The following is a 72,089-nucleotide window of genomic DNA, read 5'->3' as shown; positions in this document are numbered from 1 at the left end:
GTCTGAAGATGGAAGGTTCTACGCTGGGTCTCTCACTGATGGTCACGTGTCTCACCTCAAAAAGTGACTCCAAAACACAATGAGTAAATTGGTCCGTCCTGTATAAAGCTTCGGTAAATGGATCTGTGGACACCAGACATTTTACTATTCTGAGCTAAACCACAGAGTGATTGAAAGGCTACTACAAGTTTGATACCCCTTTTAAAAAGTTGTTTTCCAATATGTTACTGATGTTCAATAAAATACAGATACAATCAGTTGTTCTTTATAATAACTTACAATGATATAATCAGATATATACATTATGAGAGGGTGAATGTTCACAACAGTTGAAATATCGCAGGCTCTATCTTGGTCAACCCTGAAAAAGAGAGATGTGTCTTTGGGCTCAGGTGTTTCCTCACCTGGACACATTGATACAAAGTCTTCATTAGTAGATCCCAAGTGTCACTGAAACAAGCATCGTGCACAGAAGCCTCGTCGTTCATTCAGCTTCAACGACTTAGATAAGGCTCTCGGGTCAGGGAGACAGATTTAGGGGTTTGTGAGGTCATCCCTATTGTGGCGGAGGCGAGAGGATGTGGCTGAGAGCGAGGTTATCGGAGCGACGAGTGCTGAAATCCGACCGTCTGGAGGGCTCGAATGAAGGAGAAGAGCATCAAAGTGAGACAGAGACCGTCTGGACCGTGGAGAGGAGCAGCTGATATACCAATCATAACCTCGGATGCATCAAAGCCCAGATTAATACGAGGCTGTCACGTTAAAATAGTTGGAGTGGCTCTTCAGAAGCCCTGTCAATCATCCGCCGACAGATCCTTCTCAGCCTGGGTCAGTGCCACGGCTTGATTGAAACAGCACACAGGGCTTTGGGGAGGTATGTGTGGTCTTGAGAACTCATAACCCGCGACTCATAAAAGTGGCTTGAGAAACCCTCTGGAAAAACATATCCAATCTCGCAGGGCTACTGTCCTAAAAACTTCATTTTGTGAGAATTAAACTTTATTGAAGATCTATTTGATACTCGAGACTTAATTGTTTGTATTTCTATCAAAATATTGTCATCGTGTTTTGGGTGTAGCGTCTTATGATCGCAGCCACTTAAGACAGACCAAGTCACAGGTTAGATCCACAGCAATGATTCCAGCGGGAGGCAACTGTGGATTTTGGAGTCTGATTTCCTCCCACAGTCCGAAAACATAGAGATGAATCGAGGATTGGTAATAATAGTAAGCGGTGTTCTGCCTTGGTGACCTTTCTAGAGACTCCCTCGCCTCCTGACCCACAGACCTGGGGTAGACTCAAGTCATCCATGACCCCATGAACCACGGGGTTCTCACTCCAAGTGCCTGCTGGTAATTCCAGTTTTCTAGCTCGACTAAAAGCTGTTTTTTTATATCTATGATTATGAGATATCAATTCAAGCTGCATCGACTTAATGGCAACTGTTTTAAGTAGGGGGCGCCACTCGTTTTCCCTCAAGCCTTAACTTAAGAGCAAGATTGCATGTGTTTGAACAGTCGAAGGAGGTCAGAGTGAGCGACAGGTTGTAGACGTGTCTGTCTCTTCTCTCACTTCTTCATGTCATCTAATGCAAGACCAACAACCACTTGTTGCACGGATGTCGATGCTTGAACGACGCTCGGGAGTATTTGGGCGCGAGCGAGCGTGCACGAGGGGTATCTCGGTGACCTGTCTGGCCTGGAGGTGCTGAGCTTGATAAAACCACTTTCCCCTCCTCACGGTGTCCTCACACTCAGACTAGTAACCAAAACATTCCCACCACGTCATGGGAAGAAAACTTTTTTCTAAAAAGGATTTCGACTGGAAAACCGGAAACAACGTCCAGAACGACAGCCTTGAACCTCTTTTCTGTCCTAATGTCGGGAACGTCATAACTGATGGTCTTTTTTTTTCTCCGCAGGTATTTGGCAAAGCTGTCGTCTGTGGGAAGTATCAGGGATGAAGAGACCTGCGAGAGGTTACGAGGCCTCATCCAGAGACAGGTACATAGAACCACAGAGAGTGACAGTTCAGCCTTTTGAGAGGACTGATGTGCTTTATAGGTCCAGGGACGGGTACTGGTCCGTGAGGCTTTTGTTATTTAAAAAAAAGAAAAAATGACTTAAATTAGCGAAAATAAGTGAAAAAGAAACTCCATTTTACTATTTTTATCTGGAGGCCATTGGGGGGACCCCTGCTTTATAGGGTCAAGTGTCTTCGAAAGGCAACAACTTTCTGAAAAATGAAAAATATTGAATATTTAGCACAAATGTGACCCATAGAAGATATGAGTCAAGTCAACATCTGAGGATGATTCTGAACATTCACAGTGTTGCTGTGGTCAGTACCTCTCCAAAGTGGTCCCAGGATAAAAAAAAATGCACTTAACCAATGGCCAAGGCAAAGGTGTGCAATTTTACCACTTACTTTTTGGATTATTTGTTGCTTTTCGAAAATGTATAATATAGTTTTGCTTGTCTTTTTATGGTTAATGATATTATCGAATTTTGGGTGAATTTTAGCTTTTTTTTCAGCCACCCTTTCTAGTCTGACGGATAAATGGTTATGCATGAAGTTAACACTGTAAATACAGCATAATAAGAGCATTTTTAACCATGTATGAGTTCAGAATGATGAAGCAAAATGTGATCATGATCGTAGAGATTTGCAGCTCAACTGAAAATAACCCTAAATATAGATTAGAATCTCAGTCACAACCAAGCATGTACAACCAAATCTTCACAACAAGGTTGGTGTTTTCATAAATTGTTAGATAAGATTTTTAAGGAATACTTAACACATTTAAATGAGAAAAGAGTTTAGTGTTTTAAGGGGTTCTCAAATTTTCATTTACTCCTCACACTATTTTCATACTCTATTGATTTGATTTACATGTACAGGACTATAATATAAACATATGCTGGAAAACAAAAAATAAATTACAAATATATGGAATATAACAGCAAATAAACAGACGGAATAAAGATATTTTATGCTAAAATATGCCTAAATATACTTTGTATAAAAGCTCTGTGCAGTGAACTTGAGGGTGATATTAAAGCAGAGTTGGAAACGCTGATCTTATCGGCTTTATGTATTATGGAAAAGTGGAAGTAAAAGACCAATCACACGACAATAACAACATGAAACAGATGATGAGATATGAACAAAGGATACAGATTTAAATGTCGACAGTGGAGTCGGCTAACATCATTGAACGCATTTGTGAAGCAAAGGATATTCTCTTGATCATCTCGAGTCAGCTGTACTCCAGCGTGTATTCGTCATTTCTAAGAACATCCAAACATGATGTTTCTGTTCATGTTGTAAAGGTCCGTAAGCCACACAGCTACGAGGAATTTTATACAAGTCGGGTGGTTTTTGAGTTTATCATCCGGAAAATATGAAGCGCAGATCAGCTGTGGTCGGAGAACCTTTTTGCGTCAGCGGTCCAGATCGAACTGAAGCCCAAAATCTAGGGCTTAGAACAAGCAAAAATCTGTGTTTTATGAATTATTACCAAATATTGAGGATGATTGAAATGAAAAGGAAAAGAACACCCTGTTCGGTGATTTAGTTAAAAGTCGTTTCTGGCACTTTAAGACGACTTTACTGACCTCTCTTTGAATCATCGGTGAATTTAAGTGGACTTACCTATTATTAACAGTAAATAAGTAGAATTTTTCCTGTTTAAAAAGTGTGGGCTCAGCTAAAGTGTGACCAAAAAGCCAGACATATTGTGTGACTCAACTTGCATCCATGCTGGTCGAGGCCGTGTGATGATTCGGGTAGTGGATGTTACTCTTAGACCTCTTGATGCAAAAATGTTTTTTAATTGTTTTAAGGAACACATCACGAGTGAGGCTTACATTGTCAACCCTGTGTTTGTCCAGATTTCAACGGTGTTCCCTCCATGTTACTTAAGACAGGGCCACGTCTCACTATTTAGTCAATATTTCCTGCAAATTAAAAGGTGTTTCGTTAACACGCAGATGCAAATAATCTTGGCGGGAATAATTATCCTTATTATTAATGTTAGGGGTTTCTGTGTTCCGATGAACCGACCCCTCCCCAGCCTCGTACGTGGTGGTGGAATGAAGGACAGACACATGGATGAGTTTAAGAAAAATGCTCGTTTAGTAAATTATGCAAAAGTCAGAGACAAACTTACGTGAACACGGGCGCTAGCAAGCAGAGAGATCTATGGCAGATGTCTTCGAATGCCAGAACGCAAAGATCCGACATAATGGTGGATCTTTATAGTAGAATATTCAGGTTAACACCTCTAGTCAAATGTGAATGTAGGATTGGTCAGTAACTGTAGACCTCGGCCTTGTGTTGCAGTCAGTGAATCCAATGCAAGAATAGGATTATTTAGTATGAATTAAATATGTAAGATTATCAGTTAATCAAGTGACTATTTGAAATGTGTGATAAATCTAGATGATTGATTAAAGTAAAGTTGTCATTTCCTTACATTAACTCGTATGTTTGTTTTTTTGGGTGGACACAAAAGCATGTTATCGTTTGTTTTTCCTCCTACAGGTTCAGATCTGCAAGCGCAGCGTGGAGGTGATGGACGCGGTGCGGCGCGGCGCTCAGCTGGCCATAGACGAGTGTCAGTTCCAGTTTCGCAACCGGCGATGGAATTGCTCCACTCTGGAAAGCATGCCCGTGTTTGGCAAAGTGGTGACCCAGGGTGAGTGAACTAGAACCACTGCAGCTCCTGTCCATGAGAGTAGAGTAGAGAGTGGATTCAAACTCCATTAACCGAACACCTGACTCGAGAATAGACCTGATTAAAAATATCTCCATTGTGTTAAGTCAGGAATGACATTGATATCGTGTGTGTGTGTGTGTGTGTGTGTGTGTGTGTGTGTGTGTGTGTGTGTGTGTGTGTGTGTGTGTGTGTGTGTGTGTGTGTGTGTGTGTGTGTGTGTGTGTGTGTGTGTGTGATAGGCACCCGGGAGGCAGCTTTTGTGTATGCCATCTCAGCAGCCAGTGTGGCGTTTGCGGTCACCAGAGCTTGCAGCAGCGGAGAACTGGAAAAATGTGGCTGCGACCACAATGTTCATGGAGTGAGTCCAGAGGGTAAGTGTAACCCACACTTGCTCTCTCTCTCACACACACATGCATGCAAAAGACCCGACCGAACGGCAGCACTTTTTTTTCATTTTTTTTTCATTTTCATGACCTCATGTAAGACGGGCGGGTGTCACATCCAATCGCATCGGCCTCGGTTGATTTATTAATCATGCAGCTTTACGGTCGGAGCAGAACCAACCGAGTCATATCATCTCTGAGTGTCGTGTCGGAGTTTAAAGATGATTGTCTGACCACAACTCAGCTATTTGTGCGACCGCCGCACGTGATGCACACGCTCGCACTAACAAATCACGTCGACAGCAACATTCTTGCTGATGTGTGGTCGCACTTCTGTCAAACGGTGGTCAGGAGCGGCTAAACAAACCGTCTGACGCTCACCGTGAAAAGCAGCACTTTCTGCATTAAGGCTCGAATATTTTGTCCACGTGTCTTCGTCGCAGGGTTCCAGTGGTCCGGCTGCAGCGACAACATCGCGTACGGCGTCGCTTTTTCTCAGTCCTTCGTGGACGTGAGGGAGCGAAGCAAAGGGCAGACGCCCAGCCGGGCGCTCATGAACCTGCACAACAACGAGGCCGGAAGAAAGGTTTGTTTTTGTTGATTTCACGTTCAGATATTCACTCCATTTAAGACAAAAATCACCCACAAATCCAAAGTTGACTTTTTTAATCCTAATACTTGCTGTAACGCCTGCCAAGTGGAGTGAGATTTTAGAGTCATTACTTTTTTTTCGCCTTTTTTAATGTCTTAATTACTTTTTATATGCTTTTTTAAAAGGGCAATGCCAGCTTTAGCGTCACAAAACTTTCATATTCGAAACGATACCATATGGCTGAGATGGTCAATTATTCTGTTAAATATTTTAGAAGAGATTTTAACTCGGGATCATTATTAAATCATATAACTATTTACCTGTAATTCTTTACAATGCCATATATATGTCAATTTATCTCCAATTCTACATTCCAAGGCTATATTAAGGTAAGGTAAAACTTTATTGATCCCTCAGGAGGTCTCCTTTGGGAAATTGTTTAATAATAATAATAATAATAATAATAATTATTGTGTGATTGTGGTCTACCTCCTTTAGGGGAGATTTATGACGATCAACAACTGTAACAAAGGTATAGTTAAGATTTATTGCATCTTAAACTTGTCATTTTAAATTCTTTAAAACCTAATATATAAGTGGAAATCAACACCTTAATTATTTTTTAAAAAAATCAATAGACATTGCACAAAATAATGAATAAATCAACTAATAAAAACAGTACCGAGAATGGCCGTTAAAATTATGCTCTTAATTTGAAATAAATAAACGTATTTCCTCCTTCTGAATGTCAGGGAATTAACCATAGCAAGAAGTAGAAGTAAAGATTTGAGTGAGGCTCATTTGACCTGTGAATAGATAGCTTCACCCCAGTGCGATGTCTGCGCTGTTGTGTTAACCTGTTGTTAAGTTAAGATGAGTTGTGCGAGTGCTGGTGTGTAGTAATGAGAGATAGCAAGAGACATAAAGACCAGCCTTGTATTGCTTCCTGTCAGATGTTATTGCGTGTTGCCTTCAGGAGGAAACAAAGTGTAATGTCAGAAAAATGTAAATATTAAATGATTAAATATAAGCATAAGAAATGTGGCTCGAGGTTAAAAACGACTGCAGCTAGCACTAGCAACAACAAGCTCAACTACTACTATTGACAATATGTGTTAGTTTAACCAGTGTTAGGCAAACTTTACCAAACCTGTTCAAAATGCCCAAGAGATCAATTCAATCTCTGAGCTGTACCACAAATCTGTTTTTCATCCAGTGTGTTTGTAAAAGGTGGGGTAGATGCTCCTCATCACAATGTGATTAAAGAGCCCCTAATGTGAAAACCAAACCCTTCTGGCTTATTTACATGTTGTCAAAGTCGTCCTCTTCAAAATGCAGTAGTTCATTCATCATGACGTTGCTCCGTTTTGAAGTTATTACTTAATAAAGTTCTCGTCTGAAATCTCGCCAAACAAGATTACGGTTTAAATTATACATTCTGACATCACTCTGGTGCAAATGTCCTCCCCTAGAAGCCCTAAATCAGCTCAGTACCTACATTTTAATCGTGAAACAAAATAAATATTTATGTAAACATGGTGAGAGTTACTTCTGCGTGAAGTGTTTTTGTAATGTGTGCATTAAGCAGCAAACCTTATTTGTTTTTAATTTAAAAAACGGTAGTTTCAGGGCAGAGTGGAAATTTACGTGAGTCCTTGAATGCAACTCGTGTTTCTGTGACCAATCAGAGCAGAGTGGGCGTGGTTGCTCGGACGACATTTTTGGTCTCAGCTGAGATGGAGCATTTTAAGTGGGCGGGGCTTAATCGTATTTTCTAATGTAAATATCTTTATGAAATGAGAGTTTTGTGCAAAAAGAAACATACTGATGAGTATAATAGAGGTCCAAGATTAATTTAAGACACACTTAAATCAGCACATTTTTCAGACCTCTGTTCAGAACGTTCCTCAACCGGTCTCTGTCATCCGCAGGCAATCCTGTCTCACATGCGGGTGGAGTGCAAATGTCACGGCGTGTCGGGCTCCTGCGAGGTGAAGACCTGCTGGAAAGCGATGCCTCCGTTCCGCAAGGTGGGCAACATCATCAAGGAGAAGTTCGACGGCGCCACCGAGGTGGAGCAACGCAAAGTGGGCAGCACCAAAGCCCTGGTGCCCCGGAACTCGCAGTTTAAGCCTCACACGGAGGAGGATCTGGTCTACCTGGAGCCCAGCCCGGACTTCTGCGACCACGACCCGCGGACCCCCGGGATGCTGGGCACGGTGGGGCGCCAGTGCAACAGGACATCGAAAGCCATCGACGGCTGCGAGCTCATGTGCTGCGGCCGCGGCTTCCAGACGCAGGAGGTGGAGGTGGTGGATCGCTGCAGCTGCAAGTTCCACTGGTGCTGCTACGTCAAATGCAGACAGTGTCGCAAAATGGTGGAGATGCACACGTGCCGGTGATGAACACTGCGGGCGGACACACCTCATCCTGGAAGGGGACGCACCCCCTCGAGCTTGAGCTTCGTACGAGGTCAAAGGTCATCCCATATGTTTGAATACGGTTTTTCATCGAGTAGGGAGCCACTTCCTGTCTTCTTCTTTTTTTTTGTATTGTTTAACTTATTTGTCGTGAAGATTGAGGATGAAGAGAGTGGATGGACCTGGGTTAGGGAGTGGAGGGCGAGGAGGGCTGTGTCCACTCCAGCCCTGCCGCTGCCGCTGCTGCTGCCGCTGCCGCTGCCGCTGCTGCTGCTGCTGCTTTCTCGACTTAAACAGTCGGACGCGTCTCAAGAAGAGACAAAGATTGAGGCATCGGGACTTCCTTTTAGCGCGCTGACGATACGATGCTGCTTCACTAACATGCATGAAAATTCACTGGGTGCTAAACGCACACACAGAACGGCCCCACTACTGTATGTTCGCCCGCCGCCAGTGACGAGAGTCAATACACGGATTGAAGGATTTGTATTGTGATTTCGCTCAATATGAATGACGTCTGAATCGGGCATCGGTCTGCACTGAGCTGCGGAGTCTGACATGTTGTTAAACCAGGGTTTGTTCAGAGCACAGGTGTTTGGCAGGACGAGCGTTTGGCAGGTCTGCTAGCGTTTAGCTTCCTAGCTTCCCCTAGCAAGTCGTCCCTCCGGTCTATCCTTTATCTCGGTGTGCAATGCTTCATTTTGTCTTCAATGTTGCTATGATCTCCGTGTTGAACTGCACCAGGATGACGTCCTCAAGTTAAGTTCAGCGCTCGATTGGAGATCCCAATCGACTTAAAATTAAGCCGTACTTCATGTTTGTGGTCTGGAAAGGAGATCGAAAAACCCGCCATCTTGAAAACCCCGTCTGCGTTAAAAACATGCATGTTGACCGAAGCACTTTCTCTCCAAGCGCACATCGAGGCGGCGCCGTCCACTGGCATCTTCGTCCAGCCGTCACGCAAACACACTCATGCCACTGTCAGGACTGTCGCACCGCCCTCCTTCCTGTAACGACCGTCGAGACAAACTGTAGATCTGTACAAACGTATACACTGAAGAAGACTATACTGCCTATGAATGTCTTTAAATATGAATATATGCTGTTTGAAAAGCCTCCTTCTACTGTGTTTATGTGTCGCTCTTCGCACAGCCACCGTTGACCTTGAAAAAGAGGTCAACACAAAATAGGCTTCATTCTGAATGTCACACGACCAAACCCGGAAAACATTATAAATAACTTTTGCCAACGTCGCTAGCTCTATCTTGATCTCAGAAAGATAAATATTTTGGCATGAACTGCAGTCAAAAACATATTTAAAGCAAGATAATCCCGGCAGGGATTTGGGTTTTCTTATGTGACAGGGAAATAGGGTAACTCTGCAGTTAGTTTACACCACTTATCCAGAAATGAAACCAAATAAGAACCTGGGTATGAAAACCCACCGTCGTCTGTAGCAGACATTTTCTGTCCATGGATGTCATGTAGGTAAAAAGAGGGGATACCTGTACTTTCACCTGGAATGATTACACGTTCACAACTTGACCAAGTGTCTAAACTTCTGGAGTATGGAGTTGAAGAGCTTCTTCAATGTCATGATTACGAAGTGCAAACAGAACCTGGGGCTCTGGAGAAGCAAGTAAAATCTCAGCAGCAGACGATAGAGGAGCTAAGGATGATGACATCAACAGGTATGTATTGTTATTTAAAACATGCTTACTTACTTGGATTGTTTAGTTTTGTCTTACACTGATTTTATGTCACAAATTATGTTTATTTTGGGTTTTAACAAAACATAATTAAAAAGAAAAAAGAAAGGAAAAGGGTAAGATTTATTACCTGTCGGACACAAAATTCTCAAGAACAAGTTTGGCCTAAATTCACCTAACAATCCAGATCTCTATTAATTTTAATACATCAGACCATGTGTGCTCTTTAATAAACTATATAGTATCCATCTACCTGACAAGGTTTAATCACAGGTAATGATTATTTTCTTTTCTTTAGGTTTAGTTTCTGCCATCTGTGGACATGTTGGCATTGAACCTGCAACAAAAAGGAAATCTCGCGCTGGTTCTGTCTCTTCCACAACAGCAGCAACATCCAGAGAGTCGGCAGATTTTTCATAGATTTTTTTTTTAAACAGTATTCTGCCCAATTTGTGACGAATCAGCTTCTATGTGACCTCCCCGGCTGAAGTGTCCTTCAACTGAAAAATCTCTAAACTTCGGAAAATGTTGTCGGAACATGATCTGGAGCTTGTAATCCATGTGTTTGTTTCTTCTCGTCTGGACTATTGTAACAGTTTGTCTTCATGTCTAAACAAGAAGGATCTGTCTCGCCTGCAGTTGATTCAGAACTCTGCAGCGAGAATTCTGAGCCGCTCTAGTAGAAGAACTCACATTTCTCCGATCCTTAAAACTGTTCACTGGCTGCCAGTTTCTTTCAGGATCAACTTTAAAATTCTGGTTCTTACTTTCAGATCTATTCATGGTCAGACCTTCCATCAGTGATCTGATCCAGCCTTACACCCCAGCTCGGGCCCTGAGGTCTGTGGATCAGAATCTACTGATGGTTCCTGAACACGGTTCAGGACCAGAGGAGAGAAATCCTTCCAGACTGTTGCTTCTAAGCTTTGGAACCATCTCTGTGTTTGATGATCTACTGACTCCTTCAAGAAACATCTTAAGACATTTTTATTCGTTCAGGCTTATCCTTGATTTTATGAGACTCCTGTGTTTGTCTCTGTGTTATCTTGACCTTTTAAGTATATATTTTATTGAGTATTTTTTGATTGTTTAAGCGCTTTGTGACCCTGGTCTTGAAAAGCGCTCTATAAATACTAATAACTTCCTGTTACTGTTTAGAGATTAGAAGTCAGTTGCCTCCATCTTGCCGCTTACAGGTTGAAATATTTTCACAATACAAAATATAACATTATATTTTGTAATTTAGTGACAGTAAAATTTCTGATTAAACCCTATAATGTGGATATTGTGAATGTTTTTGCTGTGTATTCTTTTTTTGCATTTTTTTTGTTAATGATGATTTTTCAAATAAAACAAATATGAGGGGAAAACATAAACCTTTACCAAAACAAAAAAAAAGTTTATTTCAATACATATAAGGATTAATCAATACTTTGACTTGTAAAGGATAAAGTAGATCTGATTCTCTGGTGACTTGGATCAACATAAATACGCTGTAGACGCACAATATGCGATAAACGTGGCAACAAAATGCAATCGGTAGCATTTTCTGGGAGCAAATGGATGTTCACTAAGAACACGGAGATGCAGGCTTTGTGGGAACCTGGACGATCTGACAACAGAAGCGCCTCATTGGCTGTGGCCAGAGGAAAGTCCAGAGGCAGGAACACTGGGATAGACGGAGATTAGGGGCAAAATGCAGACCACATGGCTCGAGCTTTTGGCCTTATCAATATCATACTTCCCCCCCAGCTGGTGCAATATCTTTGAATTGCTTCTCTGTGGAAAAATAAAGTGCAACCAGTGGGATCTGTTCTTCATGGAGTCACCTGGATGAAGAGTCGTCAGTCATGGATGTTCAGTCAGAAGTGAAACGATACTTGTGGTTTGATGCTGTTGAGTCTGATGCAAGAGGAAGCTGGTGGTTTGTGTCTCTGTGTGTGTCTGTGTGTCTGTCTGTCTTTCTGTGTGTGTGTGTGTCTGTCTGTGTGTCTCTGTGTGTGTGTGTGTGTGTCTGTCTTTCTGTGTGTGTCTGTGTGTGTGTGTCTGTCTGTCTGTGTGTCTCTGTGTGTGTCTGTCTGTCTGTGTGTCTCTGTGTGTGTGTGTCTGTCTGTGTGTCTCTGTGTCTGTCTGTCTGTCTGTCTGTCTCTGTGTGTGTCTGTCTGTCTGTCTGTCGTTCTGTGTGTGTGTCTGTCTTTCTGTGTGTGTGTGTGTCTGTCTGTGTGTCTCTGTGTGTGTCTGTCTGTCTGTGTGTCTCTGTGTGTGTGTGTCTGTCTGTCTCTGTGTGTGTTTGTCTGTCTCTGTGTGTGTGTCTGTCTGTGTGTCTCTGTGTATGTGTGTCTGTCTGTGTGTCTCACTGTGTGTTTCTGTCTGTCTGTCTGTCTGTCTCTATGAGTCTGTGTGTGTGTGTGTGTGTGTGTGTCTGTCTGTCAGTGTCTCTGTCTTTGTGTGTGTCACTATCTGTATGTATGTCTCTCTGCCTGTCTTTCTGTCTCTCTGTCTCTTTGTGTGTGTGAGTCTTTCTGTGTGGGTGCCTATCTGTCTGTGTGTATTTGTGTGTCTGTCTGTCTGACTGTCTGTCTCTGTGTGTGTCTTTTTGACTATGTGCCTGCCTGTCTGGTATGTTTGTTTGTGTGTGTCTGTGTATCTTTGTGCGTGCGTGTGGGCCATTAGAAATGTGTCACAGCATCGCTCAAACTGTAGAGTGGTTGGCTTGTGGCTAAGAAGTTGTGGGTTCAATCGCACATCCAGATTGTGTCATCTCTGAGACACTTAACCCCTACAAGTAACAACAATTCACCATTTGCAACCCCAAAGATAATTCGAGGGTTAAATAAATGAATCAAGAGCTTGCGAGTCACACCGAGCGTCCACGGCTCGGGTCCATGTGTGTGTGAAGGGTTAAAGGAACAGGTTGGCGGAATCTTAATACCTCTCGCTCAAACCCGTAGTAGTCCGCTGGCTTTGACCCTGAGCCCATCCCTCCAAGGCTCCTCACAAACTCCCAGATCTTCAGCATATTTCTCATATTAAAAGAAAACAAGTTGCACAAATGGGACAGATGGTTCTTGTTTTCAATGATACTTGTCCCCCCCGCCCCCCATCCCCTCTCTATCACCCTGTGGCTCTCCTAAGGTGTCTTCTTGTGCTTTTCTTTCCTCCTATACCCAAAGTGGCCGCCTGTACCTTTTTCCAAAGTGAACGGTTGTTTGTCTTTGTGTGCCCTGCGATAGTCTGGCGTCCTGTTCAGGGTGTCCCCTGGTCCTCGCCTGAAGAAGCTGGGATAGGCCCCTGTGACCCCCATTGGGGAATAAGCGGCAAAAAATGGATGGATGGATGGATGGACTTCCAAACTTAAAATTTGAAAAGCTAGTTTTAGCACGCAGACTTTAAACTAGTCCACAAACATGGACTTGACAGGTGTCAATCTTCTGTGAAAGGTCCATTAGCTTATTTGAGTAACTAGAGAGCAAAAATACTTCGACAAAACAAAGAGACACAAACAGCGAGTTCTGTGTGAAACCAGGAGATGGTACCCTTTTCATGTGGGTGGCAGAGTCGCAGTTGCTGAGTCTATCCCGGCGCCTGTTGCTCTGGCAGCAGCTGCAGCTCATCATGCAATCGCCACCTCGGCAGCAGAGCTTAAAGCCGCCTCTCCTGCAGCAACAGGCGCCAGATTACTTTTTGTTGCTTTATCCAGTGTGTGTATTTTTTCTAATCAATTCTTTTCTCTTTGTTCTTGTTCTTGTTCTTTTTTCAGCCTCCTCGTGTTCCTTCTCCGCCCGACTTGTGGTGTGCTTTGAGGTTCCTTTGGACAGTGATATGGACACTTGAGACTTTTTTTTTAAACTATTGTGATAAAACATTTTTGGATTTATTCCGTTTCTGTCTGTTGTTTCGATTGTTGCACTTGGGTCCAGCTCTAGTCTCACAGAGAGACGTCAAACTCCTTGACAGTTAAGGGAAAGGAAGGATATCTAGAAAATATGACACCACACAGGCTTTGATGGGTACAGATGAGATGAACAGTGTTTTGAACCCTTAAGGATTAAACATGTGTTTGTAGTTGTGTGTCAGAGTCAACACACTGAGACACAGTTTTACCGAGAGCAGAGGCTTAGTTCAGAAAAGGTGGAAAAAGTGTTAAAGTGGAAAACAGGTTGAGTTGACTGAGGTCCACAAAATGCGAGCAGGAGATGTGACAGGTTCGAGACAATCACGCTTTCCGATGTGCAGGCTAAAAAAATCAAAACTTTGCAGACAAGTTGTCTTGTGTTAGACCCTGGATTTGGGATTTTCACCAACATACTTCCTTAATATGGTGCAACAGCCCCAAATACTGCTCAACCATTGAGTGAGTTTCAACAAGAAAACTTTATGAAGCGCCAGCATGACCATGATCTTAAAATAAAGTGATTTGTTTCACTCAAATATGTACAATATCCAAGTGAGCTCTCTGAGAAAGGAATGTTTTCACTTGTCATCCAAAATGAAAGAGGCAATTTCTGAGGCCATTTTTAATCAAGTACTCTCCTCCTGATCCTAGCATTGACGGATGAGATGAGGACGTATCAGGGAAGAGAGTGAAAGTGACAGGACACATGGTGGATCACAATAATGATGGGGGTCTTCATCCAGGTTAGGATCAGCGTGAGATAAACACAAGAAAGCCAAGTGTCTGTCTTCGTGGGGATTTTAACTGCGTTCCCTTCATACCTGGATACTTTACACAGGTACGGCTGAGGAGGTGTGTGTTTACATTTGTGCTACTTGTGTCTATGAGCCAAAGGCAACGTTCCGTGTCAAAACAATCCTTGCAGTGACCAGTGTCGGCGTCAAACACGCGGGAGGTTTAGACATGAAGCGGAGAACCGAACAGTGGGGCCTCAACTATGAGAGACAAATAATAAATAACAATATTATATAATACAATAAGTCTATAAAATCCCATTGTCTGTTTTTTTTAGTAATAATTATTTGTTTATTACGGTGGAAAATCAGTATTTGTTTAATAACAAAAGTTAATCTCAATACTTTTCTATATACCCTTTGTTGGCCATAATAGCTCAAATTTTCTGTAAGTTTGCTCTAAAGCAGTGATGTTTTGGGGCTGTCATCGGGCAAGAGACTTTCAACTCCTTCCAAAGGTTTCTTACCAAGCCAGTCCTTCGTTGCCCGGGCGGTGTTTTCGAGATCATTGTCATGCCGAAAAAACCCAGCCATGATTCATCTTCAATGATGTTGCAATAGAAGGACGTCTCCACTCAGAATCACCCATTAATTCCTTCATTTACAAGGATCAGTTGTCCAGAAGAACAGCCCCAAAGCATGATGTTCCAACCCCATGGTGTTCTTGGGATGCATCTCAGTATTCTTTCCACTCCAAACCCACCAAGTTGAGTTGTTACCAAAAAGTTATATTTTGATTTCATCTGACATTCTCCCAATCCTCTTCTGGATCATCCAAATGCTCTCTAGCAAACTTCAGACGGGCCTGGACACGTACTGGCTTAAGCAGGACTTAAATCCCTGGCAACGTAGTGGGTTACTCATGGTAGCCTTTGTTATTTTGGTCCCGGCTCTCAGCAGGTCATTCCCTGGGTCCCCCCAGTGTGGTTCCTGGTTTTGGCTCACGGTTCTTGTGATCATTTTTGACCCCATAGAGTGAGCCCCGGATCAAGGTAGATTATCGGTTGTCTCGTATGTCTTCCATTTTTAACAATTGCTCCCAGAATTTATTGGGGGGTCTGAGCATGGCCCGGGGGGCAGCCTCTCTAGATAGTTTAGACAGGTCTATATCACCAGATGACATTTTCAAAGCTCTCAATAAGATGCTCACCAATAAATCTCCAGGCACAGATGGGTTCCCATTTGAGTTCTACAGACACTCTTGGCCGACTATCTCCAATCTATTTATTCAAGTATAACATAACAATACTGCCAAGATAACACTACATTTAAAACCTGATAAAGAATACTCTAATCCAGCTTCATTCCCCTTTCACTGATCAATACAGACACAAAATATTCAGTAAGGTGTCAATGCATTTAACAACTATACCAATAGTTGGAGAAAAGAACATCTTCATATTATATATATATATTTTGGGAAAATTAAATACTATCCATTGCCAAATTAATTGCAAATTATAACCAAAATATACCTAATACTAAAACAGGTGGACACCTCCACGTCCATGAGCCCTGATACTCCATTATCAGAGAGTATCATATCATATATAATGTCCTCTAGCTATCCTGGACCGGTTGGTACTCCAGCTCCCCTCTCCTGGCACCCACCGGTGGTGACTCCCCCCATGTTCCCATCCCCTCCCATCGTCCTGCTGCTCCTTGTCTCTGGTTTTTGTCGGGTCATCCAGTGGTTTTTCTGCCCGCTAGGCCCGGGATTGTGGCAGCTGAAGGGTTCTTCGCGCCTGAATCCTACCATGCTGGGCCTCTGCCCTCTGGCTTGGTTGGGGGTGGCAAAGGTTCTCGGTGAGTGCCCCTTTTGGACAGTGGATACCTCACCACACAATACTATCATACCCTGTGATTGCATGAAGTTATTACTCAACAGTACTTCCCTGTTAGTAAGGAATTGTGTTTATAGGACTCCAGTTGATTGTATGCACCTTGTTCACTACGTTTGTTTGTGTATCTTTATGTGCTCAACCTGCAGTATTCCCTTCTGCAAACAGATTTAACTCGGGGTACAAATAAAGAAACCTTGAACCTCGAGAGCTAGTCTTCTTTGAAAACCACAGCAGCAGGACAGGTCGGACCAGGAAAGAGTTCGCCTCTGCACACGTGCGGCAGAACATGAGCAAATAGAGCAGCTGCTGATAGGATCGTCCCACAGGACCAAACATTTAGAGCTTTAGTCAAGTTTGATGGAGACCAATGGACCAGGTGGTGCCGCTCAATGTGTGTGTGTGTGTCTGTGTGTGTGTGTGTGTGTGTGTACGCTACCCTCAGCCCAGCCTCTGGGATAATTAATGGCTACCAGTGTCACTTCAGACAGATGATACTCAGGTGTGTGTGTGTGTGTGTGTGTGTGAGGCGGCTCGACGACTGCGGTGGGTCAGCGTCATTGAACCTGTGAGATCACCTACATTCAAGACATCTGGTGAGTGAAAGTGTCTCTTCACACGTCGCTGAACGACTATTAGAGATCCTAAAAACTGTAGATTACGTATCACTGACTCGTGTCTCAGTGAGTGATGATGGATGGATAGTAAACTGAGCGTCAAACCAATGCTCTTAAACTCATTGCAGAGCGTTTTCAATGACTGACCTGATGGTTCTTTGTCATGTCTCCTTGACACTGATTCCTACTTAATCAAACTACTTAAAAATCAAGTGGTGATCAAACATTGACCAATCACAGGCCTGCTTACTCAGAGGGTATGGACAAGGACTGGCAGGGGAGGCAGGATTGTACTCCTGAGTGGATCAGAACCGTTGTCAAGTAACGATTTTTCCCCCTTTTGTCAAATGCATGAAGTGGGTTTCTTTTAATAAAAGAAATAAATGATGATATCAAACTGTATTGTATGGTATATATTCTTGTCAAATTCCAAATTACCTAATCTTGGTTCGACCCAAGTGGCTGACCTTCGACTTGAATGTAAGGGACAGTGGTGGTGATGTAAGTCTGCAGAACTCTCAGTCCACCTGACTGATGATACATCAGGCAGTGAACAAATCGAGTATACGTCGCCCTCTGCTGGGTGAAATCCATCACAGCTCAAAGAACGTAAGTAAGTAACATTTGTTCAGAAGCACACATTTAGTTCTGATCTTCAATAAAGGAAAATCTGTTTTTAAAAAAAACTTAAAATCTGGTGCTTTAATCAATCCTATTCATGTTGTCTTTCAAAATAAGAGAATAAAATTTGCTGAAGCTTAAAATGACTTGTTAACTTTTCTAGACAAAAAGATCTGTATGACCTTTGTTTCTTATTCGTTACTCTATAGCTCAGCTGTCAGCATGGTTTCACTTCTGACCATCTTATTTATGTCTTTACTTCTCTACAGACAAAAGGTGAACTTGCTGATCTACAGGTGTGAAGCCCATCAGCAAGATTTACTTTCTACATCTTCTTCTGCCCTTGTGCGAGTCATGTCATCACACCAGAGGTGATGAGATCAAGCGTATGATGGATGAATCAAATAAATATTAAATACAACCTGACCCTGCATTATACGTTTGACATCAGCACGCCGGGAAAGATGACTCGCAAACGTGGTAAAGGTAATTAAGATCCTTGTTTTTTTGGAACTCCTGTGTTGTTCTCAGTATTATCTTGATCTTTAAAGTATATACTTTTTTGAGTATTGTTTTGATTGTTTAAGCGCTTTGTGACCCTGGTCTGGAAAAGTGCTATATAAATACAAATTACTTACTTAAGATATAAGTTTAAAAAAATGTTAGAATGCATATAGAAAGAACAAATACTTTTAGACAAAGCATGAGCATCTCCTTTAAAATCGTCTCTATAGTGAAGATACAGGCCAGGAGGGGGCGCTGCAGCTGTAATTTTGAGTGGAAGCAGCAGTGACAACAGCGTCCTCCACTCCCCAGAACATTCAAACGTGTTGGTCCCTGACATCGCATGGAGAACTCGCCTCTTGTTCTGCTAACACTATGGGGGCCTTTAGCTCTCTGTGCCACTCCAAAGACTAGTCCACACGGGCCCTCGCAGAACTGGATGTGAGATGTGTGTACTAGCCCTGTGGAGTTTAGGACAAATACTATACTAATACTGTCTTTTAGTGGTAGAGAGCGTGACTGTGTTGAATATCTCTAGGGAAAGGAGGGGATGTTGGCAAATGAAAAATGCACCGATGGTTGTGTTTATGATGCTGGGATTGAAAGGAGGGCAAATGCTCATGAAACCACACGGATTGGGTGATTAAAAATTAAAATGTTTGATTCCATCACAACCATTTCAAATGTATCCGTTGCATTCTTGGAGCGGATTTTTGTTATTGTTCTGGAGTTTATTGAAGTCTGGATTTGAGTCATTGTAAATTCCAGGTAAAGCTTCCTTTTATTGCAAAGAATGATGGGAAGCTTGGCGGCTGCCGTCGTTCTTGGCCGCCCTGTGGAGGACAAGTGCTCGACTAGCATTAGCAGAGTAAGGGAAGGACGGGTGTGTGTTCGGTGAGTGTGTGTTCGGTTTGTGTTTGTGTGTGTGTAGAAAAGCAGGGACATCTCATAGCAAAACCCATTTGGGCTTCTTTTTGAGCTAACGGGGCTCCAATGTAGCCAGTTTATCATAAAAAAGCCTCAAGTAATTTATATTTATATAGCGCTTTTCTAGACCTGGGTCACAAAGCGCTTAAACAATCACAACAATAAAAATAAATAAAAATATTCAAAAAAGATCAAGATAACACCAATAAAAACACAGGAGTCCCAGAAAGTCTGGAAAAAGCACAAAAAAAGAATGTCTTCAGATGTTTCTTGAAGGAGTCAGTAGATCATCAAACACAGAGGAAGATCGTTCCAAAGCTTAGGAGCAACAGTCTGGAAGGATTTCTCTCCTCTGGTCCTGAACCGTGTTCAGGAACCATCAGTAGATTCTGATCCACTGATAATTCACTGGACTCAAATATAACAGATCTTTCATGGCAAGTATTCTATGACCTTGATCAAGTGTCTTGACTTTAGTACAGTCCATGTCTGTTGAAAATTAGGCCATAAAATTGCAGCCACTTCAACACATAAGTTGCAAAACCCAATAACTCTAGTGTTGAAGAAGTCAGTAAGTAATTTTTATTTATATAGCGCTTTTCCAGACCAGGGTCACAAAGCGCTTAAACAATCAAAACAATACTCAATAAAGTATATACTTTAAAGGTCAAGATAATACTGAGAACACAACAGGAGTTCCAGAAAATCAAGTCACTCACAGTATAGTGAACAATGTCAATCTGTATAACCTATTGCTTGATTCACAAACTTTAATGTCTTTAGTAACAAGTACAAACAGAATCTTCAGAAAAATGTCTGTTACAAAACACTAGATTTTGTAAGACATGTTGCCGTATAATCATTTGTTTGTGAGAGTAAAAAGCATTTCCGTTGATCGTCTTCAGACATGTTTCAACAAGCAGGCTCGGCAGTATCATATCACAAGTCTCCTTTATTTTCAGACAATCGTAGCACAAAATCTGCTAAAGTCTGACTTGTAAGTCTTGCAACTCATATAACAGCCACTAGATGGCGCGATCACAGTCAAGTGAGTAATGGTTGTTTCTAATCATACGCGTAATGACAGAACAGTAGCCCTGAAGAATAATAAAGAAATGTTCAAGAGAAAACCACCACAAAGTAAAATGAAAGTAAATTAAATTAAATCTTTTATTCAGGTTTCTACAAATCTAAACGTTTTCGTTCTTGCTCACGATATCTTAAAGATCATCAACTATATTCTGTTGAATGATACTGGTTTCTGTGGCGCAGGGTAAATATAAATGGCTGAGACTCAGAAGATCTAATATAATCTTTCATATATATTATATAAGAAATCATTTCATTAAATTGTTTAAATAAATGATGTAATGCTTTTTAAATAAATAAATATAGGATGAAGAAATGTGTGTGTGAGCTCATATTATATTTTTATTTAATACAGCTAAATATATGTACTAAACTGTTCAGATGTTAAATATTTGCCCAACTTTATACGTTTTCATCCATGTTTTCTCTCATAGAAAAGTTTTAACCGATGTTTATCGTCAGTCAATTACAAGCCTGCCACCTAGTGGCTGTTATATGAGTTGTAAGACTTAAAAGTCAGATTTTTTGCAAATTTTGTTCTACGATTGTCTGAAAATAAAACGAGACTTGTAAGTGGCGGATCTGTGTAGTTGCAAGACTTGTAATACTTGTAATTGCTGATCCACATGTAAAATTTAGTTTCACATGCAGAATTTTAAGTTTTACCCGTTTTTTTGTTTTGTAAAAATAAAATGATATATTTACAAATAAAAATGTTTTTTTACACAAGTTACAAATATGACTTCTACATTTGTGGATATCACAATACACACGCAACCATTGAATATTTACAGATCACACTTTCACAAGTTACAAATATACTTTGTACCGGTCGATCACATGTAAAAAACAACAAAAATACTTGTTTGCTCGTCTTTTATTAAACTTATCACTATGAAGGTAAACAATATCACATTTGAGGATTGATTTAGTATCATTCGTAATGTGAAATGTCAACTTCAAACAAGGAACTATATAGTATTACTCTCTAGACAATTGAATCACGTCAACTTGGTTTTTGATGAAGCCACTTGGATAAGGAGCGTAAACATCTTCACAGACCAAAAAAAGGTCAATTTGCCTAAAGATGCCTTTGACCTGGACAAATGAGAATTTGCAGACTCAGATTTCATCATATTACACTGTGACTGAATGGTACAGAATATAATAGGATCAAATCCTTATTGAATCTAATGGTTTGTTTTTAAAGTGTATTGTTACTGTTTCGTACCCCATGTATCTAGATACGTATCGAATCGTGTCATACTGGAGGGATGCACACCCCTAATGTTGGCTCAATTTTACCTACTCTGAAATCTATGTGTTCTAATACAAGACACGTGCACATTTATATATATTGCCTTGTAATAGTTCCTGTGGTAACATTTTAAGAATCAACTTTAACTTTATTTATTCAGTGAACTGCTGCTCACTTAAGCGTTGGCCTATTATTATTATTATTATTATCTACATTAAGAACTTGAGTTTCTCTAAAGCCACAGCAACTGCTGGAAAGGTGCACTTCAAGATGTGAGACCCCAGTTAGACCAACAACTGAAGACCTTAAAGATGTGTGGACGGTGTGATTTGAAAGCAAACAACCATAGGAAAGTATACAGATGATAATAATCTGCATAGTCCAGGGGGGGTAACAATTATTGTCATCGTTAGTTCTATATATTGACCTGTAATAATGAAATAAGTGCAGGACGGTAAAAAATGTATGGACTAGTCAGAGGAGCCTGAACAGAATGCAGAAAAATCATCCAACAAAATCTACATCTGTGACAGCCAGTGACTTCATAGTAGACCTATGAGAGTTAAAAGGGTGACTATTGCGTGAGAAACTTCAGTTCCATGAGTATAAACTACAATATTTAAGAGCTTCAAGTTCAAGAGAGGAAGAAGGCAATGAAACAGCAGCAAGAGTGTGTTTTGTGCGACAATAAAAATACACAAAATTCACATTTAAACATGTTATCAGCCACCTCTGCCATGGAAACAATCAGTTGGTGGCAAATACTCTCTGACTGTACTTTCAATACTGAGTACAGGAGCACCTCAGGGGACAGTACTGGCCCCTCTCATCTTCACCATCTACACTTCAGACTTTTGAGCTGAGTCTCGTCCAGAAGTTGCTGACGAGTACAGTTGCAGCTGAACACCTCAAAGACCAAGGAGCTGGTCTTAGACTTTGGGAGGTCCAGGACAAACATACATCATAGATATTACTAAAACATTTGAATAAACTACTTCAAAACTAAGAATAAGTATTTGTTGGTTCCTAGTACCGGGATTTATGTCGCACGTCACATCCTGACGGCTATGGAGTAAGATTACTGCCACTGTTTTGAGCGAGTACGTCTTGGTTGTTGTACACTCAAAATCACTCTGCTGCATGCTCAACCAGTCATACACGTGCGTTCAACATGTCATACACGTGCGCTCTAGCTGTCATACACGCGCTCAACTTCACTGCTGCTTACCCAACATTCGTCTGCTCACAACACCAGTCTCACGCGCTGCTGCTTGAAGCCTTTTAAACATCATTCGAACATCGTTACCATGGGAGTGAACGGAGTTGTCGGAACGCTTAATAAAGTTTGACTTTATCTGACTGTTTTGTTGACATTCCCTTTAGCACAGCTTTATCTAGTGGATGCATAACGTAATCCCAGTCAAACGTATCTTTTATTCTTTACCCCTTATAATCCGGTGCAAATTATTTATGAAAAAACTTCTAAAATAGGCCATTCATTGAAGGTGCGCCTTATTTTACGGTGCGCCTAATAGTGCGGAAAATGCGGTACTTAACATACTCATACAGTCATTTGTACGCTGGGCATTGAGGAGTATAAACTACCCCAAAAGTATCTGGTTTTCCCTCAGAATGTCCTCATTTGTAAATATTATCTGTGTTCGGGCATCTTGTCAGTGACCGCGTGCATCTGCAGGATGTTTATAGAGGAATTCCTTCCTTCTCTCACCTATTGAGCGTCTTTATTGCTGCTTCGGAACTCGCTCTGTAAACACAAACACAGAGGCACAAAAGAGCGAAAGTGACAGAACGACTAACAAACGTGCGGCGAACACATACAGGCTTCTGCTGCACTTCCTTTTCGCTGAGACGTGGCTGGGAAGAGCGTCGCAGCAGCTCACCTTGTTTAGGGAATTTATGGAGTAGGCAGAGGAGACAGAGCTTCAGTGATGAGATGAAGGCAACATCAAGACTCGTTTTTACTTCTGTTCCAACTTTCATTTTTTTTATCCGTTACAATTAAAATAATTTAGTGTAGTTATTTAAGGTTGCACTCTTTGTGTGTAGCTGTGTGCGTCTTAGTTGGGCACAATTGTATAACCTTTAATGCGTGTCTCAAGTTGTTGTCTTTAGCTTGTGTGTACTTCTCTATTAGCAGTTATGTGTGTGTGTTTGTGTGAGTGCATGGTCATGAATTTACTTTAATTTTAGTTTTTATTTTACTTTTCTTGTACGCACGTCTTATTTTCTGCATACATGCATGAAAATGTGAGTTTGTGTGCGTCTGTGGTGTATGCATGTGTGTGTGTGTGTACTTGTGTAAGACAGTGTGCATGCGTTTGCCTCTGTATGTTTGTCTGCACGTGTGTGCCTGCATGCCTTTCTTTGTGTTTTTGTACGTGCATGCCTGTGTGTACCTAGGCATGTAAGTTTGTGTGGTTGCCTGTGCATGTGTTTATTGTTGTGTGTGTACTTGTGCATGTACGTTTGCATGAGTGTGTGTGCCTGGGTTTGTCTGCATGTGTGTGTTCTATGTCTATATGTTTGATCTGTGTCGGTGTGTGTGTCATTCTAAATTTGTGTGTTTTTTTGCATGTGTGTGTATGTGTTTATTTCTGTGTGTGTACTTGTGCATGTATGTGTGCCTGTACGTTTGCATGAGTGTGTGTGCCTGGGTTTGTCTGCATGTGTGTGTTCTATGTCTATATGCATGTCTGTGTCGGTGTGTGTGTATGTCATTCTAAATTTGTGTGTTTTTTTTGTTTTTTTGCATGTGTGCGTGTGTTTATTTCTGTGTGTGTACTTGTGCATGCATGTGTGCCTGTACGTTTGCATGAGTGTGTGTGCCTGGGTTTGTCTGCATGTGTGTGTTCTATGTCTATATGCGTGTCTGTGTCGGTGTGTGTGTCATTCTAAATTTGTGTGTTTTTTTTGGGGTTTTTTTGCATGTGTGTGTATGTGTTTATTTCTGTGTGTGTACTTGTGCATGTATGTGTGCCTGTACGTTTGCATGAGTGTGTGTGCCTGGGTTTGTCTGCATGTGTGTGTTCTATGTCTATATGCATGTCTGTGTCGATTTGTTTGTATGTCATTCTAAATGTGTGTGTTTTTTTTGGTTTTTTTTGCATGTGGGTTCATTTCTGTTTGTGTACTTGTGCATGTATGTGTGCCTGTACGTTTGCATGAGTGTGTGTGCCTGGGTTTGTCTGCATGTGTGTGTTCTATGTCTATATGCATGTCTGTGTCGGTGTGTGTGTGTGTCATTCTAAATTTGTGTGTTTTCTTTTTTTTTTTTGCATGTCTGTGTGTGTGTTTGCATGTGTGTGTGTCGGGGTAGGGGGTGCATCGGTGCGTGTCAGACAGCAAGAGTGCTGCAGTTATCTAGGAATCCGAGTCAAAGCAACTTGGCAAACAGAAGCAGAGAGAGAGAGAGAGAGAGAGAGAAAGAGAGAGAGAGAGGAGGAGGCGGCTAGAGGAACAGAGGGAGAACAGAAAGATGACATTAGTGTAGATAGAACACAACAAAAGGGAGAAACATCAGGAGTCAGAGAAGAGCTCAGAGGGATGACGAGATAAATCGCAGAAGGCTTCATCCAAGTTTGAAACAACCTTCTCCATGATGTGTCGTAGCTCCTCCAGGATGATGCTCCTGCTGACCCTGATCCTGATCCTCTCCTCCCAGGCGTCTCCAGACTGCACTCACCCTCCCTGCAGGGACAAGCTGGTGGCGTCCCGGGTCCCGGCTGGCAGAGGATCCGGGTCCGGCGGCGGGAGCTGCGACGGGACCGCTGGAAGAAACAACTGTAGGAGTGGAGCGTCGACTATTGCTGTGGCCGACGAGCCTCAGAAGCAGAGCCTCCAGAACGACTTCCCTCAGATCCAGCCCAAGGTGAGACCAGAGTCACGTCGATTTGACAACTCAAACTTTAAATTTACTTATAAATATAAGTTATTTGTTCAGAATATTTTTCTATTTTTTGTGAATATTTTCAGAGTTGTTTTTTAATCAATGCTTTATAAATATTAAATTGCATATTTTTCTTAGTTTTTTTTTAAACCGTTGTTTTTTCCCCTTTGGCTGACGGTCCCTTAAAACAATCGGTAAATAAAGTGGCCACTGAGGAAATTCGTATGGTTCAGGGTTAGACCGACTGGACCAGATTTTTGGTTTTGGTCTCTGGACATTATTGTAATTTAAAAAATGTCAAAAAAGTCAACTTCAAATTGGAAGTCCTGCAAAAACTTAGCAAATATTTAAGACTTGATTTTGACGTATACATTGTGTGATAAAAGGAAAACAAACTTCTTAATTCAAGATATTAAAAGAAAAAAAAAAACCTTAACTACTAAAAAAAAAAGGAAAACGGACAATAGGATAAAAAAAATAAAAAAAAATCCATTAACACATTATCTCATATGTTTAGTTTTAAAAAATATACGTTTCATTTAACTATAGCAAGATAATAAATACAAAAATGAGATATTTCAAGAAAAAAACAAGACGTGAAATGCTTGTAAAAAGCACATTAATCTGCCAATAGGGTGAAATATTTTTCGTTATTACCACATTATGCTTAAGTGTAAAAACTGTATGCGTTTTATCAAACTATAACAAGATATTAAAGACAAAAATTAGATATTAAAGGGCAAATAAGGACCTTAACTGCTTGTAAAAAGAACATCAATCTGTAAATACTGTGAAATATATATATATTTTTTTTATTAATTCATCTAATAGAAGGGAACCCTAAACAGGACTCCAGTCTGTCACAGGACACATAGAAACACAACTATCTTTGGTCCACTTTAGACATCAGGAGGAAACCAGAGTACCCGGAGTAAACCCACTCAAGCACAGGGATTACGTCGCTCGATCTTGTGACCCTCCATGTCACCGATCCCACTCGTGGGACGACACTCTAAATGTGGCTAACAAGCATGTAATGACGGCCCACAATCAAAGGGGGGGATAAAGTCGGGTCCACATCGGTGGCATGAGCTCATGGAGCGACAGGTGTGCGAGGAAACACGTCAGCGGACAGACACGCCACGACCACGCCACGGTCTGGATCACGTCTGATGTGCCTGCAGATCGCGGGAGGAGTGAACAACCGGCTGGTCAAGCTGCAGCGCTGCATGCTGTCCCTGCAGGAGTCGGGGGGGCCCTGGGGTCCCGGCGGTCAGGAGAGCTCCTCCCTCGGGGGAGTCCTGGCTCTCATGGCGGCCGTGCTGACGGAGTGTGACCTCCACTGTCACAGTCAGGCTCTCGGGGCGATGGCCAAGAGACTGGGTACGTACGAGTCCACATTTATATCTTACCTACGCAGCACACACAGAGAAATGCACCCCCCGACCTCCCCTCCCGGGGTCCCCTCCCTCCCAGAACATCATCGGGGTCTGCTGAGTGTCGGTCATAGGTGGCTGCATTGGAATTTGAACTGTGGATGAAACAGACGTCTCTAGAGATAGACACACTTGAAAAAGTCTCAACCTTTCTTTGACTTCTTTTTTTTCCCTTTAGAAAGTTAATGTGGGAATATTAGAGTATATATATATATATATATATATATCTATATCATAAGGAGATTGGACTAATTAAACCATTCAATAATTAACAATGAATAAGTTAAACGTGTGTCATGAAATCATGCTTTTGCTCTGACATAAATCACTGTTGGCCCACAGACCTTCAGTCAGACGTGACTCTTTATGGGTCATTTTGAATTTAAAGAAAGATGATTAGACTGAATATTCTTATTAAAAGACATTGCAATGTATAGATAGAGCATTTTAAAAATAATGTATGGCTTTTTTCCCCTCAACAATTTGATTTTTTTTGTCATTCAATTAATTGTTATAGAAGTTCCAAATAATACTTATTAGAGTTATCAGACATTTATAGGCTTTCAAGCCAAATTAAATAAATGTTTTATTTATATAAAACTAATCTTATTGTATTTTTATTTTAATGTGAATTAAAAAGAACAGACACAATTATATAGAAATTGGGAAAATGCATTTTATTTAAGTATATTTTTCTTTTGATTTATTCTGACAATACTCTTATCAGTGCCATCAGGATAGTGATGGAGGAATTTAACATTTTAAATGTTGGCACTAATATAGGAGCGTTACCGTGTTGAACCTAAAAGCCAATGAATTGAAAATAATTTCATTTATAACATTTATTTTTTAATTATTGCAATGAGAATATGAAGCTTCGAAAAAGTTTTTCGAAAATTGTTTAATTCAATTATTTAAAGAAAACAAATTGAACATCTCAATATAAAAATAATTGAATTCAATAATTAAAGATAAATAATTTAATGCTTGGAAAAACAAACAACATTTCAATAAAAAATGTAAAGTTTCAAATTTCAGGTGTGGTGACGTTAACAAGGTATGCCGTCTGAAAAAATAAAGGTGTCATTTGAATGTATGTATTTGAAATACATACATTCAAATACACACATCAGTGTACATTCAGTCCATAATACAAAAATAAAGTTATTTCTATTAAAAAATATATTATTATTATTATTCTGTCAGTTATTTCACTTCAAAATAAAAAAAAAAAAACAATTTATAAATAATACTCAAAAATGGAAGACACTATGGAATGTACATGAGTTTATCTCACCATTTTAAACTCTGCCTTTTAACAAACAAACACTTGGAAAATAAGTAATTTCTAAATAAATGGAAACCGAGGCGATCGGCGAACTCTCGCGAGACTATCCGCGTCTTCCCTCTACCGAGCATCTCTGCGGTAAATCTTAACTTTTTACAAACGCCGTTAAAAGTAAAAAAAAATAAACTTCACGCTGAGATTTAACAAGCAGCAACACAGTCTTAGGTTTAAGGCTTTTCAACTTGACAGTGTTTTACAATTACTGACCAGTCACCATGAAGCGGTGTCACTGTCAGCATGAAGACACACTTGTGTTCATTCATCTTGTGGAGAAAACACGGAAGTGTGTCACTTTAATAACGACACGGAAGTGTGTCACTTTAATAACGACCAGAAACGACAACGACGGTGTGAAAGGTTCCAACCTTTTTTGTAAATATCTCAATGTATTAAATAGAATTTTCACATTAAAAAAATATGTCATCACACATCCGTGGGTCCAACAAACATGCTTAATTAAGTTTCTATTACTGAATAATAATATTTTTTTTTTTGTGTTGACAGAAAGTGTTGCAGTTGGAAGAGAAGGAGAGAAAGACCTCCTGCTGTTTCTCAAAAGTATTACACAAAACCCCACAGGTGAGTTCCACTTCTATGAACGATTAATCGCGCTTCAAAAAAAAAGAAATGCAATTATAATATCGCAAGGACTGCGATTTTATTTAATTTTATGTTAATTTCATTTTCGAGCCGTTATGTAGTCACGTGACTCACGAGCGGCACCGAGAGCAGCCGAATACAGCCGAGCAGAACAAGCGAGAGACGGAAACACAATGAATTCCATCGTTACCTTTTACAATCACACAATTCAAACTGTAAATGATAGTATATGAATGTGTTTAACAGGAACTGCAGTTAAATACAAGAGAAACTGTGCAAAAAATATGCAGTAAGAAAAGTCAGAATAATCAGTGTTTTTGCTTTTCTTTACTGGTTTGTGTGATTTATTATTGTAACTTATAATTATAAATGTTTACATCACATTTTTAGCACATCTTTGCAGGAGTTTTTAAAGTATTTGCAGAGAATATATTATGTTATTAAAGTAACTAAATGAAATGAAAGGATTTGAATGTATGCTTAATTTCCTTTAATCTTAAAAATGCCTTAATAAACGTATCATAACAATAACAAAGAAATACATTTTACTGTGCAGTGGATTATTTATTGTATTCGAGAATAAAAAAGAGGAAATTGAAAAATAATCGCATATTTAATCACAATTGCAATATTTAGGAAAATTATCGCAATTATATATTTTTTAATAATCGTTCAGCCTTACCTGGACTCACACCAAAATATGTTTTAGGTCTATATTTTGTTGTAATATTGTATTAAAAAAAAAGTATTTTATTTCATACACACTATATTGACATATAAACAATAAAGGAAGAATGATGTAAATAAATATATATGACTTGAAACAAAAAAAAAATGGAATCGTAAGTAAAATCGTCACAATATTCAAGTGTGTGGATATTTTTCTTATATATATATATATATATATATTCAGTTGTTTGTGATACAGTCGAACATGTGATCCGGTTGAACCTGATCGTTGAATAAAATTCTGCTCCGGCTCCACTAGAAAGGTCACATCCTCAGGACTGTGCTGAGATCTACAGGCTGGGCATCACAGAGAACGGCATCTACACCATCCAACCGGACCTGCACAGACCCGCTCTGGAGGTGAGTCGGACCCACCGCACTCATAAATCCCACCTGGGTCGGTTAAACCCGGGTTGGCAGGGATCACGTTGGGGTCTCTGCCTCAGGCCAAATGCGACATGGAGACGGCGGGAGGGGGCTGGACAGTGATCCAGAGCCGGCGGGACGGCTCGGTCGACTTCAACAGAACGTGGCAGGAGTACCGGGAAGGCTTTGGCAGTCCTCTCGGGGAACACTGGCTCGGGAACGCAGCTCTGAGCGCACTCACCTCCACGGGTCAGCACCAACTTCGGGTGGAGCTGGAAGACTGGCACAAACAGCAGCGGCAGGCCACGTACAGCAACTTCAAAGTGGCACCAGAGGCCCAGAGGTGAGGACCCTCACCTGAAACAATCTCTAGAGTCTTGATGAATATCCAATACTTCAGAGCTTAAACATTTAAACTGACCTAAAGTAAGTCCAGCCCCCTCTATCCAGAAGGTTGAGTGTGATTGACATGAGGACTATTTGAGTCTCTTTATGAAGAAAGAACTGAGCCAAAAGAAAAAGCTCTTGGTTTACTGGCTGATATTTTATATTTGACTTTTCTCGTCTATAGACACTAACTTTGTGACCGCAAGAACAAGAACCTTTTTTTTTTTTAAATCTTAGCGATAACATGGAGCTCAGTAACTCTGAAGATACTCGAAGAAGATCTACTTCTCTTTACGCCTCCCTTAGGGCATTTCTAACATTGATACACCTAAATATTGCGATTTTTCTTTTTTAAACAATGTATTAATATTTAACAGAACTGTAATTGTTTATTTTTTGGCTTCTTTTACTGTTTATATGTTATATTGCGTTTTTTTTTTTTTTGTCTTGCAATTAAACTTCATTACATCCTCCACAGTTAAAGGATTCATGAAATCCTGTGAGATCTTGGTTACAACTGAGGACGAGAGGATACAGTGACTCCAGCAGCTTTTAAAGCTGATGTTTGGTCATATTTTGGTTTCACAACAAATTAAAGTAGTTAAGACTTCGTCAAGAGTCATGTGGTCTGTAAATACTGTTTCTTCGGAGTCAAGTACTCGACAATACTACAAACATATTTTCGTTACTACAGTATTGCAATATACCGTATCGTTCCCCAGTATCGTGATATGTATCGTATCGCCAGATTCTTGCCAATACACATCTTACTGATGTACTTCCAATAGAAGTAAAACTTGGTGAAGAAAATCCACCTGAATCCAGATGGAACTACTGTATCCTATCAAAATAAAAGCATTGGGTTTCTGTCCCACTTTGAACTTTCCTAGCACATTTGTTTTTAACACACTTCCCCTTGGTGTTAGCTGAGCCTTAAAGAAAAAGCCTCCAGGCAGAGGAACAATCCTTCAATCTTGAATCTCCAGTCCTTCCTCCAGGTACCGACTGACGGCCCGCGAGTACTCCGGCGACGCAGGAAACGCCCTCAGCTACAGCAAACGCTACAACCACGACGGCCGATCCTTCAGCACCAACGACAGAGATCACGACCGCTACGCTGCCGGGAACTGCGGTCAGTACTACGGCGCCGGCTGGTGGTTTGACGCGTGCCTGGCGGCCAACCTGAACGGGCAGTACCACCGCGGGAGCTACAGCGGCGTGACCAACGGCATCTACTGGGGAACGTGGTACATCTTGACCGACGGACGGACTGGAGAGAGGTACTCGTTCAAGACGGTGGAGATGAAAACGAGACCTCATGGTTTTTTGGAACTCATGAAACATTAGAGATATCATGTGGTCACTTGTGTAGATGGGGTCATTAAAGTGATGAACTGAAAGTTTCTGTGTGTTACAGTATTGTGTGTACAGTAGTACAAATAAAACTCTGTTCTGTGGATTAAGTGGAACCAGGAGCGTCAAACTCTATCGCATAAGTGGTCAAACAACGAAAAATTGAGGCTCATTCTAGCTTCCGGTGTCTGGACCTTCCTTGGAGTGAGGAGCCTCCGTTTAATAAAGTCTCCTTGACACTGACCTTTGACCCTGGGCACAGGCTAGGCGAGCCTATGTTTACCATTTTTGCCTGGAAAACAACTCTGTTGTTAAGAGCTGAAGAAGTTTTTTGGGTTAGAAAAGTCTGGACCTCTTAGCCTGCTGTTAGGTGCTGCTCACCAGCATAGATGGATAAATGGGCACAAAAATAAAAGAGTGAGAAAGTCCAGTTGTTTTAAAAATATATATATTTAAATCATCTATTTATGTGTTTTTACTCCATGACCACTGGACACAGAATATGCTACATTTCCAACTTTATTTTGAAAATAAACCAATGGGCTGCTTTCTTTTTTTTGTAATAAGTCGGAGCAATCAAGCATTTAGTTGCATCAGCCAGCTGTCAATCAAAACAGCTGATTTGGTGAGAAGAAGCTGTGTTGGGGAGAAGTCAAGCCAGACCATCATCGAGGACGGATTTTTTTAATGTGGAGTATTTCATCTGATTTAAGGCCCGAAAATAAGATGCAAAGTAAAACAAAAACCTCAAGTTCATAGAAGAGCTGCAGTAAAGTTACAAGTTAAAAGTAATTTAAATCCTGCAAATACTGTTTTGTAAATTTTACTGGACGCAGTGTTTCTTTATAACTTATTTCCTGCCTGACCCTGTCCTCATCTGCAACATGACACACATGTCCTAGAAAACCAATGATATTCCAGAGTAGGGATGTGAAGCCAAAAGAAAAATGTATTGCATCTGCTTTCGTGTGAGTCCACTGATGGATTCGCATTAGTTCTATTTTACCAACTGCATAAATAACACCTTGCTGACCGGTTTTAGCTTGAGGTTTGAATCAGAGCTCCATTTTAAGGCAGACGTAATTCCTTTTATGTCTATTATTAACCTGTGTGTGTGTGTGTGTGTGTGTGTGTGTGTGGGGGGGGGGGGTTAAAGTGGAGATAGTGATCTGAAGAGACCCCCGAATTGTCCAGGTATGAGGTCTCTCACACACATTGATAAAGAGCCAAGAATTATAACAATGATAAATTACCCATGTAAGCCATAACAGTATCGTGCGTAGCTAACAGAGGTCAAAAGGTGAACCGGTAGATATCGAGCCCTCTAGTGGTGCAGTGGTGTAGTGCAGAATTGCAGCATTTGTGGAGTCAATCCACTTTAATTTGAGAAAGTAATGTTTTAAGTCAATAAGTTGTAAGTGTTTCTAAGTTATGGATTAACTGTTGGTGTGATCAATGAGTCTAAATGATGGTCCACAGTGAGACAGATGGTTATTTTGAAGACTTAAGTAGGAACTGACGTGATGATAAATGAAATAAAAATTACCTTTCATTCTGGCTCAATAGTTGATTTGTCACTGCTTTATGACGTATATGTAACTGAACAAACGCTTATATGGAACTGAAGAAGATCGTTGGTGACCATGGATCTCTCTCCTCATCTTCCCTGCTCATCTTCTATCTTCATCATCAGTCTTGTTGACAAGGGAGGAACAGAGAGCCCAAGTTGTGTCACCACAGTATCCTGACACGGTGTCTGGAGGGGGATGATAGTGGAGCGGCTGCAGGCTCTGTGGGGTACGGGAGTGCTGCTGTTGCCCCAGAACCGGAAGCCCAAAGCTAAGGCAGCGGTTTGGCCGCACATCCCTCCGTGCATCTCTGCAGATGCCGAGACCGTCGGTGCCCTCCTGAGGATCAACTGAAATCAGATTGAGTTGCGGTGGACGACTAATCTCTGATGGCACCTTTGTTGCCCCATTTTCAACGGAGAGGCCTGAAACACATAAATTAAGTTCAATGGCAGGAATCGGTGGCATTGACGGTATCAGGGCGGACAGCTTGAATGATCGCATGAAAACGAGCATAGAAGTCAAACAACTGCGATGAAATACAAAAATAAAGCTTATGTTACAACAAAAAAAAACATATTTTAACAAAGAATTTAATACAGAAATAGGACTAAAGAACTAATAATATTTAGATTATTCTTCGACTAGTTTTATTGCTCATAAAGCTTTATAAAATGTCTTTATTTTAGGAATTAATCCCATTTGGTATCACTGTGCTCTTTGTTTTGTTTGTCTTCGCCGTAACCTTGAATTAAATCTCTTTTTAAAATAATAATAACATGGGCTTCCTTTACTAAATGTACTCAAAGTATATAAGCATATACGTATACACATCATATACACATATTTTTTGGGTGAAATGGTGTGAGGCAGGCGAAATTTATAAGGATCTTAAGGAGTCATAAAATAAAACTCTATATAATAATAATAACAAAGTTAAAATTAAGACTTTAAAAATCTGTTACAAATAAAATGTAAAAATTAAAAATAAGATCGAAAGCAACAGACAAACCAAAACAAGCTTGTGAAATATTAAATGTTTAAATTGTTCATTCAAACAAACATAAAGTAAAACGAGATTGAAGTTTGACGAGCATGAAAACCGATTTTTAATTTCTCCACATTATTGACGGAGGAGTCACTGAGCTATAGAAACAGCAGGAGGCGCTGTTCCTCAGCTCACTACTGCGCGTACAATAACTTCACTTCACATAAAACACATTTCAAAATGCATGATTTGTAAATAACTTCTCAGATGCGCACATCCGATCTGTCCAGATTCCAACATCATTGTTACATTAATTAAAAGTATCGTTAAACATATTATAAATAAGATAAATAAATCACTATAAGACTAAAAAAAAATAATGGGTTTCCAGCAACAACAAGGGTTTTAACACTGTGGTGTGATGAGTTAAAGCCTTGTATAAATACAAATCAGTTAATATCTGTTATTTTTGTTCTTACAGATATAAATTAATCGAGTCGAAAATTGTAGTATCATCTTTCACCACTAGAGGCGCGCCTCACAAGGTCATAGGTCAAACTGACGGGGCCTAGCTTATTTAGGAAAGCGTTTTTAAAAAACGTAATCGTTATAGTATAAACATAAACTTAATTCAAGTGATGTGGAGCAGATGAGAAATGCTGAGCAGAAGACGCAGAAGCCGGTTCTTACGGGTTCATCGGGTCATCGGGTTAAAACTCAAACGGACCGCGAAGGCGATCGCAGGAAACAACTTTATATTTTTAACAATACGTCTAATGATGTGATGAGTGTGCTGACAGGGCGGGGGGCCCCGGGTCGGAGGTGGGGAGCGGGGTTTTGGTGAGGAATGGTCCTGAGGTTTGTCAAGGTGTGCGAGCAGAACCGTTGGTTAGAAACTCTGACCACAGGGCCAGACGCTGGAGTGTGTACCCCGGACATGATACTGGTCCTGCACAGCAGCACAGCACACAAGACAGCAGCGATCCGTTTGAAACCGGAATTCAGTAGAACAAGTGTATCCTGATGTGGTGAGGAGCAGGGGGGAGGAGGAGAGAGCATGTGGCAGGCCTCACATCATCTCATGTCATTGCTAGGTCTGCACACAGGTCTGGGGGAGGGGGGGTCAGGGGCAGGCCGGGGACAGTGTGGTTTTCATGAAACCAAAGACAAGCTTTAAAAAAAAAAAAAATTTAGCTTGAAATTTTAATGAATAAAGGTCCAGATGAGAATATAAATTATGGAAATGTACATTTTATTTCAATTGGATGATCTGTATTTTTAAAACCATATATCAGATAGATGGATAGATTTACTATATTATTCTCCTTTGGGAAATTGGGTTTCCAGTTCGGTTCAGCAAGTATCATAAAAACAAGAACAATAACAAAGTGCATTCAAATAAACAAATGCAAGGGATGACAAAGTGCAAGTATAAAGAACGAGGAAACGAATGAGTCTTCAAAGATTAACATAAAATCAGAATACATCTTTTTACTCCTGCCCCCAAACTCAGAATTAAACAAACTAATAGATTGAGAAATTAACAAGTCACTGAGTCTATTAGTGTTGCATCATGGGAGGAGCATTCGTGCTGCATCTGATTCTCTGTTCACTAATGACAGTGTTGAGAGGATGGTGTCATCATCCATGATGGACAGTAGTTTGTTCAATGATCTCCTCTTAGCAACTGTCACCAGTGAGTCCAGCTTCAACCACAGTGCCAGCCCTTCTGATCAACCTGTCCAGCCTGTTGACTCTTGGACACATTCCCACCCCAACACACCACAGCATAAAACACTGGGCATCACAGACTGGTAGAACATGCAGAGGAGCTTCCTGCAGATGTTAAATGATCGAAACCTCCTCAGAAAGTACAGTCTACTCTGAACTTTCTTATACACATGGTCTGTGTTGCTGGACCGGTCCTCGTCACCTTTGATGGACACTGGACTTGGGTTTGTCCTGGACCTCCCAAATTCCAAGACCAGCTCCTTGGTCTTTGAGGTGTTCAGCTGCAAGTGGTTCCTCTCACTCCAGTCCACAAAGTCACGTATCAGACTCCTGTACTCGTCCTCGCTGTTGTCCCTGATGCATCCAACAATGGCAGTGTCGTCAGCAACTTCTGGACGAGACTCAGCTCGGAGTCGTAGCAGAAGTCTGAAGTGTAGATGGTAAAGAGGAGAGGGGCCAGTACTGTCCCCTGAGGTGCTCCTGTACTGCAGACCACAGTGTCAGACGTGATGTGCTACAGCCTGATGTACTGTTGTAGATCAGTGATGTAGTCCGCAATCCCGGAGACCAGGCCAAGGCCATGAATCTTTGTCAGTTTGTCCTGCAGCAGAGTGGGCTGGATGGTGTTGAAGGAACTTGAGAAATCCAGGAACAGGATCTTCACTGAGCCGCTCCAATTATCCATGTGGGAGTAGGTCCAATGCAGGAGATGACGGATGGCATCTTCTACACCGACCGCGGGCCAGTATCGGCGAACCGCAGGGGGTCCTGCACATGCTGAAAAATGCCCCGGGTGTTTTTGGATTAAAAAACTTCAGGGTAAACTTTTGACAATCTATAAAATTCGCGAAAGATCTTTGTTCAAACTAGGTTTTTCTAGCCCCCAAATCAATCTGTGTTTGGTCAGTAGACAGTGCTTCAGTTGTCGAGACAGAGTCAATGAGATTCCTCAGCTCTCAAATATTTTTTGAAATCTGAAGAGTTATTAATTTACCTCATAGATCATGGAAGAGCTTCACGGAGGCTCATATGGGAGGAAACCAGAGTGCCTAGAGAGCATCTAATCAGGCTGTGATGGTGCAGGGTTGATTTAGGTTGAAAAATCCACTGACACACACTGAGAGTGAAAAAAAGTAGTAAATAATGCAACTTTATGATATTGAAAGAAAGAAGACGAGTGTGCGTGCGTGTCGATAGAAAGGATGTGGTGAAGAAGATTATTAAAAAGCTACGTTTCTTTCCCTGATGCACCTGTGGGTGATGAAACCGGTAGAAAGAAAAAAACTAAAAAAAACATTTACACACCAACTGCTAAATGTGCGAAAATAGAAAGTCTGTGTCAGGACCTGCTTGAGAAGATAAGGTTCTAAGCCAATGTTGAGTATGTGAAAAAAGGAGAAGTGAATATTTATTGAAAAATAAACAAATATAAACGTGTTATTTAAAATTTTATTTGAAGGTTATGCCTGTTTTTTTGTGGTTTTTTAAATGCGTTTTGGATCATTTCGATACATAATGTTATCTGTCGATGGAACACGTTTAGTTTGTCAAGGTTGAAGATTCGATGCGTATTAAATCAGATCCCAGATTTTCCATGTCACATGCGGAGGGAAATTTCATCGACATTTTGTTCACTTCCATTTACTTTACAAGTAAATGTTTGCCAGCTGACTTTTTCTAACAGTGAATAATACAGCATCAAAATCAGACTTTGAATTTGAAAAACAATCAAATTTTAAGCACTTTAGAAAAAAAAAAACTTTGAATAAAAAAAACAACAATCAAATTTCAAGCAGAGTCTGATTTTAATGTCGTAAATATCAAGTTTAAGTGTTACCTCTTACTATATAACTTTATGGTTGCTCTCATATAGACGTGAAAATCGTTCATGTTCCCACGTTAGATAAAGAGGGCATGAACCATCATGGTTAACTTTAGACCCGTCCCCAGATGATTTACCATCTCTTTAGCCGCCCAATTGCTTGTTTGGTGTGAACGAAGAGTAGCTCATCATGAACATAAGAAATGTATTTTTTAAATATTGTAATACATGAATAAAATAAACAGATTAAAGGATCATTTCCAAAAGGCAACACACTAATTGTGTCTTGTATGTTTTAGGAAAAAGGCGACTTTTGTACAATTGTCGTGAGCCTAGTGTGGAAGTAAGCTTTCGACCAACAGTAAGTTCTGGTTTCATCAATAATCAAACTGGCATCTAAAACTCTGATCATCCAACCTATACACGCCAGCCTGGGTTGTCAGCGTGAATCCACGTCGACAAAAAAAATAAACAGCCTATTGTTTTTGAATTCTTCAATTCCCGAGACAGCTCCTGGTACGACTGAGCTTGACTGACGGCTTGTCACAGTCAAAGTGTTGTAAACTTTCACTTCCTGCTGCTCTCCCAGCAGGAAGTGAAGTGGTGACCCCTGGAAAACACGATGGCCCCTCTCGCTGCTGAGGAATCCAAGGATCCTGGCGTTCAGCAGAAAAAAAGGCAGAGGACTTTGGGAATGCCCTGGAATATACCTCAGTGGAGAACATATTTTACGGTACAAGATAGTACTCATGTGTTTTAGACGTGCGAATAAAATACATCATTTGTTGACGACTAGATAAGAAGCATTATTGTCACCGCTAGAGGTCACTGTCTGCCACACCTTTATCGGTAGTTGCTTTTTTTCCCCTAAATTAATATATTTAAGTTAAAAAAAATAAACAATTCATTCAATAGGAGTAACATATACAGTATATTTAAATTAATAAATTAAATAACTAAAAAAGATCTTCACTTCTGTTTTTCAGAGTGATTTTTGTGAATGACACAAAGCGAATTTTGGGGCCGAATCACATTGTGTCATTTCTGACTTTATTAAAGCAGCAGCAGGGATTTCTGCGGCTCCGGCCTCGGGCTCTGTTCCAGTGGGAATCTTTAGATCTCTGGGTCTGCACTTTTATTGACTGCAGACCGTTGATGTCAGACCTTCACTTTCTTCCTCCTTGTCAAAATGAACAATGAATAAATACATAAATATGAATCGAGCGTCCAAGGGCCCGTGACAATATTACGGGAGAAAAGGAGGCGAGAAGCATTCCAGAGACTTTGCTTCTGCTTCACGTTCGACCTTTCGGGGAAGGAGAACTAATCCTTGAATATAATGGAGCGTAAGATATGGAAAATGAGTGCACTGTTATCTCTGTTGCCCTGGAGACCATCAGCAGGACCAGGAGCCGCTGCAGCCACCGATTAAGCATCAGCTATATTGGAAAAGAAAAGCAGCTCCTGGCACAGAGTCATGTCCTATAGATGCTTCTGCTGCAGACGAAGAAAAACATATGATAGATAATCTCTGTTTGGAGACATATTTGAATAAACTAGTGAAGAGTTTGAAACATGTTATTATTAGCTTTGAGTCTCGACGGCGTTTGTATCTTAAGGGTTTTCTATCTGAAAGTGTTTTCATCTAAACACATGACCCCTGTGCATACTGTAATAATATTTGATCAAATAAAAGTTAAGTTACATTTTTTTTCTATTTATTTTATTAGAAATTGAGGGGGGGGGGGGGGATCTAAATTGTTTTCTGTTTTGTTTTTGAAAATAAACAGGTGCAGCGTTATCTTCTATAGAATATTAAAATAAAATCTCGATATATCTTCGAGCAGTACAACACAAAAAAAGAAAGTAAAACATGGTTTGAGTATAGGAAATACATTTGTGGCCTTTGACTAAAGCTTGTCTGACATTAAAAAAAATTGTTCTACATCCAAAGATGATTGTAACGTTGACAGAGTGTCCTGTGAAATCTGCTGAAAGTTATATAATTATTTTTTTATTGTCTTTAGGACCAATATTTCCAGGTAATCTTACTTACTTACATAGTATATAACGTGGGGTCACTGCCAATTAACTGTATGTTATTTTAACAGGATGTCAATGTCTATTCTTTAATATATATATTTTTAAAGTCAGTAATATATAACTTATGATCACCTAACTTTTCACTTTATTTTAATTATTTTTGGCCAAAGATTCTTATCATTTCGTTAAATTGATTATTTTAAACATTATTTTTCCGGCCTGTTCTTTCAATAAAATAAGAAAAAACTACAATTTTTTAAGTCGTTCTGTTTGTATCTGGGACATCCTGGATTGTGTCTTTCTTAGGCTCACTATCTCAAAAACAAGATATGATTATTCAAATCTATTTCCCTGCGCGTGTTTCACCCCTTGCATTCTGATCTAGTTAAATCCGACTTGAAAGAAATAAAGATGGTTGATACCACAACAAAGACGCGGAACCTCAGATGACACCCGCAAATAACACCCCAAAAAAACACTATTTTTTTTCATTGTGTTTCCTAACTAGTCGGGTGTGCACGTGCAGTAAAAACTTGTGCATAATAACGACCTCTTCCTTCCTATCGCACCATCAATCCTGCTCAGATCTGGACCAGTCAACGAGGCGGTCTCAGTGTTAGATGTGTTTGTTGTGCTCGCTTGAAAAGACGCTGATAATCTGGGAGGCAGCGATAAGGAAACGCATTTATTCCGCGGCACTCGGGAGCCCCATTCCCCGGCCCGATCAGCCCCTATTCTCCGCGACACCTCCAGCAGCCCGCTGATAACGATTACGCCATTTATTATCTTCACAAAGAAACAAAGATTAGCCGGCACCGATGAGATAAAAAACGCCGTATAATCACCGAGACCTCGGCAGCAACGGAGACGACATTAAAGCTGTTATAATGGCGTTATTGGGGTCACGTGACGAAGCAAATACCGCGTTTAAATGAACGATATGAGCAGGAACAGGATAAATAATTACGACATGACTGGAAAGAATAATGTTCCTTCAAAACACAATAGACATTAATATACAACAACATTCATCACAAGAGACATGGATAAATTTATATCTTCATCGCAACTAATGTAACATCCTAAAATAAAAATTGGTTTGGCTTTTTAATTAAGAAATACTACATATAATACATGGGTATAAAAATGATGTATCTATTTCCATATAAACGAACTCTCTAAAACCACTGTGTGTGTGTATATATATATAAGAAAACGATGATGATTTTACAATATATATTAGTAATTATAATTTAAAAAATAAATGCAATTAAATCTGCGTTTAAAATGATATAAGAACATGAACAATAGATATGTATCTAAAAAATAACATAAATAATATATGTGCAATTGTCTTGATGGAAATCAAGTGTGAGGATCTTAATTATATTATTATTATTAATGACGATTGTTGTGAAATATAATCGTACATTCAATCGACTTCATTGTATTTATTGTTGAAAATTGTGTTTAAAAAAATTAAACAGGTTGACTTGGATCAACGATGAATCTATACTGGAGGTGGATGTTCTCCGCTGATAAGGTTCTTATCGTCATGGCAGATCAAAAGGGCTCAGACTCGCAGCTCATGTCTCATATATTATCATGCTGATGAGCCTTAATGCCTCACCCCCCTTTTTCAAAAGACCACCCCCTCCACCCCTTCACCACCAACGTCTGATCGGATTTATTCGCCTCTTATTCTATTTCCAGTGACAAAGACTAAATTAATTAGTCAAAACGTGTCGAGTAAGTGATCCTCGATCCATTATTATAATATATTAATATTCCTTAACTTGTTTAAACAACTTATGATGCTCATTTTCGATTATAACGGTCTGACACCGAAATAAAATGATATCTAATGTGAAAGTAGAACTTTTTTTTAAGCTTCTTCAAATATCTCGGTTTGCGTGCGCGCGTGCACCCGTGTCATCCGAAGTTCATGTCCTCGATCATGTTTTTTTTTTTTTGGTTGTTGTCTCGGGACTGGGTGACGTGACGTCAGCGGCGAGCGGCGTCAGACAGGCGGCAGCGTGGACGGAGCGGGAGCGCGCGCTCCCTCCCCAATTACTGGCTGTCAATCATGCGAGCGAGGGAGCGCGAGCGAGGAACAAACAAGTCAGAAGCAGTCAGAATGTCAAGAGTGAGAATAAAAACGAAACAAACAGGTAAGAAAAGATCATTGGGATCCTTCGAGAGAAATAAAGGGGTGACGTCTCACGTTACACTGGACCGTGACAAATCTAATTTGTAAATCAAATTGGATGTTTTTTAAGACGGTTGTCTGTGGAAATATTTGGACTTCAAGGTTGAAAAAACATGAATGTACCAATTCTTGTGATTTAGGAGGAGCTTCAAAGCCTGTTTCTCCACAAGGACGTTATAAAAGCTTGATCAATGTTCATCATATGACTGTAAACTCGGGTTAACGTCTGAAATAATCGCAATAATAATAAACTTCTGATTGATGAGAAACGTCTACAACATGAAATCCATACAAAATATTTCATAAATTAGCCTTTAGTTGATGTAAATGTTGTATATTTGTGAATTTATCAAGTCTTTAAATCTAAATTTATTTACATTGTATTTTTATTCAAGTATTTCTTTCAAATTTTGTTTTTTCTGCTTGTTTATTGTATTTTTTTCTTATGACCTGATGCTGCTGTGAACAAAAATGTCTCCTTGTGGGACTAATAAAAGAAATCTAAATCTAAATGTTACAACTATTTAGTTCCATTTGTTTTCTGTGCCATCTTTCAGGTACTCTGTGTAGAGCTTCCTCTTCTCTTATACTGCAGACAGATTGATTTAAGACAGTGGTGGGCAATAACATTTCCTCAGGGGCCACGTTTTATTTAGTGGCTGTTGTGGGAGCCATAAAAGCAAAAGTAAACGAACAAAAAGTATCAAATCAAGTAATAAAACCTGGCTTTTAAATTTAAAAAAAAAATGAATGTAAAATCAAGCATTAAATAAGCAATAAAAACTTGAGAAAATGACAAAGGCAAAATTTCTAAAACAAAATCCCAGTCGAGTTAATCATATTTAGAGACTAGTTAGAATAATATTAATGGAAAATTGACGTTTCATATAATTGTTAGTTTTGATGACCACATAAAGGTCCTAATACGGCCACCGTACTTTACCCAGGTATACTATCCAACTCCACGAAGAGCTCTTGACTGGATTGGTCGAGTCTGGGACCAGGATCTTCTAACTCTGCGTTCATCTCGGTGAACGTATGAAGCAGGATTTCTCTTGAATCAGCAGAAACCAGAAGTAGCTCAATGTGACGGTTGAGCGTGTGATGGTGTGACTCCTCCCTGCTGTCAGAGCGGCTTTAAGTCCCGGGAGACGCACTTCTTTCCTCCGACAACCAGAAGCGAGGACCTGCTGCTCACACTTCCCTTCACTTCTCAGGGTCCACAAGTACATGTTCTGGACGAAACTGACTTCTATTCAGATGGAACCAGACACATCACTCCCCCTCACCTGAAAGCACCGAGAGGATATTTTTGTTCTTGACCTTCTTCTTCACAAACCAGAAAGAAAAAAAGAAGCTCGGTACCGAGTCCAGGACATGGACGTCGCGGCGGATCAGCCTCGCTGGATGCACCACCACGCCGTGCTCAACGGTCAGCACCCGTCGGACTCTAACCACCACCACCTCCACCACAGCCTAGGGCACAACTACATGGAGACCACCAGCCAGCTGCTGCCCCCGGACGAGGTGGACGTTTTCTTTAACCACCTGGACACGCAAGGGAACCCGTACTACCACAACTCAGCCCGGGCCAGGGTCTCCTACAGCCAGGCTCACGGTGAGAGTCCCTGAACGCACCTTCGACGTGTATTGCGACGATACAATCGTGTTTTTACTGTCGTTTTAAAATGGATAATAAAACGTTTTAAATTGATATATCATTGTATTATAGTCGCGTTAAACATGGTTATTTGAATTGCTGATAAATTCGTAAGTCAAAAAAAGACCAACCGTGAAAATTGATTATTTTTTACAAGTATGTTATGAATGCGTTTTATATTATTTCGGTCTTTTCTATTCAATCTGCTTTCAATATAAACGATGCAGTACAATTTCCGAATTCATAAACTACAGACATGAATCATGTTACTTCTTAAATTCAATGACAAGATCCTCTGTTTACTTTATTAAACACAGGTTATGGAAAGTGTATTGAGATAACTTTGTTATGATAAGACACTTTAAATAAAATTGAATTAAATTAAAACACTATTGATTCTGAAAAGGTTGCTTATTCAACATATCTCCTTTTATTATTTAAAGAAAATATATTATGTTGTCTCACACTTTTCACAATATCAATAAACACTATTCATTTAATACTATATATTACTTGGTACTTTGGACTTCGATTATCAATATTTAAACCGATTCAAATCTGGATAATAATGATTAACAAATAGTACTATTGTTATGAGTTTCTGCCATGATGTATGTATTATAAAAATAAATGGCTTTAGGAATATTTAAAAAATAAAGAAACCGTAAGAAAACGATACATGTCTTAGACCATATCAAGCTTTTTATTCGACACGCATTTGCACCGTTAAGATTTCAAGTTGATTCAATAAAACGTAAATATTTGGTGAAAAAAGGGGAAACTTTAGATGTGGAAATAAAAAATATCGTCGCAAAAGTGAGAAAATCCGAGTAAATATATCGTTTATTACACGCTTAGAAATGAAAAAACTGCTTTTTCTTTTACTAAACACGATTTAAAAAAAAGGGCAAAACCGTTTTAAAAGGGTATTAAAGTAACTTAAGTGAAGTTGTTTGAAATGCTGATTCGGCGCTTTATTCTGATGATTGACAGCTCGTCTGACAGGCTCCCAGGTGTGCCGCCCTCACCTGCTCACCAGCCCGGGCATCTCCTGGCTGGACGGCGGCAAGGCGGCTCTGTCAGCCCACCACCACCACCACCACCACCACCCCCATCACCCCCACAACGCCTGGCCCGTGAGCCCCTTCAGCAAGCCCGCCCTGCACCACCCGGGAGGCTCCGCGTCTCCGGGCGGCCTGTCCGCGGTCTACCCGGGCAGCGGCGGCACCAACTCGGCCTCCGCCTCCTCGCTCACGCCGCCGACTCACCCGAGCCCGCAGCTCTACACCTTCCCCCCGACGCCGCCCAAAGACCACTCGCCGGACGCCAGAGCCTTGTCTCCATCTTCCACCCGAGTGGAGGAGAAGGACTCGGGCAAATACTCCCTACAAGAGGCGATGAAGATGGAGGGTTCGAGTCCGCTGCGGGGCGGCTTGATGGGGTCGCACCAGCCCGCGTCCACCCACCACCCCATCGCCACCTACCCCACCTACTCCATCCCCGCGGCCCACGAGTACAGCGGGAGTCTGTTCCACCCGGGCAGCCTCCTCGGCATGTCGTCCGGTTTCTCCCAGAAGAACAAGAACAAGACTCGGTCCTGCACCGGTGAGTTGAAGCCGAATATACACGAGAGAAGGTTCTCGAGGCCCGTCAAGATGTGAGCGGAGATAACGAGACTTTTTCGAACGAAAAACAAACTAATTCAACACGTTTTTTAGAAGCTGAAATAATAAATAATTGTAGTTCTCACCTGACAAAGCGAAGAGATTCCAAAACTTTAAATACAAAGGAAGAACGTCGCCATTTTTCTTTTGCCATCAATTTCTCCCGCTCGATTTTTTTAACTCGTCGCCACAGAAACGACGTCACGGGATTTTTCCTTAACGCCAGCAAATATTTTTAAATTTTTAAATATTTTTTTAAGTATTTATTTCTCGTTGTTTACTATCCACATTTGCTATCAATTAGTTATTAAAAAAAAAAATTGTCGATGTAGATTATTTTTAGTGTGTGTTTTTGCAACAAGTGTAAATAGCGGAAATATCACCATCTTGATTATGTACAATTATGTCACTCAAAGTACACAAAATAGCAAATGTTAACGTCATCAACCTTTATTCCTTATGTTGTTATTAATATTAAAATGTTTGATGTCAGATATAATAAGTTGAATGAAATTATTCAAGAAAAGATCGTTTTCAGGGAATTATAAAGTCATATCCTGAGGGGGGAAACAAAACCACATAATAAGACTTGGATTAAAACATTATTATTATTTATTTAATAATTAATTTTTGAGAATATTTATATATTCATGTTGAGAAATGGTTATGTTTGTGTATATTCAAGATATTGATTTATAAATAATCCAAATTAAATATCAACATTTGTTACATTTTTCCTAGTCAAACAATTGGCATAATTACAACTAAATATATATGTGTAACAGATTAGATAAAAATTTCCAACAAAATTTAAATCCTTTTTTTTAGGAAAACTACAAGAAAAGAGAAACACATTTGACATCTGTCTTTTCTTGTCTTAAATCAAAAAATTATATATCAAGAGAAAGTACAAGATGTACGTGAAGAATGAGATGTCAAACATCATTGTGAACGATGACACAAAAACGTCTGAAAAAGGGGAAAAAAGGGGATAAAGATAATTTCCTGACAGCGTCATGTGAAGAGTTAATTCAGTCATTAAGTAATTATTTTATTTACAAAACCTTGTGAATATTTTAGAGGTTAATCACGTGTATTTCATTTAAATGCTATTAATGTCAATATTATATCTTTACCAATAAACCAAACTACGTTTAAATGAATTTATCACTCCTTTCCTGTTTCCTGTCTTTGTTAAAATACAGATTATTTATTTAAATTAAACCCTAAATAAGTCAAAACTACACACAAATGATTAAACTTCAGATTCTCACGAAGACGTGTGTGTGTGTGTGTGTGTTTGCAGAAGGTCGAGAGTGTGTGAACTGCGGCGCCACATCGACACCCCTGTGGAGGCGCGACAGCACCGGTCACTACCTGTGCAACGCCTGTGGACTCTACCACAAGATGAACGGTCAGAACCGGCCGCTCATCAAACCCAAACGCAGACTGGTGAGTCCCTGGAACCTCGTCTGTGTGCGAGAGAGTGTGTGTTGAGATAATAAATATAAGGAGCACAGAGAGGAATGGGGGGGTAAAGAGGGGGACAATTACAGGAAAGTTATATTTTCTCAATCAGCTTCCAGGAATTGTTCTGGTCGCTCACCTCTTGCTCCTTTGGTTCAAGAACGTTGGCAGAGAGCAGCCATTGCTGGTGTTTTCTCTTATCATGATGGCGACGACTTCAGATACATATCTGAACTACTCGATAAAGCAAAAACACTTTCGATGCGATTAACTTAAGCGACATTTTTGTTTCATAAATTTACCTTTTTTATCTGAAAATTAACACTTTTTACTTATTTGTGAAGTTGAAATACGATTCATAGAGAATGTCTGACAACACCAATGAGTTTGAATCAAACCAACATTTAATATAATTGTCTTCATACCTTAACTGAAATATTTCTGTCTCTATATTCTGTTTAAAGTCGTAAAAAATCATCTCGTCTGAAGAAGAAATAATACCATCCGTCGCTTTAAATCAAACAGAAATGACCAGAAAAACACAACATTTAACTCATCAAAAGTCCAATCCATCACACTGAAGCCAACAAAGCAACAGGAATGTACTGCGAGCAGTTAGAGCAGCTCCAGAGGTCAGAGTCGTATATCAGCCGGAGCTCGTCGCGTCTCATGCAGAGTTTGCAGTGTTTCGGCAGCGGCAGCCTCCCAGTGTTTTCCCCCTGCCCCGGATATCTGACCGGTCCAGATAAAGCACAGTCTGTTTCCTCCCACTGCCTCTTATATAGTCCCAGTCCTGGTTCTGTCTCGTGGTCAAACTCTGTTCGTGACACAGCTGAGTGGACATGCTTTTGGAAGCGTGAGAGTTAGAAGCTGTTAAATGAAAAAGATAAATGGGTTTAAACGTAAATATGAAAGTGGTAGGATGATGTCAAGAGTGCTTCGTAAGGTCATTTCCCAGCAGATTTGAAAAAATGTTAATAGAATGCATGCACTGTGTGCTCGGAGAGAAGGTTCGCGTTCAGCTCGAGGCGACGTGTGGCCTCTCCGTGTGGAGTTTGTATGTTCTTTTCATGTTTGTGTGGCTTTCATTTCGGGGTATTCTGGTTTCCTCCCACAGAGCAAAAACATCCAGGGGTTGATTATGAAATCTGAATTTGTACGTAGGTGTCGGAGGATGGTTTTGTGATCTGTGAAAAAAAACAACAACAAAAATGGAAGTGTTTTAGTTAAAAAAACAAGTATCTTGTTTTATCTCTATAATCAACATCCTGCACACAAGTCTTGAAAGTCAAAATTGAATCGCAATAAACATTATTTTTCTTTATTAATTAGACATTTAGTCAAAATACATTTCTCTCCGTGGCTATCATTGAAACCATTTGCAAACATCAATCACTAAAATAAAATAAAAAAGCATACAAAATAATGGAGTTTTAAAGAAACATTAATAATTGAATATACAGTGTATACATGTATTTTATCTTAGTTCTAATCAAGAGTGCGACCCGGGTTAGGAGGTCATAGTTAAACAATAAAACTGATTATCTAGAAATGCTAAAGGAGGTTAACTAGAAGCCCTGTTGTTAATAATTGTACATATTTTCAATTAATTCACAAAACTACTTAAGATGTAATTTTCTCTTTTGCTTCTTTTGTTTTGTTTTCCATTAGTGCCCATTGTTGCTCAAAGTATCTTCAAATCTGTTTGAATGGTTTTAGAACCCATTGATTAAATAATACAAAAAAACTAAATGATACACAATATTTTAAGCTCATACTTATAAGGGGACAGACTTCTTCTGTGTATCCCATAATTCATAGCATATTTACCTTCCTTCATTTCCTCCTTTTGTGCTATATTCATACTTCTCACAAAACTGACACACTAGACGTTAATATCTGTTTGAATTAAAGAAGCTCTAGGTAGTTTTGTGTTCCTTAATATTTTTGTACTAAAATAACTTCACTGTAAAACTTCATGATGGTGTGAACATGCTACATGTCGCGCTCGAACTACAAACATGGAAACAGAAAATTCTTCCAACTGCTACAAACATGGCAACTTTTGCGACGTTTAGCGAGTGCTCATGGGAAATGTGGTCTCCCGTCGCATAGAATCGCTTTAAGGCAAATATTGTGGTTTGACTTGAACTCGCTGGATGCCCAACGGATGATGATCTGCTGCGATAACTTCTGGGCAGGAGTCACCGTACAGTGAACCAGGAAACATATACTTGGCACTTGTCACTCTTGTTTGTTTACTTTCATAAGATTGTTCACATTTTTTCCGATGCGAACACACCCAAACACAAGCAAACAAGTCCATTCACCAAAGAAAAATCCATTAAATGAATAATGTATTTCTTTTTTTGTTATTGGATTTTGAAACAAACATTTAAAATTGTTTATAAAAGAAGAGAAACTTGATTTTCAACGGCGTCCTCTCGATCTGCAGTCGGCCGCCAGACGAGCCGGGACCTGCTGCGCCAACTGCCAGACGACGACGACCACGCTGTGGCGGCGCAACGCGAACGGAGACCCAGTGTGCAACGCCTGCGGCCTCTACTACAAGCTGCATAATGTGAGTCTTTGACTGCCGCCGGCCAAAGGGTCAAGTAGACGGGAAGCAGGCCGGCAGGTTTCACTGATTGTGGAGCGGCCAGATCGTAGAAGCGCAGGGCGAGAGAGGGTTTGTTTTACACCCAGACGTCTCTTTGTGCCGTTTTTGTTTCAATGGGAGATGTAATCCCCTCGAGCGTCACAATAGTGGAGCCGTCGTTGAGTGGAACCGCCGCCGGATCAAGTGCTCGCTATACAGTCTGAAAGGACCCGAGAATATATATTGTATAGGATTAAAGGGACGGCCTTGTTTCTCTTTGTGTTTCAAAATAAATCAATTAAAAGTCCAGTAAATTAATTAACATCAAACTATTTGACTTCTATTTCAACTCTCAAAAGATTGAAAATTTGTAAAAATGGATTTTTCTGCATCAAAAATACACAAAAAAAGATTTGGTGGTTTTACGAACTACTACATCTATTAATCTTGAAGATTTCTTAAGATCTTTCTGTGGTGCTGATCATAGACGTATATAAAATGGAGGAAGTATTTGTGACGTTATCAGAGCTGTGTCTCAAATTGCATACTTGCGTATTTTTAGTGCATAAGTGCGTCTAAACTCTTAGTATGCGAAATGTAGTGCTCCATGAAAACTAAATTGTCACTAAAACACCCACAAAACTGAGTATGGATCGATGGACACTTTCTACCCTAAGCCGTCATCTTAATCTTAAATTAGGTCATATATGTATACTGTATATATATATATATGACTATATATATATATGCATATATATATATATGCATATATATATATCTATATATATATATACTGTATATATATATATATATATAGAGATATATATGCATATATATATATATAGTCATATATATATATATACAGTATATCTATACAGTAGAGACTGGAATCCAGTAGAGTCCAGATTCTACTAGTAGAGATTGAAATTCTACCAGGACAATCTCAAATTGTAATAGGAGAAATTCGGATTGCATCAACATTTCTCTTATTAGAATTGGAGATTGTCCTGGTTAGAATTCCAATCTCTACTATGGTTACAATGTGTATTGACATAAAGTTTTTCAACTACATAAAGTAAATCACCTAAAATAGTAATGGAGAATGTAGACTTACCTATGCTGAATTTTAGGTGTGTTAGTGATTCAGTCTATTTTCCAAAACATTTTGATGTAATCCGAATTTCTCCTATTAGAATTGGAGATTGTTCTGGTAGACTTCCAATCTCTACTAGGAGAATCTGGAATTCTCCTAGTAGAGATTGGAATCCCAATATTCAGATCCCGATTCACTAGAAGAATTCTAATCTCAACTATTAGAATCCGTAACTCTCGTCCGGCGTAAATATCTCGCAATATTTAATTTCTCATATGTCTTGATGCAAACCAAACGTGCTGCCAGCAGGTGTCAATAGTGTTCCTACAGCTGGTTGAAATCATCATTAAATAGAAGTAGAAAAAGAAGCTGTCGCATCATTTCCGGTTAGTGCGTAGCAGCAGTGTTTTATTTGAGACATTCTATCAGTGGAGAATTTGTTACTAGTTAGTACGTACACTATCCTGATGCATAGTAAATTCTAGTATACTAAGAGAAAGAATGAGATTTGAGACACAGGACTTGTGTTAATGAACCATGGTTTTAAATCAGGGGTTGTGGCCATCTTGGAAATGCAATCTAGCCTTAGGCTGGGTTATCAGATGCTAACTAGTTGATTAACCGTACGTCAAAAGTTAAGCTTGTACAAAAGTAGAGATTAAATGGCAGGAAAGCTGTTGTCGATCATCGACTGTCCAGTTGTCCAATAAACTGTTAGGATAAATAAGGGAAAGCCCAGTTACCAGGCTAGACAGAAAGAAAAAAACATTCATGTCCTATTGATTATTACTGTCTGAAAGGTGTTTTGTATTATAAAAGATTGTATTTTCAACACTAGTAGTGACTCTTGACATGTCAAGGTGCTCGTTTCTGTCAAGTCTCCTAAAAAAATACAGTGAAAAATTAGTGAAACATAAACTTTATTCATTGTTTTTGTCTGAAGTGAAGTGGTCTGTGAAAATAATGCCAACTTTTAACCGGTCCCAAAAATGTTGAGGACTACTGGTCCACAAGAAAGTGTATTTAGCAAGCTAAAGAAAAACAAAATTCTGAAAAACATGTTTACACCTGTTGCATTGGCGACGCTGCTCTCGTCAGATAAAGAAGTTGTAAAACGTGGTGTGAACTTTATCGAGCGCCACCATCTTTCACACCTTCACACGGCGGTGAATCGCGCTGAAGTCGTTCACACTGTTGATCTGAGGCTATTGCCAATGCAATTATGAAGTGGCGAAATGTCCGAACTTCAAATGTATTTTGAATCGGTTGAGAGTCTTTTAGCTGATCTGACTCAGAGGTTTTAAGCTATTCAGTCAAGACATGTAGTGGAGGAACATTGTCATGTCTTGGATCCACCAAATGTTGGTTTGTTTACAAGCCTGAAATGTTTTTGTGATGAAGTTAACAGCACAAAACACTAACCTCAGACAAAACAAAAGTGTCCACTTTTGTAAATCGTAACATTTTGGCTGTTGACCTTTGACTTATTATATTATTTTAGTATTATAGTATTTTATTCTGTTAAATGTAAGTACATTTACAACTTTAATGACACTACACGGTGACAGAAAATGATATTTGTGAAGGTCTTAGCTCATTGGACCAGCTCCCCCCCACAATTTTGAAAAGACACTAAAATACTTAATTGGATCAGACAGCTGTCAATCAAAACAGCTGATTGATGACTGGATGAAAATGACTGTATTAAACTTAGTAAATGTTTTGAAGAAGTAAAGTGAGCTCCACTAATGAAGTCATTTTATGGATTAAAAGTGACTTGACGTCCGCAAATATATTGTTTTATTCTGTTAATTCACTGGACGCACTTTTAACTTATTTTCTGCCCTGTGTATGACTTTCATCGTCCAAATCAATCAGATACACATTTGTTTTAAAAGTTATTTTGAGCCAAGTTGCCAAAACCATTCATCTAGTATACCTTGAGTTCGTTGTAACACACGTAAAATAAGAAAAGTGCCTTAAAACACGACAAGCATTTCGACCCCTAGTGATGGTTTTCTCCGACTCAAGGATATCCTGTGGCTTTTTAAGGAAGTATTTAACGGCGTTTCCTCGCAGGTGAACCGACCTCTGACGATGAAGAAGGAAGGGATCCAGACACGCAACAGGAAAATGTCCAACAAGTCCAAGAAGATGAAGCGCTGCAGCGACAGCTACGGGGAGTTCGCCAAGAGCATGCACGAGAAGAGCTCCTTCAGCTCGCTGGCCGGACACATGTCCATGGGACACTTGCCGCCCTTCAGCCACGCCGGACACATGCTCCCCACCCCGACGCCCATCCACCCGTCCTTCGGCCACGCGCACCACTCCAACATGGTGACGGCGATGGGCTGAGGGGGGAGGAGGGCGGCGAAGATCCAGAGCTGGTACGAAGACACGTATGGTGTCTGTCCTGAGCGTGTCTTGATCATTATGCAATTTACGTATGTTATCACCAGAGCAGAGGACTTCATCAAAGGTACCTGTTTTTTTTTTTTATAGGGTCAAATATTTGAGCCCGTTTCAGCCAAAATACAACCGGTGACATCACTGCGGCAGTGCCAGCTTTACTGTGAATATTGTAAATGACTTTGGGGACATCCTGGACCGATGGACCGCCTTTGGATAAAAATATCTGCTGGATTCTTTCACGATTATTTTGTATTTTTTTTTTGCTTCAATCATGCATCAAAGAGACCAATGAAATGTTTATTAACCCTTATTTGACACTGTTATTTGTCACCACTGTTGTAATTGTTATCCAGATAATTTATTTTCAGCTTTTTTTTGTTGTTGCTATATTTCCTAAAACATCATGTGGATCCTGCTATATCAATTACAAATGGTATTTTTTAGCCTTTTGTCTTTTCGCTGGTCAACATTTATACGCGCTACAAATAAAGTGATTAAGTAAAGTGACCTTTTCTCGGTTTTGCTTCGACATCAAATGTTTAAAAGCTACTGTTTGTCTGGTTCCAGCTTTAGTGTGAAGTCTGTGTTACGCGTTGTCTCTGGTTCGCTCCCGGTTCTCTTGTTTCTTTGGAAGTATATCGTGAAATCAGAATATTTAATGGTTGAATTGAACAATTCAAGTGTTCATTCTTTTTTAGAAATGTGTTTTTTTTAAAAGCTTTTAAAAAAATAACATTGTGTAGATTTAAAGGTTAAATTAATTATTATTGAATAATTTAATTCAATAATTTGTTTATTGAAAGGTTGAATGAATCTTCATTTTAACTTATTAAAATTACAATATTTTCCAAATGAATAAAACATGTTTTTTAAAGTTTGATATTCTAATTACAATTATTCAAAAATACAATTTCCAAATTCAATGTTTAAAAAAAAAAAAGTGTGGCCTTTTTAAGTCAGTAGTGTTTGGTATGATTATAAAAATGTGTTCATTTTAAAAGCTATGAATTAAAAAACATATTGAATTAAAAACATGTATTTTTGAATTATTGGAATTTTTCAACAAAAACATAATTCATTTTGAAACTATTCAATCTTTTATATTAAATTATCAATAAGAAAAAATGAAATTCAACCTTCAAAAATAGAGTTAGTATTGAATTAAATTATAAGAACAAAAAACAAATTCAACCTTTCAATATACAAGCGGTTAAATTTAATTATTTACAAAAAATAATCCAATGCATAAAAAACAAAAAAACATTTAAATTAATCCCAAGTTTCAACATTTGAAATGTTAAATTTAACCACTCAATAATTTGAAGGCACTGATCGACATCCATAAGTAAAAAAAAAAATACATAGAAACCATTAAAAAAATGACTGGTGTGACGTCAATATCAGACAAAACATTAATATTATTATACGATAAATTCCAGGCTAAAATTACCTTCTGATACAACACTGTTAAGTCCCGTCTGGGCCCCCTTAGACTCCTAAGATCGTTGTTTGACACCCCTGAAAAACTATGTATGGGATTCAAAAAGACAAAATAAAGAAATGGGCCAAAATGTGGAAATTTGATCATCCAAAAGTTCATTTCCTTCACAGAGCGCAGACTTTCTCCCATGAATTTAGTGCATTACTGACCGATTCTGAACGAATACACGACATGTCCAGAGAAGTAAGTCTCACTAAGAGGTCGTAAAATGACATAAACACACAGAGTGAGAGTGATAATGACTGTTGTCCTTCTGATGTCCTTCTGTTTGACATTAAATCTCACTACTCATCTGGTGAATCAACTTTATTGACAAGAAATGGAAGACATACCGTGTTGTTCTCAGTTTTATCTTGAGTATATATTTTATTGAGTATTGAGTAGTTTTGATTTGATTTTGATTGATTGATTGATTTGTTTAAACGATTTGTGACCCTGGTCTGGAAAAGCGCTCTATAAATATAAATTACTTACTTACATGACTATATAAGGGGGGTCGCCGATGAAAAGGCAATATGGTTCCAGCTTGTTCTCCCTGTGTTTGCGTGGGTTTACTCCGGGCACTCCAGTTTCCTCCCCCGAGGGAATCTGGGGTTGAACATGAATGAATGACCATACAAGGAAGTCCATCCTTCATGTCGAGTGAGGAAACATTTTTTTCTGTCCTCACGTGACCCCGATATTCTCGTCGTTCAATCCGACGTTACAAAGAAAGTCGTCTTCATGAGCGTCTTGGTGAGTCAACGCAAAAATAAAAAAGAAGGTCAACAGCGAGACAGGGTTCGTCCAGAGTGCAGCAGCTTGACCTCCCTGGAAGCACTTACTCACCCTCCCACACTGCACTTTAACGTGGCTTCATTAAAGATGTCACTTCCTCCCCGGCTACATGACAACGAGTGAAACTTTCACATAAAAAAAAAGGAAGATTAAAAGCGGCTCGGAGGTAACGGAGCCTCGGGAGACTGGGTGGTCATCTTAAATCACAGGAGGAAACGCGCCCTCGCTCTGTGGCGAGTTTGTTTTTCCACAAAACTCGATTATTAAAATCAATAACAAGAGACTTCTTGACGGCAACATGGAAGATCAAAGAGGGAACGAGGGAGTTGTGACTAAAAAGCGAAGAAATAAACATCTGCGTGACATGTCATGAATAAACCCGACTTCTTTCATCTTTTCGTCATTTGTTCTGTTTGTATAATGACCCTCGTGTTATGCTCCATTTGAGGGAAAAAAAGTTGAGCAAGACCAAACCGGTCACTAAATGAAGGCGAAGTTAATAATAATTACTTTATATTTATCTGCTATATGTTAATGTAGATGTTGATAGTAAGTTTGCAGACAATAAATCACCTTATATTCATAACATTTCTTCATAACCGGAGGCTGTGTATCCAAAATATGTCAGAAAACATCAGCTTTAAAAGCTGCTTTAGTCAACTGTATCCTCTTGTCCTCAGTCATTTAGCTGCGAAAGGACGTTTAGAAGAGTTCAATAGCTGATGCCGCATAAATCCACCCGTCCATCCATCCATCCATCAGTCCGTCCGTCCGTTCGTCCGTCGGTCCGTTCGTCCGTCCGTTCGTCCGTCCGTTCGTCCGTCCGTTCGTCCGTCCGTCCGTTCGTCCATCCATCATCCATCCATCCATCCATCCATCCATCCATCCATCCATCCATCCATCCGTCCGTCCGTCCGTCCGTCCGTCCATCCATCCATCCATCCATCCATCCATCCATCCATCCGTCCGTCCGTCCGTCCGTCCGTCCATCCATTCATCCATCCATCCATCGATCCAGTCATCCATTAATCCATTCATTCATCCACAAATCTATCCATCCATCTATCACTCCTTCCATCCATCAATCCATCCATACATCCATCTCTCCCTCCCTCCCTCTTTCTCCCTCTCTCTCTCTCTCTATCTATATTAACAGAATAAAATATCAAAGTCAAAGGTCAAAAGAGTATTTTTCGAGACTTCAAAACATCGTTCATCAAGAACGAACAGCAAAGAGTCACATTGTTGCAGCTACTCTGAAGTCAAAGACTCTTTTCTTAAGTTGCTGTAAAAGCAGTTGTAGGACACACAACTAACTTATTGATTTACAGATGGTTATCTAGTCCAAAACATCTCCATGTGTATAACACTGTGGATCAGAATCTACTGATTCCGAAACAAGCTTCTGGACCAGAGGAGAGAAATCCTTCCAGACTGTTGCTCCTAAGCTTTGGAACGATCTTCCTCTGTGTTTGATGATCTACTGACTCCTTCAAGAAACATATCAAGACCTTTTTATTTGTGCTTTTCCCTGATTTTCAGTGTTTGTCTTATGTTGTCTTGACCTTTTAAAGTATGTTTTTTTTTTAACTGTGGATTGTTCTTGATTGTTCAAGCGCTTTGTGACCCTGGTCTAGAAAGGCGCTTCACAAATAACTATTACTTACTTCCTTCCTTCTGTGCCGAAGACTTGAGTCCAGAGCAGCGTTCTGTGCTGGTGCTCTGGGGACTGGAGGGTGTCTGCTATCTTATAACACTGCTGACAAAAAGCTTCAGGCTCAGCCCGTGGAAAATCTGAGAGGCGAGGTTTCTAGGCCGGTGGGCAGACAAAACATCGCAGGTACGCAGCACAAGGGCTGGCCCAAATCTGTCCTGAGACTCGCTCCCGTGTGAATGTGAAGAAAATAGAATTCTTACTTCTTTAGACTTAGATTGTGTCATCTTGTTCTTCCTATTTATGTTCTTCTTCTTATTTTATTTTTTATGTATTATTTTTTATTGTTTATGAAAAATTGCTGGCTATTGGTAAAAAACAATTTCCCGAAGGAGACCTCCTGAGGGATCAATAAAGTTTTACCTTACCTTTTACCTTACCTTACCTTACCTTACCTTACTAAAGCCACGTTTGCACATTAGACGTTGTATAGAGCATCTGTGATTTACTGAAAAACAACATCGTAACAATGCATATCCGGCCGGGTAGAGTTGGAAAGCAATTCACCTGGGTTTGGGAAACTCTATCTGTCAAAGATGACAGGTTTATGATGCTATAAATCAATATTTATCCACAATCGAAGGATCTAGAGGATGTAGACTAACATCCCACAAAATATCACAACAATTCAATAGAGGACTTTTGGAGAAACCATTAATTAAATCCTATTTTTTTAACTTTCTTAGTCATTTGATATTGACAGACTTATGCTATAACTGGCGTGGAGGAGAGGACAGCGGCAGATAAAATCATAGAAATCGTCTTGTGGAAATTTCACCCAAACACCAAGCTTGTGTGTGTGTATGTGTGTGTGTGTGCGTGCGTGTGCATGTGTGTGTGAAGAAAGCTGTTAAAATATGAAATTACCAGTAGCCAATTGAATTAGTTTCCCTTTTGGGTTTATATACTTGTAAAACTGACACTAAATGAGTCAGTGCCTCACCAACCATGAACCTCACTGTCACTGGTTGAGGATCAATTTTTTTTTTATATCAATCTATCCATCTGGATTGATTGATATGCCGAGAGCTCTCTTTTTACCAGCACAGATCATCGCATCGTCTGCGTAACTGCTGACAGCGAGCGAAGTAAGGACGGTATTGTCCAAGTACTTGACTCTGGTGTTGTAGTATTTACAGACCACATGACTCTTGACGAAGTCGTAACTGCTTTCATTTGTTTTCAAACCAAAATATGTCCAAACATCAGCTTTAAAAGCTGCTGGAGTCTATTGTATCCTCTCGTCCTCAGTCATCACCGGGATCTTGCTGGATTTTATTGTTTCTTTACCTGCGGAGGACGTAATGACTGCTGCCATCTAGTGGTTTGGAGGTGAATTGCAACACAAAAATAACTGTATAACTGCTGAAAGTGTCCTGTGCTGTGTCTCAAATCGCATACTAGCGTACTAAAAGTTAGTATTTTTAGTACGTTAGTGTGTCTCAATTCTTAGTATGCGAAATTTAGTGCGCCATGCACACTAAATTGGCGTACTAACACGCCCACAAAACTAGCATGGTTCGATGGACACTAACCACACTAAACAGCCGCCATTTTAGTGACGTTTTAAACGGAAGTTACGTCATATATAAATGCATATATATGCATATACTTAAATGTGTATTTTCAGCAGCAGTAGGAGGATAAACACGTCTTCGCTGCTGATACCAGCTTAAATATCTCGCGATTATTTAGATTCTCATATTTTTTCTTTACTTCTTTTTCTAAAGTTGCAATACGTGCTGCCAGCAGGTTTCGGCGATAGCGTTCAAACAGCTGCTTGAAACATCGTTAAATAGAAGTAGAAGAAGAAGCTGTCATGTGATTTCCGGTTAGTGTGTAGCTTCAGGGTTTGATTTGAGACATACTATCTGCGGAGAATTTGCGTACTAGTTAGTATGCATACTAAACTGATGCATACTAACTTCTAGCATACTAAGATTAGTATGCGATTTGAGACACAGCACCGGTCCACCTGTCAATCTCCATCTTCCCCTCACTCGTGAACAAGACCCCGGGATACTTGAACTCTTCCCTTTAGAGCAGGATCTTGTAAATATTTCATCATAATCTATCATGTCCTGAGAGGTGAGAGGTCACTGGATTTTTTTGTTTTTTTTAGAGCTGGTACAGAGAAGAGATGCGAAGACCAGGTTCACACACTTAGGTGGGGCGAAGGCTAGAAATGGGGCCAGAAGAAACTGGAGACTTGGCTGCGTGCCGAGGGAGAAAGGAAGGCCGTAAAAAGAAAAGGCAGAAATGGATCCTCACTCCGTTGCTTGTGCTGCCGCTGGTATACAGAGTCATGAGGATCCCTCCCTCGCTCCCTCCCTCCCTCCTCCTCGCTCTTCACTCCTCCAGCAACAACCAGCACATCTTTCATTTCACTGCCATTGTTGCGGCGGCCACAACACCCAGTTGTATTGTTCCGTTTTTACAGCCCGGATATAAAGCCGCTGTTGTGTCAACCTTTCCGAGACATTTGAAGTGAACAAAAATCACTGCCGGTCTTTGCAGGTGCTACAATTCAAAGAGCATGTACACAATGTGTGTTTCCGCAACAGTTTAACCTTGTTAAGCCGTCATTCAGCCGTGTGACCTCAAGTTACCACAGAGGTGTCGAGCTCGCACAACAAACACTTGGCCTTAGATTAATTGACAATACTATCAAATATATACTGTACATACCTAAAAAGAATTCATTTTGTACAGCTTATTCCCTTACCGAACTCAACTGAACTGATCTGAAGTCTGTCCAAGCTACTCAGGGTGAGAGGCTGGGGACACCCTGAACAGGTCCCCAGTGTGTCGCACCCAGAGACACACAACTCTTTGAACACACACGGCTTTTCTTTCACCTTCTTATTGTGTTTTTTATTGTCATTTAAGAAAAGGCTTCTTCTGCTTGAACACCAGAGACCTCACACCACACACACACATAAACACACACACACACACACACACTCACAGACACACACACACAGACACACACAGCCAGACACACACAGCCATGACGATGAGGCACAATTGCTGAGGATTGAGTGACAGGAAATCTTAGCCTTAACACGACTGTATGTAACAGGCTGACGCACGGTGGCTGGGAGGTGAACAACACTTTAACAAACACTAAAACAAACATGCAAAAAAAATGGAAACTATTCAGAAACTTTTGCAACTAATTAAACTCTTAAATTGATTCACAAACTTTTGAAATTAATGTAATAACCTTTGGAACAAATTTACAAACTATTGGTTGGCATGGATGATGACATCATCCTCTGAACACTGGCATCAGTGAACAGAGAAGCAGATGGAGCACGAATGCTCCACCCATGATGCAACACTAATAGACTCAGGGACTCATTCATTCCTCGTGCTATAAGATTGTACAATTCTGAGTTTCGGGGCAGGAGTGAAGTGAAAAGATGATATTACATGTTAATCTTTTTATCCTTTTTCTTTGTTATTTTTCTTTTATCTATGTTCTTTATCTTTAGACTTGAATTGTATCATCTTGCACTTTTTTCTATTGCACTTGGTTCTAGTTTTTCATGAATATATCGTCTGTCTTGCTTTGTGCTGGAAAAACAATTCCCAGAAGGAGACCTCCTGAGGGATCAATAAAGTTGTATCTATCCATCTAAATAGATCTTGGATCTCTATTGTACTCATCAGTATGTGTCTGTTTGTACAAAACTCTTTTAATAAAGATATTTACACAGGCTTAAGCCCCGCCCACTGAACAAGCTTGTTTTTTTCTCAAGATAAAATCTTGTTCACCATAACCATGTCCACTCTTCTGTGTGGACACCTCCAAGGGACTCGTTGTATAAACAAAGCGTGATTACAGCTGGCTGGTGGAGGAGTGAAGCCGTTATTACGACATGATGGACTCCGCTCTCGTAACCTCTCGTTCGCCGGGACTTTCTTTATAAAGTAATTACTTCAAAACATCATCATGAATCTTGGAGGTTATTTGGATTTTTTTTTTTTATAATCAATTTGTCTATTGTAAAATCTGAGCAGATATTAGTTCATTAAAGATATCAACTAAAACAATTTTATATTTTTTATTGTTCACTTTTAGTCTCAGTTGACAAAGCAAGGTCAAAGTGTTTTTAGCTGGTGTGATAGAACCTGTACAAGGTTCCTTGAACTGAAGCCAATATCGTATTATGGAGGGATAAAAATACATGTTACAATTTTTTTATTAAATGAATAGATTGATTAAGCAATACGTGTAGATTTTTCAATGATTTGTGACACAACTGGTGTCAAGAGTGGTATTTTCAAGACCATCAGTAGCTATTAAAACACATGATCAAACTAGTAAGAAGTGGTGGTCGTCAGTCACTACAAGCCACAATACCACAAGAGAAATACAGTGATTATTGAAAGTAGCATTTGTATTTAACTGTTGATCATCCTGTAAAATCTGTGGTTCTGAACTATATTTTTTGTGTCGTGCATCTGGTTGTGTGTGTGGGTGTGTGTGTGCATTCATACTTTATTGTGAACAAAAGAAAAAAAAATGGAGGGCAGCAGAGGATCATGTGACAAGAGTCAGACTGAAACCCGGCGCCTGCACGCTTTTTAGAGGTCATGATGAGGTCGTCATGTGGCTACTGTGCCCACACTGGCAAATATACAACCGCAGCCACTCTATGCCTCCTCAAAAATACACAAAAATACACAAAATCCCTTGTTTGTGTCAATGACCTCTCGGGTTAATAATCGTCATATGTTTTCTATTTTACCATTTTCTACGAACAAACTGACTGATTCAATTCTTCTCCTTCTCTGACTAATGTCGGTGACATAACACGAAAATAAATTAGCTTATTGTTAAAATGTGAAAAGAAAACAGGAAAGTTCTGTAAAAAGTAAATACTTATAATAAAAATGAGATAAAACAGGTGACATGTAAATGGAAGTTATAGAAGCAGTACTGGCAAGAATCTGGCGAATACGTATCACGATACAGCAGAAACGATACGATATATTGCGATACTGTAGAGGCAAGGATAGGTGTATAGTATTGTCGAGTACTTGACTCTGGTGTTGCAGAAATTATAGACCACATGACTCTTGACAAAGTCAAATTCTGAAGTCGACTGTATCCTCTCGTCCTCAGTCTGCGCCAGGATTGAATTGTTCCTTTAGCTGCAGATTTGCCGCAGGGTTACTTGTAACCCTAAAATGTACGTCATATGAACATGGTATTTGTAATATTTATATATTAAACACACCATACTGAAAGAAAAATATATAAAATAACTATGAATAAAACAAAAAACCAAGAGCTTTTACATTTGTTAATTAGTTACAATAGTTTGTAGATTCTTACAATTGTTGGTACATTTGTGTGAGTGCAGTCAGAGCAATGGAACCCATCATCAACCCATCATTAATGTATTATGTCCATGAAGTTAAAATAAACTGCCAGAAGACCCCCCAGTCTGTGGCCCCGGTCTCCACAATAATTGACCTCCAGAGGCCCCTTGTCAGTTTGAGACCCCTGATGTACGTCGAAACGGTCCTCATAAAAATAACTCGGCGGCCAGGATTGAGTCCGACAGGTAGGAATAAGAACGTACGTAGCTATAAACAGAGATGCTAACAAGTCCCAAATTGAAGCTGGAGGTGGAGACTCAGGTTTCACTCCGACCCCATCAAGGTAAACGCCGCCGCCGCCGCCACTCAACAACAGCGAAGGCCACAATAAACAGGATTACACTGTGAATTAGGATCTGAAGCATTAGCGGAGGCCTATGAAAAGGTAGACGCCGCACACTTAAGCCCTCCTCCTCCTCCTCCTCGCTCTATAAAAACACAGTGAGATGACTAACTTCATTAGCGTCCCGGCTCCTCTCGGCGAGCGAACTGAAACCTAATTACTTCGCCAGAGCGGAATTAAAAGCTTGATTTCCTGTGCGTGGCTGCAATCCATCTCCCCATAAATGAACAACAACACTTCCACCGTGTTAATGCTTTCTCCCTGCTACTCAAGCATCATCAGTCACGCCGGAAAAACACTTTATAAATACGAGGAAGTTCCTCCAGACAATAGGAAGACTTCTAGACTTCCCCCAACATTTGAGCTTTCACGGGAAAAGAGTCGTTCGGGAACGGTTTAGATTTCAGGAGGAAGTCATCATAATAATCTATTGATTGAAATTCTGTTTTCTACTCACCCTCAAGTCGACTAAGGGTTGGGATTATTTTCCGAGTAATCTGTTTGTTCATTTTATTGTAGCGACTGGAGCTCGGTTGTCTTTGTCTTGATCTTCGTCCAAAAAGACACTTAAAAACATCCAAATATACTGCTCGTCTGTAATGTCCCTCTTGTTTTGAAGACATCAGGAATTGTTACGCAAAGAAAAAGTCTATGTTTTGAACTTGTTTTTAGCGGATGCACTACAAACAAACTTAAAATTTAGACTTACTGTATATGGTTGTTTTTTTAAAACAATTCTTATGTCGAAGCTTGAATAAAAGATGGACTTTACAGACGAGCAGCATGGAGTTATTTTGATGTTTAAAAAGTGACTTTTTGGAATGGATTACTCTGAAAATAATGAGTGAATTTTGGGTGAAATATCACAGAGCAAAACGTTAAAAAACTGTGAGGTATTCCAAATGAATAGAATAAATTACAAGAAAACAAGACACATGAACAAATCCAGTCGAAAGACAATGACATCAAAAAGTCAGTCTGTAAAAGAGAATTAAAAGAAGACTTTCTATGAAATGTGTGAAATGCATGACAAACTCATTCAATATTCATTTACAGTAAACTATTAATAGAAGACGTTATGACAGTAATAATCAAGTAAGTCAACTTAGCTTTAGTAAGAAATATGGTACTGGTGAACTGGATGCTTTATAAATCCAGCATTTATATATTTTCTAATAAATCATTTGATATTACAGGATAAAAAAAATGACAGACATTACAAATGATGTCTAACGTTATTATTTTCTCATTGTTTGTCCTTTCTTGTAAACTGAATGAATGAATGGCTATTTTAATGGAATTATAAAAATATATATAAAAAGAACACGTCCATTTTTCAAGCGTCATTGGTCGCACAACTTCTGGCTCCATGTTTATCAGATCACATTTTTTTTTGGCTTCCGCTTCATCCAGTGATCATTGAACTGATACTGTGGCTCTCAGACAGAAGGTCATCAGAGAAGACGTTTGGCCCGACACGGCCTCGGATGCTCTTATCTAGTTAAAACATGGTTTTCAAAGACATGACTTCCCTGCTCTTGGCTTCTTAATTCTACCCGTTTTTACAAACAATTTTTATTCACAGTGTTTGATCATTTTTATGTTGCAGTTTAACTTCTTGTCCGCTAGATGGCAGCAGCCATTACGTCCTCCACAGCCAAAGCAACAATGAAATCCTGTGAGATCCCGGCGATGACTGAGGACTAGAGGATACAGTGACTCCAGCAGCTTTTAAAGCTGATGTTTGGACATATTTTGGTTTGAAAACAAATGAAAACAGTTAAGACTTCGTCAAGAGTCATGTGGTCTGTAAATTCTGCAACACCAGAGTCAAGTACTCGACAATACTACACTTGTTACTACAGTATCAGGATGTATCACCATATATATTTTATCATTGCCCCTTTATCATGACACATATCTAGAACACTTTCACCAGCTGCCACTGCTATCTCCAATCTCCCTGTCTCTCCTTAAACCTCTTTTTTTCTCTATTCTTTTTCTCTTCTTCCTCTCTTCTTCTCCCAGCAGGAGATCATTCACAGTGAGTCTGGTTCTGCTCCAGGAATCCTGCCTGTTAAAAAGATTTTTTTGCTCGTTTCAGTAGCTCATCGTCTTAAGAATGTTTGCTATTTTCTTATAAATTGTACTTTAAACTGTAAAGTGTCTGAAGAGAACTCTCTTTTCAATAACATTGAATTAAATATGAACCAAGTAAATCCCTTCTTCCGTGGTTTAGTTCTATTTTTCGTATTGTGTCGCAGTTCTGATTGATTGTCGAGACGACTTTCATTGTTTCCTCCAGATAAAGAGGGTCAATGGGAACGTCATTGATTTACAGTGGCTTAAACGGTTTAAAAGAAGCAATGCTAATGTACGTAACTGTCCTTTTCCTGTCAAAGTGAGCGCACCCTTTTCCTAAAATACCCGCTTATCACATCGGGGGCAAAGTGCTCTTCATTTGAAAGTCTTTATCACTCGTCAATCGCGGCGGATTAAGTTTGGATTGGCAGTGGATCAGTACTGCTCCGTCTGCAGGTACTAATGTCATTCATTTCCCTCTGGCTCCGTCTCAAATTTGTCTTTTCTAATCCAGTTAGATGGAATCGAAGAGACCCCGATGACCTATCCGCAATTATTACCGTTTCTATTTGACGTTTCCAGATTTTTGCGGGTCGCAGCCGTGTAATTAAAACCGTGTCGTCTGCTCAAATTCTCAACATGAATATAACATTAATTCCTTTACTTGATGTGATCCTTTTATCTGCCTGGTCCACTGGGAGGGGATTTGAAATCGCCCCCTTTGTGGCAACTGTCACATTGTGAAAGACTAACAGAGTTATTTAACCTCTGTTAAGTGTTAAGTATATTCAAGATTAATAACGACATTTGCTTTATTCTTGATTTAACGACCCCTGGAATATACTTGAAGCTGATCTTTTATGGTCAACAGTTCAATAAAGTAAGTAAGTAACATTTGTAAATTGCTTTTCAGGACCAGGGTCAGAAAGCGCTTAAACAATCAAAACAAAACTCAATAAAAGATATACTTTAAAGATCAAAATAACACCGAGAACAACACAGGAGTCTCAGAAAATCAAGGAAAAGCCTGCACGAATAAAAATGTCATTAAATAACTTTATTTTAAAATTTACAATTAACATGCAAATATTCACATCATTTAGTCCCTTTTATTTTTGTTGTGATTAAACATTTGGCCACTAGATGGAGGTAGTCATTACGTCCTCCGCAACTAAAGGAACATTAAAATAGTGCTTAGGACGAGAGGATACAGTCGACTCCAGCAGCTTTTAAAACTGATGATTGGACCTGTTTTGTTTTCAAAACAAATGAACAATGTCATAAATTCTACGACACCAGAGTCAAGGACTAGTTATGTTCTTACATTTAATAATGTTGTTTTTTTTATTCTTGATTTAAGCATTTATATGAGGTTAAAATGTAGCATGTTGTGATTAAAGTTTCCTTTAACTGAGGAAGTCAAAAAGAATATATTTAACTTTAAAATAAAGTTAAAAAAAACACACATTATGTGATTCTAAATAATCCACCAAAGTACTTTAATGAAGCTTTATAAATATAATGTATATGGTTTCAAACCTTAAATTAGAAAATATCCACGTTTTCTTGATAAAATACAAGATTGTTTCTCATCCATGTGGGATACGGTTTCTTCCAAAAGTGAGTCTTCCGTCAACAGAGCGAGAAGGCGGTCATAATATTAACAATGTCATGATTTTGACAGATGCACTGAGAGCCAACACGGCCAGAGGGACCTTGAGGCTGCAGCTGTTGATGAATCTGATCTTTGTTATTAATTCCATCTTCGTCCACCACGCCGTTGCCAAAATGTCTTTTAAGGTAAAGATGGCGGCCAAATCACACACGCGTGTCAGCTCCACACTTTTAAACAATCCCCGTCGATGTGGTCTTAGCTGCTGCAGATCCCACTGTTGTCTGCTCTTTGTGTGTCGCCGTTTTCTCCAGCTCCTCGACTGTCAGTCACTTCTCGTCGTCATCTTTTCTCAGATCCAATGTGTTGGATGTTCAGAGGAATCCACTTCAACTGTAGTCTTTTATGGATGGATGGATGGATGAAGGTGTGGATGGATGAAGGTGTGGATGGATGAAGGTGTGGATGGATGAAAATAAATGCAGGCATAATAAACAGAAAGAAAGACAAACAAATAAAGGTATGATGGAAACATGAATAATGACAGGATGGATGAAAATAATGCCAACAAAACAAAAATATTAATTAACCTCCAAGTCAACACCACACACTAAGAAGCCACTGACCCTTTCATCATGTTCCTCAAATGTTCCTCACATGATCCTCTGCAGAGAGAGTCCACTAGGAAGTCTATTCTATTGAAGCATCACTTCATTTTTAAACTGACCCACATGTTGACCTCCAAGATGGAGGTCACTGCTTCATGAAGCGTCATCATTCGAGTCAAGGGATTCAAACACAACAAATACACTTGAGGTCAAAAAGATTTTCTGTAAATTGATTCTCCTTCTTGTTTGCACTGACTTGTCTTCAGTTTTGACTGAAAGAAGTTAACAAAATTGATTTTCTTGAAATCACGAGCAGTGATGTGGTTTCATGATACAGTTTCTTCATTTTTATTTTGGAACAAGTAGATCCGATATAAAGATGACAGAGCAGAGAGTGACATCGAGTGGCCGTTAAAAATGATGACACTCTATCATGATGCCTTGTCTGCTGTTTCATGAAGCTTCATCAACCCCTCACTGCTAATCACTGATATTAAATGTGTCAAGTTTGTTTCAATTAAATCACTTTTTCTTGCGAAATCTAACTCCAATGATCCGTTTTCATGTTATACCTGTATATATTTTTATAACCTGAATATACAACTGGTATAATAGTGTGAAAAGGAAGTTTGTTTATTGATAGAGTTTGATATTTTAATTACAATATTTCAAAAAATATTTTGATTAATTAAACTTTTTTTAAAATTCATAGCCTTTTACATTGATTAAAAACTGTTGCTATAAAAGTGAGAAATGTAATTAATTAATTAATAATAATTTTACACATAGAGTTTTATATTGTGATTACAATATTTTAAATATATACTGTATATATATTTTTTCTTAATATTTCATTTGTAGCCTTTCAAATGTAACATAAAAATGTTAATATTAGAGGGCCAACATAATTGCATTTTCCTCACACATAGAGTTTGATATTCTGATTTCATTAATTACCCTTTCCTCTAAAATCAGAATTTCTTAATTTTTTAAAGCCAATATAAAAACGTTTCTATAACAGCGCTAACACATTTATTAAATATATAATTTCTGAATTAAATATATTTTCTTAAATTCAATATATTCTGAACACTGTCATCAGTGAGCAGAGAAGCAGATGGAGCATGAATGCTCCTCCCCAGATGAGAAACTAATAGACCCAGGGACTCATTCATTCCTCGTGCTATTAGATTATACAGATACAGAGAAATCTTTTCAGGCTGTTGCTCCTAAGCTTTGGAACAATCTTCCTCTCTCTTTGCGCTTGATGGATCTACTGACTCCTTTAAGAAACATCTTAAGACGTTTCTATTTGTTCAGGCTTTTCCTTGAATTTCTCGAACTCCTGTGTTTTTCTCGGTGTTGTCTTGATCTTTGAAGTATGTACTGTTTTGAGTATTGTTTTGATTGTTAAAGTGCTTTGTGACCCTGGTCTCGAAAAGCGCTATATAAATAAATATTACTTACTTACTTACTTACTTACAATTCTGAGCTTAGGGGCAGGAGTGGAGTAAAAGTATTATGATGTTCTATTTTATGATAGTCTTTGTATCCTTTTTCTTTGTTATTTTCCTTTTATCTATGTTCTTTATCTATAGACTTAGATTGTATCATCTTGTTCTTTGTCTTTATTTCTCTTTGCTCTTGTTCTTATTTTTTTTTTATGAATAATTGCTGTATTGCTGTGTCTAATTGGAAAAAAAAACAATTTGCCTGCCTAACCTATATAAAATAGTGCAAACATTTTTTTGTTCACACATAGCGTTGAAATATTAACTATTATTATTAAAAAATATCTATTTTTAATTCAATATATTTAATTCCTAGCCTTTTAAATTCAATATGAGTCGCTGAAGAGTGTGAGCAGCAGATAAAAGTTGGTCCGAGCAGGAAACTACAGCATTGATAGTTCTGAGCTAAGTGACTGAGGCGCCGTCAGATACTGATCACAGCACCGCCAGTCTGTCAACGTGGCACTCATTGGCATCATTAGACCTGCTATCACGAGCGTGGATCAGAGCCGTGCACGTCAGGTGACCGGCCCGGTCCGGACGAGCCCAACAACAACACTCAAAAAGTTTTGCATCGTTCCTTTTTTAAACCAGGAAGTGCTGGAGCCGAGGTCATCTCTGATTGGTCCCCGTGGACCGGCCCCGCGGCTCATTCGCTGGCCGGACTGTAATTTTGTTAAAGGCTTCCTGTGTTGGATAAACATATCTGTTTAAACGCCCCGAGGGTGAGAGTGGAGGGTGGGAGGGTCTCGCTGTAATGGAGCCAGTACAACAGAGCACCAGGGGGGGGGGGGAGAATGGAGAGAGTAATGGAAGAGAAATGGACGGAGAAGGAGAAATACAGCAGCATCAAAGTGCCATTAGCTGTGATTAACAGGTCTGGTTTGAGTTTCAGCTTCAACATTTCCTGACGTCAAACAAAGTTGACCCGGCGGGAGCAGAGCCGTGTCTGGGGGTCGCGGGGTCAGCGCCGGCCCTAATGTCTCTCACACAGAGCAAGAAAAACAAACACAATCCCTGCGAGTGTCGGCGCTGGACGCGTTCAGACGACTTCATAAAACCTTCAGTGTGTCGAGGCGGGTCCGTGACCCGGAGCTTTGACACGCACTTTAGTGACGCTGCAGCTTCTGCAGGAAACACACAATCCTTGTTTGGATCAGAGTTTGATGAAAACAACAAGAAATACATCATATATATAGAAATAAAACAAAAGTAATATATATAAAATGTTAGGCCTGTTTGTGTGTGTGTTTGTGTGTGTGTCTGCATGTTTGTGCATGGCTCTATGTGTGTGTCTGCGTGTGTGTGTGTCTACATTTTTGTGTGTGTGTCTGCTTTTGTATATGCCTACGTGTGTACTGATCTGTGTTTGTTTGTGCATGTGTGTGTCTGCATGTTTGTGCATGTGTGTGTCTGCATGTTTGTGCATGGCTCTATGTGTGTCTATGTGTTTGTTTGTGCATGTGTGTGTCTGCATGTTTGTGTATGACTCTATATATTTGTTTGTGTATGTGTGTGTCTACATTTTTGTGAGTGTGTCTGCATTTGTTTATGCCTATGTGTGTACTGATCTGTGTTTGTTTGTACATGTGTGTGTCTGCTTGTTTGTGCATGGTGGTTCTATGTGTGTGTCTGTGTGTGTGTGTCTACATTTTTGTGAGTGTGTCTGCTTTTGTATATGCCTATGTGTGTACTGATCTGTGTTTGTTTGTACATGTGTGTGTCTGCATGTTTGTGCATGGCTCTATGTGGGGGTGTGTGTGTGTGTGTGTGTGCGTGTGTCTACATTTTTGTGAGTGTGTCTGCTTTTGTATATGCCTATGTGTGTACTGATCTGTGTTTGTTTGTGCATGTGTGTGTCTCCATGTTTGTGCATGGCTCTATGTGTGTGTGTGTGTGTGTGTCTACATTTTTGTGAGTGTGTCTGCTTTTGTATATGCCTATGTGTGTACTGATCTGTGTTTGTTTGTGCATGTGTGTGTCTCCATGTTTGTGCATGGCTCTATGTGTGTGTCTGTGTGTGTGTGTGTGTGTCTACATTTTTGTGAGTGTGTCTGCATTTGTATATGCCTATGTGTGTACTGATCTGTGTTTGTTTGTACATGTGTGTGTCTGCATGTTTGTATATGGCTCTATGTGTGTCTATGTGTTTGTTTGTGCATGTGTGTGTCTATGTGTTTGTTTGTGCATGTGTGTGTCTGCATGTTTGTGTATGGCTCTATGTGTGTCTATGTGTTTGTTTGTGCATGTGTGTGTCTATGTGTTTGTTTGTGCATGTGTGTGTCTGCATGTTTGTGTATGGCTCTATGTGTGTCTATGTGTTTGTTTGTGTATGTGTGTGTGTCTGCATGTTTGTGTATGGCTCTATGTGTGTCTATGTGTTTGTTTGTGCATGTGTGTGTCTATGTGTTTGTTTGTGCATGTGTGTGTCTGCATGTTTGTGTATGGCTCTATGTGTGTCTATGTGTTTGTTTGTGTATGTGTGTGTGTCTGCATGTTTGTGTATGGCTCTATGTGTGTCTATGTGTTTTTTTGTGCATGTGTGTGTCTATGTGTTTTTTTGTGCATGTGTGTGTCTGCATGTTTGTGTATGGCTCTATGTGTGTTAATGTGTTTGTGTATGTGTGTGTGTCTGCATGTTTGTGTATGTGTGTGTGTCTGCATGTTTGTGAATGGCTCTATAGCAAAGATTTCTCGTGACACCAGTCGTTGATTTAAAAGTATTTTTCCCAAGTTTAAAAAAAGGGTTTGAGTTGTTCAGAGTTTCTTCCTGCACAAGTGAATCCTCATATTTAATACTTACGAAACTATTTTATCTCCCACTTGAATCTGGATGGAGCCACTGAACACGCCGTCTGCCCCCAAAATCCAGTTACCAGCGCAACAATGACGGTAAGTGGCTCAGGAGCCGAGCACCTAATCCCTGCAGGGGCAGCAGCCCTCCTCTCCAGAGGCTCCAATAAGACCACTCAGGACCGCAATTGAATTGCTGCGAAGTTAACTCCATTACGGCCCAGCAGTGGAGCACTTGATGCCCTCAAGTTGTTGTCAGTAATTTGCTCTTATTAGCAGCTTTTTACCGAGAACGAGACTCGCGGCAGAAACAATCGCTCCTGCTGTGTTTCAACGTGTGCGTTTGTGTGTGTAATCTGGGCCTAAAAGGGTGTTTGTTTCGGCGGGAGATTAAATTTTGCCGAGTCGAATCGAATCAGGCGACACGAAAGTCATGAAGGAGGACACGTGTTGATTGGCCAGAGGAGGGGTCTTCAGGGGGTCCGAGTGACGGAGGTCTGGGTTACGTTTGTAGTCCAGGGATGTTCAGGGATTATCACCGATAGACACACGTTTGATTGAAAATTAAATGTGTGTAGATTAAATAATGGGCCACGGCCTGAACAATAAAAGTATTTTTTTGTTTGTGTGTTTTAGGGATGTAGAGATACAATTATCTCACAACATGATTCCATATATTTGGCTCGATATATATTTTTAAAATGCGGTTTATTTCGATACACCCGCAGAATTTTTAGATTTTAATGACACCTTGTGATCATTTGACTCTTCTATGGTCGAATTAAATGAACTGAAAGACAAAATATGTCCCAATATCAGCTTTAAAAGCTTTTGGAGTTGACTGTATCCTCTCGTCCTCAGTCATCACCGGGATTTTACCGTTCCTTTAGCTGCGGAGGACGTTATGAGTGCTGCCATCTAGTGGCCAGAATATTAATAGAAAAACAAAAATGAACAAACACAGTGAATATTAAATTGTTTTATTTTACACACACTTTATTT

At 39.7% G+C, this 72,089-nt stretch overlaps 3 protein-coding genes and 1 long non-coding RNA gene across 7 annotated transcripts in view; 3 read left to right on the top strand and 1 right to left on the bottom strand.

Annotated features, from left to right (window-relative positions):
• wnt4 (wingless-type MMTV integration site family, member 4) overlaps positions 1-9,211 on the top strand; it is a 19,510-nt gene extending 10,299 nt beyond the window's left edge. The window contains exons 2-6 of the mRNA XM_087801531.1: positions 1,922-2,003; positions 4,546-4,699; positions 4,960-5,091; positions 5,547-5,689; positions 7,627-9,211. Coding sequence (XP_087657657.1) covers positions 1,922-2,003; positions 4,546-4,699; positions 4,960-5,091; positions 5,547-5,689; positions 7,627-8,097 — 982 coding nt within the window. The 3' untranslated portion in view covers positions 8,098-9,211. The remainder of the gene's footprint in view (positions 1-1,921; positions 2,004-4,545; positions 4,700-4,959; positions 5,092-5,546; positions 5,690-7,626) is intronic.
• A 15,341-nt stretch (positions 9,212-24,552) lies between these two features.
• On the top strand, positions 24,553-31,581 carry LOC148070161 (fibrinogen-like protein 1). 2 transcript variants are annotated; one of them, XM_087800861.1, is made up of 6 exons: positions 24,553-25,259; positions 26,462-26,660; positions 28,566-28,640; positions 29,650-29,750; positions 29,837-30,099; positions 31,142-31,581. In XM_087800861.1, the coding sequence occupies exons 1-6, from the start codon at positions 24,987-24,989 to the stop codon at positions 31,488-31,490; spliced, it is 1,260 nt and encodes a 419-aa protein (XP_087656987.1). In that variant the 5' UTR covers positions 24,553-24,986; the 3' UTR covers positions 31,491-31,581. The 2 variants fall into 2 exon arrangements, with proteins under 2 accessions (XP_087656987.1, XP_087656986.1); XM_087800860.1 differs by having other exon boundaries at positions 31,130-31,581.
• A 1,476-nt stretch (positions 31,582-33,057) lies between these two features.
• LOC148070160 (uncharacterized) lies at positions 33,058-46,451 on the bottom strand. The gene is made up of 2 exons (XR_015712897.1): positions 45,268-46,451; positions 33,058-33,489 (listed from the first exon to the last, which is right to left on the bottom strand). It is a non-coding gene; the product is annotated as an uncharacterized LOC148070160 (long non-coding RNA).
• gata2b (GATA binding protein 2b) lies at positions 42,998-53,259 on the top strand. Of its 3 annotated transcripts, none has more exons than XM_087800133.1 (5): positions 42,998-43,475; positions 44,523-45,122; positions 46,488-46,633; positions 49,104-49,229; positions 52,420-53,259. In XM_087800133.1, the coding sequence occupies exons 1-5, from the start codon at positions 43,235-43,237 to the stop codon at positions 52,693-52,695; spliced, it is 1,389 nt and encodes a 462-aa protein (XP_087656259.1). In that variant the 5' UTR covers positions 42,998-43,234; the 3' UTR covers positions 52,696-53,259. The 3 variants fall into 3 exon arrangements, with proteins under 3 accessions (XP_087656259.1, XP_087656258.1, XP_087656257.1); XM_087800132.1 differs by having other exon boundaries at positions 43,001-43,475; positions 44,511-45,122; positions 49,104-49,235; positions 52,426-53,259; XM_087800131.1 differs by having other exon boundaries at positions 43,006-43,475; positions 44,511-45,122.
• Positions 53,260-72,089: the final 18,830 nt, after the last annotated feature.

The sequence above is a fragment of the Callionymus lyra genome, chromosome 10, assembly GCF_982586985.1.
Source record: "Callionymus lyra chromosome 10, fCalLyr1.hap1.1, whole genome shotgun sequence".
Lineage (NCBI taxonomy): Eukaryota > Metazoa > Chordata > Actinopteri > Syngnathiformes > Callionymidae > Callionymus > Callionymus lyra.
This window is presented reverse-complemented; position numbering and strand designations above follow the sequence as displayed.

Bases quoted from the DNA above. Each gene is read 5' to 3' on its own strand.
- LOC148070161 (XM_087800860.1), top strand. From the start codon at position 24,987: ATGATGTGTCGTAGCTCCTCCAGGATGATGCTCCTGCTGACCCTGATC. The intron at 26,661-28,565 runs GTACGTACGAGT...TTGTGTTGACAG, and splicing joins GGCGATGGCCAAGAGACTGG to AAAGTGTTGCAGTTGGAAGA. The intron at 28,641-29,649 runs GTGAGTTCCACT...CGGCTCCACTAG, and splicing joins TATTACACAAAACCCCACAG to AAAGGTCACATCCTCAGGAC.
- gata2b (XM_087800132.1), top strand. From the start codon at position 43,235: ATGGACGTCGCGGCGGATCAGCCTCGCTGGATGCACCACCACGCCGTG. The intron at 46,634-49,103 runs GTGAGTCCCTGG...CTCGATCTGCAG, and splicing joins TCAAACCCAAACGCAGACTG to TCGGCCGCCAGACGAGCCGG. The intron at 49,236-52,425 runs CTTTGACTGCCG...TCGCAGGTGAAC, and splicing joins ACAAGCTGCATAATGTGAGT to CGACCTCTGACGATGAAGAA.